At 39.5% G+C, this 58603-nt stretch overlaps 3 protein-coding genes across 6 annotated transcripts; 2 read left to right on the forward strand and 1 right to left on the reverse strand.

Moving 5' to 3' along the window:
* Positions 1-5885: 5885 nt before the first annotated feature.
* LOC122656630 (desumoylating isopeptidase 1) lies at positions 5886-14689 on the reverse strand. Its single transcript, XM_043851236.1, has 7 exons — positions 14602-14689; positions 13915-13996; positions 13651-13748; positions 9352-9668; positions 7731-8185; positions 7228-7233; positions 5886-5898 (listed from the first exon to the last, which is right to left on the reverse strand). The coding sequence occupies exons 2-5, from the start codon at positions 13921-13923 to the stop codon at positions 7743-7745; spliced, it is 867 nt and encodes a 288-aa protein (XP_043707171.1). The 5' UTR covers positions 13924-13996; positions 14602-14689; the 3' UTR covers positions 5886-5898; positions 7228-7233; positions 7731-7742.
* A 6218-nt stretch (positions 14690-20907) lies between these two features.
* LOC122655025 (transcriptional corepressor LEUNIG_HOMOLOG-like) lies at positions 20908-39429 on the forward strand. Of its 4 annotated transcripts, XM_043849277.1 has the most exons (20): positions 20908-21183; positions 21300-21399; positions 21528-21662; positions 21803-21900; positions 22119-22228; positions 22329-22630; positions 22741-22816; positions 22923-23034; positions 23134-23189; positions 23287-23422; positions 23513-23601; positions 31593-31667; positions 31779-32009; positions 32303-32444; positions 32549-32658; positions 32915-33064; positions 37737-37892; positions 37994-38110; positions 38263-38460; positions 39072-39429. In XM_043849277.1, the coding sequence occupies exons 3-20, from the start codon at positions 21631-21633 to the stop codon at positions 39213-39215; spliced, it is 2334 nt and encodes a 777-aa protein (XP_043705212.1). In that variant the 5' UTR covers positions 20908-21183; positions 21300-21399; positions 21528-21630; the 3' UTR covers positions 39216-39429. The 4 variants fall into 4 exon arrangements, with proteins under 4 accessions (XP_043705212.1, XP_043705209.1, XP_043705211.1 ...); XM_043849274.1 differs by having other exon boundaries at positions 20910-21183; positions 23134-23183; positions 23287-23601; XM_043849276.1 differs by having other exon boundaries at positions 20910-21183; positions 23134-23183; positions 23287-23559.
* A 2853-nt stretch (positions 39430-42282) lies between these two features.
* LOC122655479 lies at positions 42283-43143 on the forward strand. Its single transcript, XM_043849671.1, has one exon. The coding sequence runs from the start codon at positions 42283-42285 to the stop codon at positions 43141-43143; it is 861 nt and encodes a 286-aa protein (XP_043705606.1).
* Positions 43144-58603: the final 15460 nt, after the last annotated feature.

Raw genomic sequence — 58603 nt, forward strand, 5'->3', positions numbered from 1 at the left:
CCTGTGGTTTGCAATTCCTTTTTTTTTTTTTTTTGGGCTAATTAATGAACCGATTGTATTAGAATAAAAGTAAAAAAGAATAAAAAAAGAATACAGAGATTGTGGTTTGGAATTAGTAGCATTGATTGTTGTGTATAAGATTGATTGCCACAATGTAAGAACACACAAGCAGATGGCAAGCATGCAAGTATAAAAATGCCCGTGAGTCTCCAACCAATCCCACCCTGTTCTGGGGATGGCATTAATGGGGTTGGTTTAATTGATAATCCACTCTATATATGGGTAAGGCCCGCCGATGTAAATGGATATTTGAAATTTTGAATTTGATATGCATCTATATCTGTTTAGGGATGTCCGTATTCGTTTATAGATATTCGAAAAAAAAAATTTTGAATACTCCGATAAAAATTCATCTGAAAAAAAAAAAACTCAAATACATAATAAATATATATATATATATAAGTAAATAATGATCTTGAGGGTTTTTTAAGATGCAACGTATATGTTCTAAAATATGAGGAAAAGATAATCATGATCTAAGAGATATGGATTGAGAGTGAATTGTATCTGCCGGGAGAAGGAAAGTTCGGGTTACACAAGGCAGAGACGGAAACGGATGGTCGAATATCCGAATTGGATCTGTATCCAAATCCGTTTAGAGGTAACCGTATTCAGCCAGGCAGGATCCAATCACATCCTGTTATTTTTGCAAATGTCGAAAAAAAGTTATTTTTCCACGTGGATAAATGATACGTCAATTCCAATAGTTGGACAAAGAGGACATAATCTAACTAGTCTCATGTAAAATTCCAAAGTCTAATTCAATCAAATACTCCTTTTTGTATAGGCACACAATCCGTGTTTGTCCATGCATGTGTTCCAGTACTCTAGACATTACTAGGAACTCTCTACTGAGAACAGAAGGTTTAGATTTTAAGAAGAAAGAAAAAAGGATAAAAATTAATGATTCAAATTTATTTTGTGATTTTTAGAAACATCGCCTTCCATTGTTAGATAGATAAACTACCCTTAAAAATATTTTTCATTAAATATTACTTAATATGAAACAGTATTACAACACAAAGCCCCTTTCTGGTCAGAGTATCAAATTGGGATTATCAGACCCCACTCAATTATCTTGTACTCGGTATTCTTACAAAGAGACAAGGTTGGTTGGTAGTGTTTCCAGTAGCAATAACTGGTTTCTATTTTCCTACCCTAGACAATTTGAGGTACATTTCAGGTACTATCGCTTTTAGTATTTTTAGAAAAGAATTATTCAACTTTGGACAATCTCGCCCTCCACCCTCCACCCCACTCCCCACCCCCACCCCCAACCCCCCACCGCCCACCCAACCCTACCCTTAACCCGTCCTTTTTTTCCTCTTTAAAACTACTATACCCTCTTGATCTTAGCCAAAAGGCCGAGAAAAGTGTACCATACCCTCTTCACTTTGCATGAAAGCAAGAATATTTTTTTGGATTTTTTTTTTGTTTAAATGATACTTCTAATTAGGTTGTCATAAGAGGCTTGGTTATACTTCTAAGGGAAGTAGTTGTTTATCACGGAGCATAGGGTATCCTAGTGTTCCCTGAGTTTTATCTCTTTCTCCCAGAACAAGGGGTATATCATATATCATTTCTGTTTTTTTTTTTTGGGCAGGAAACGTTAGCATACGCTATGCTCTTGCACAGGATTTAGTTTCACTATTCTTTTATGAGAAAAATCTGAGCATGCTGTTGGGCTGCCCAAGCTGTGTCACTCTCTCCCCCACCTATGGAATAGAATTCCATACCCATGTGTGTCCCACACTGCCATTGGTTGGAGCTAGCGGCATACCCAACCTCTGCCCTTCTTTTATAGTTTGTTCTAGTTTACTAGTAGTTTCAATTCGGAGTTTGATGTAAGAAAAATCACTTGCACATCAACCAACGTGCACGAGGGTAAATTTCAATTTCATTTTTCTTTTTTACATTAACAAATTTGACATAATCGGGGGATGTGATCATTAATGGGAAGGAATCATTCATCAAATAAGGGTAGTTTGGTTATTTTGAATCCCTTATCTCAATTCGACATTTTGTATGCACAGTCGTGCATAAAATCTTTGGCCTATTTGTATATAAAGCAAGGGAGAAGTTTTTTTTTACGACATATTTAGATAAACTTATCTAAATTCTGAACAGCCAAAATATCTATAATATAGGAGCCAAATATTATGAATAAGTAAACTTCAAGTGACAAAGTGAAGCTTTGAAATACCATTAAAGGGTCGGGGTTCGCTCTTAGCCTGGTAGACCTTCCATCCATTTATAGGGGCAAAATAAGAAGAGAAACATAAAAGATAGGGGTATTAGTGACGATTCATCAAATAGGGGAAAAATATTCAATTTCCATGGTCCGACACTCCTAACCACGGTGTCTGTTATCTGACCGTTAAACCAGTAAACTTTCTTCCTAAAGGTTTATGGTGATCCATAATTCTTTTTTGTTTTATTTTTTAGGGGCACTGTTCTCTGTACCGTAGCGGTGCGCCCAGGCACATGGGGGTGGGTGCAATGACCACCCTGCCCCCTGAGTGGCAGGCCCATGTGCTGGGCGCAGCCTGTGCTGCGGCACATAGAACATTCTTCCTATTTTTTAATTTCAAGGGAAGAGAATGTCGTTTGATTGCATAATACACGCGGTCATTGCACCCAAACACAGGACACATGAAATGACCACCACATCCCTGATCTTCTCTATTTTTTTATATTTTTTTGTCTTTCAATTTATACCATCATTTAAACCAGACGCGTTACTTCTAACGCGGAACGCGGAAGTTCGTTGCCAAAGTAATTGCATTGGAGAAGCAAAAATTGCAGTGCACGCGACCTCCTTAATGACTTGGGTCTCTGAAGGGAAAAAATCTTGGGACATGGCATGGGGGTGTGATTTGGAGCTGGTGAGTGAGGGAGTCGGGCATTTGCTCCATTAAATGTAACATTAAATCCAGTCCATCAACCCCCCTTGATCCCTGGCTTTCATTCCTTAAACAGCGACTTGGCAACATTTCACTCCATCAAAACAGTCCTTACAGACTCTTGTAGGCTTTGGACCACTGTGTCAGCTGGGGTCAGGGCTTCAGCTTTGTACACACAAATCATGGTTTGAGGTATCGGTATTGGATTCATCGATTTGTATCAATATCGATATAGAATCGATATGGATTCCTTGTCGATCTCATGTCAGTGGATCGGTATAGGCCTAGGATAAAATGGTTAAAAAAATCAATTTTGAATAAAAACAAGGGCAAATCCATCCGATATGGACTGATATAGATCGGTACCAGTCGAAACCGTTTCTGTATCCAATACTAATTACAAAATCCCTGCACATAACTGACCGTACGTTTTACCTGAAATATAATGTGATCGCCATCCATGCCATTTTAAATCTTTTAATTTCGTGAATTTTTAGACCAACAAATTAACAATAGTAAAAGTGAAGTTTTCTTCAACAAAAATACTCCCACTAGCTTTGCAACCACCTTGGTATGAAAGAAATGTTTTAAGTCTCATTATATACTTTGGTTCCCTTTTATTGAGATCTAGGAATTAGAATAGACTTTTATCTTCTATTGTTAATAGGGTCCAATCTAAGCTTGTTTTTAATACCAAAAAAATCTAAGCTTGTTATTAATTGGAAAATTTTCTTTGTTATCTCAAATTGGTCGGTCTACTCTCATCAAATCTGTCCTGAGTTTTGTATGACATACTTAATATCTTGTTTTCTTTTTCCCAAGAATATCTTTATGAAACTGGATACAACAACAACTTAATCTTGTCCCAACTAAATGCGGTCGATTACATGGATCCTTATAAAAACAAAAACAAAAAAAAGGGGGGGAAAGAACACTACTTGGTTGTGCGTCTTGCGTGGATCCCACGCCTAAACACACAAAGCGTCTTGGGCACCAAGAAATTATCGCCTCGCCCCCATGTAAAGTCTAAATTCCTAGTTGTCAAAGGCGCTTTGTGTGTCTAAGCGTGGGATCCACGCAAGGTGCATGACCAGGTAGCGTTCTATTACCCTAAAAAATAATAGTAAAAAGAAAAGAAATTAACAACATTAACAACTCAACAATATCCCACCTAAAAGAGGTCGGCTAGATGGATTTTTGCCCTCCACTCAACTCTATTTGAGGTCATACTTGAGACCAGGCCTAAACTATTCATGTCTTTCTTCACTACTCCTAGGGTCATTATAGGTCTGCCCCTAACTCTTTTAGATCCCTCAATCTAAATTAAATCACTCTTCTATACTAATGCATCCCAAGGCCTCCATTGAATATGGTCATGCCACCTCAAACAAGTTTTACGAAACGGGAGGCGAGGAGGAGGAGGCGTAATTAGTTCGAAGTATTAGTTGTTGAAGGCCTTAATACGTATTTGATAGACTCCCGAATCTCTTTCTTATCGATCCCAAGCAATAGAGGACACATTTATCCCCCAGCAATTATCACTTTTCGAAAAGGAAACAAGAAGGAATGATTTGCAATAGTAGGGCAGGTTTGTCGTTCAATTGTTCCCCCTACTGTATATCGAAACAACTCCCAAATCAGCTCTAATATGGTCATTCTTTAATTTATCCTTCCTAGTTTTATCGCATATCCATATCAACATCCTCATCTCTGCTACGCTTAGTTTATCTATATGAGACTTCTTAACTATTTAACATTCTGCCCCACACATTATAGTCAATCGTACGGCTATCCAACAGAATTTTCCTTTTAAGTTTTAAAGGAATACGTTGATCATACAATACTCCGGATGCATCTCTCCACTTCATCCATCCTACTTTAATCTTCTGTAAAATTTCATCATCTATGTCACTTTCTTTACTTATGGTAGATATCTAAAAAAATCAATTTGCAATATCTCTCTCCTCAATTTTCACCATTTCCTTATTGTCTTAATGCAACTAAAGTTACACACCATATACTCTGTCTTGGGTTTACTTACCTTAAAAACTCCTTGATTCCAAGGTTGATCTCCATGATTTCAACTTAGCATGAACCCCTGCTTTTGTCTCATCTACCAAAACAATGTCATCAGCAAAAGCATACACCAATGAACCTCATCTTGAATGTTCCGAGTTAAATCATCCATGATAAGTGCAAACAAATAAGAGATTAAAGTTGATCCTTGATGTAACCCAATTGAAATTGAAAATTCACTACCTTGACATCCGACGGTTCTCACACAGTCACCATGTCGTCATACATATCTTTAATAATATCCACATCCTTAGTCCACACCCTTCCCTTCTCTAAAACATGTCAAATTAGCTCTCTATGGATTTTGTCATAGGCTTTTTCTAGGTCAATAAAGACCATACGGATATCCTTCTATTTTTATTGGTTGCCTGGTAGCTTGAGTTGGAGGAGAAAGTCCTTCCCTGATGCATATTCTCCCCGAATTAGTAGTTTCCCTTTTGGATTAAGAATCATTCTTGGAGAGTCTGTTTGAGGAAAGCTTCTATAGCTTGTAGATCCGCTAGGATTCCTTCCCTTAGTAGGGAGTTAGGAGCGTAGATCTACTTGGATTCCTTCCCTTAGTTGGGAGCTAGGAGTGTAGATCTTCTTGGCTTCCTACTTGGAGTGTGTTTCTCTGTTTTGAAGTTTAGCTCTTAGAAGGCTTCTATATTGGGAAAACCAGGCAAGAGACTCAATGTTTCATGTTTCCTGTTTCATGTCTCCACTTGTCTCGTTAATCGTTATTAGTGATGGAAGTATTTTATCCGTAACACTATCCTTTTCAAAACGATGTGGGTTGCAAGATCACTGAGATTAAGACCTGCTACTTCTTTTCTATCTCTCTTTAATAATTTTTTGGGAAGCAGTTTTCTGTAAGGGAGTGTAGCCTACACCAGCACTCCCATGAATCTATCTCTCTCCTCCTTAAAACAAGATGGTAGAGGTGTCTTTTCACATGGGGAGGAGAGAGATAGACTCATAGGAGTGCTGGCGTAGGCCACATTCCCGTACAGAGATCTTTTTCCCTGATTTTTTTTAAGGCTTGGGACCCATCTCACAAAACCAAATGTAATCTTTTATCTATTTTTGCTATAATTTGCTACTTCAATTGAATTGCTAGGAACCAAAGTGTAATTTCTTCTAGCCCAATTCCAAACACATTCTCTAAAACATTAATAGGTAGTTAACGGATTTAGAATTATGAGAAAGTAGGAAGGGGGTTATTGAGGATTCTAATAGACATTACTTTGACCCTTTCTGACTATTCTTCTTTACTTAAACCAGATGTGTTTATAATCATTTGTGATGATAGTTTATTAAAGCTTCGAATGAATTTGGATGAGTAGTTATTTGTGCGAGAGATAGTTGTTTCATTACTGCAATGATGGATCTTGGTTTTGTAGGGAGCGCATAGGAGTTCGAGGCAGAAACCATCTTCAATGGATTACAAAGAGCAAAAGAGCTAAATGCATCACTCATCCACGTTTGAACTGATTGTAAGATTTTAACAGATTGCTAAGTTATGAGTGTGGCCTGTACTTTAGTGCAGAGGCCAATGGGAAGCACAGAAGCATCAGCATGGACGTGATTTCCACCTTTCATAGGGTTGGGGCAATCATTTCATGAGGGCATGTGTTTAAGCAAAGACCCATATTCCCAGACAAACTCCTTTTTCTCAAATACAAAATGACATTTTTTGTAATTTTAGCTAGAAAACATGCTCGGGACAAGCTCCTTTTTCCCAAACACAAAATGACAGTTTTTGTAAATTTTAATTAGAAAAAAAGATCCCCACAAGGCTAACATCTAGGTTACTTTTGCATGCCCATCCCCTCCCTATTGTGCAAGTTTCACGTAATAACCCTCCTAAAACTGCACATATGGTCAAAGAAACCCTCACCCTTTTAGCTATTTCCACTACTCATTTTAAGCTGAAATTTTATCAATGAGATACTCAGATACTTGCCTTGTCCTCTATCAGTCTGTCACACAAACTAATCCATGTACTACCAAATGACAAATAATGAGGTGTTATAGTATTTAATCCCCATATAATAAATTCATCACCTAATACATGGTTCCAATACCCTAGTCTTGAATCTTCACGGTTGGTTGATGCCATTATTACTGAGTGAAGGCGAGTTTCAATTCTCACCCCATAGATTCCGATGACTTAGTATTTTCATAAACTGTTTGGACTTTGGAGCAGCCAATCCAATTGGAATCTATGAGTATTTATATTTAACTAATAGATACATCTCATCAAAACAACATTATCATAATCATACCAGTAATTCCGTTTCTTACACATTACGTTAATCAACAATTAAGAACCAAATTTTTACTTTCAGTTGGTTTGGAAAAGCCTAAACAGCAGATGCTAAAGATTTTACAGCCAAATTTTGAATCATCGCAGCAACAAGATAAATCAAAATATATAAATATATAAATACGAAAAAAGCTACAGCTTATAGATAATAGATTTTCTTAACCCTGTTTGAGAATACACGGGGACCAACAATTTTGTTATGAAGTTCTCTATTCTCCAAAGTTTGAAACATCATAGCAGCAAGAGAATCATCAGTAAGCAATAATCCACACACCATTCCAACCAAAAAAAGGGCAAGGAAGGAAGGGGAATTTGAGAAGATATCTTCTGAAAGGGTTACGCAGGCCATCGTAGTCAAAGTAAAAGAAAGAAAGAAAGAAAAAAATCGACGATTCCTAACTGTGTGGCATGGCAACATTCACCCTCCCATATCTTTCCATTACTCTCCTTGTAGCAAGTGCTGCTGCCTCACTTGCCCGTAGTGTTCCAGTTGCCATTATCGCAGAAAACTCTTTGCTTATCTCTTCCTGCACCTTACTCCTGGCATCCCCAAGTGGATGTCCAGCAACCCCATTGGCTACCTTCTCTTGTGATCCACCTGGTTTTACAGCAGGTGGCACAACTGGCTTCCCTGTTTTCTTGCCAGTGCTCCCAGAGTGTTGGTTCTTGGATTTCACAGGACTTTCAGCATTGTTTGTGGTTACTTCTCTGAAAGATGTGTTGGGAAAGCTCGAATTTGTCTTCACTCTGAAGGGCTGAGTCACTGAAGGACTGAACTGAGGAGCTTGAGGGACAGCACCTGATCTCAATGTTGTTTCCAGGTTCTGTATCATGGGCACTGCACCATGGAACAGGAAAGACAAGACAGAGCAGATATGTTATAAAAACATCTCACGAGTTGCAATCAATTGATCAAAGAGATCTTTCATGGACAGCATGCCCAATTGCTTGGGCTTGTCCTCTAACATGGAAGAGCAAAGGATCATCACAAAAAGACCAAAAGGAAAACACACAAATTGCAAATGATATTGCCATTACATAAAACACAATCAATGACATGATGCAGCAGTGACAGTACACCAGATAGGTAGAAATGCAACAATGGAAGAGATGATCCCACATCCTGGCACGCAAGTTAATATCGGGATGCAGTTGGGCCAGTCGAATAATCAGACATGTACCACATCCAAAACCAAGTGTAGGAAATTCTATAGACCTAACAAACCCGAAGTTATTATGCTAGTATGAAATAAAAGTTTCCAGAAACAACTTCCAATTTAGATTTCTAGATGTTGTTCCCAGCCCCCCCCCCCCCCTCCACCCCTCCACCCTCAAACAAGTTTTTTAAAAAAAAAAAAAAAAATGCCGTTATCTTGATGAATGATACAATGACCACGGTCCCACAGAATGCCATCCCCCATCAAATGTCTATGTTTTTCCTTACACAACCATGCCCAGATATAGTTCCTTCTTACAATAAGACATAAACATATTGGAAAGAAATTAAAATCAATTCTATGAATAAAAATTGATTTTCCAGGATTTTTATTTTTTTTTCAAAGTCAAGGGGAACAGAGCCTAAGCCAAACTCTACCCCTTCACCAGAGGACTATGTGTATGGTTCATTAATTCGAAATCTTTCCTCACCACCTTCAACATTTCCATTTTGGATTTACTGTTTGTCTCATAAGAACACTCGAAGCAAACCTTTGTCAACCCTAAGTAATCCAACTTTTCAACGGTGGTGGCACCATGGCAGAGACAATGACATCAATCAACAATGTTGAGGTTAGAAATTTACAATCAGATGGCACACACAATGAGATCGATCAAAAATATTATGGTTTAAAAATCAATCAGGTAAAACTACAATAACTAGTAGTCAAAGATATAAGAAGTCACAATCAAAGTCAAACTACAATATTTCAATGTCAAAACTAAGCATATAGACATAATGCATCTATCAGAAAGAGAATTAATCAACATAAATATATGAATACTCACATATAAGAGGACCCATTGGGCTGTTCATGACCTCATTTGGAAGCTGCAGGATATAGTCTGGAATGTTGGCACCCACTAAAAATTGTGCAACTTCATTGGTAAAGTTGTTGCAGTTGTGAGTAAGCAAGCTGTAAGTCTCAGCTGTATATCGAGGACTTATCTCCTGCAAATACTCCTCAAAGACCTCCTTGGGCACATGTGTGACACCCAGGTCCACAACACGGATTGGAGATCCATATGGTGTTTTTCCAACTGGAGAATGCTGAATGCCTCCTCCAAAGTAGTATTCACTCTCATACACAATTATGCCTGTGTGCCTGTTCATCATCCACAATAGGAAGTATATACACTTTGATAAATAATCATAGAAAGCAAATAAAGGTCAAATTTCAAACACCATGCCTACCATCTATAAAATAACAAGACGAGGATTGTAAGGCATGTCCATGATGTAACCACTATATTTGTTTTCACTCACTACATCTACAGAATTTCTAGACATTATTGAAGCTATTTTATCAGCTAGAACTCAGACGTATACCTCAATAAAGAATTTTAGAGATACACAAAAAAGCACAAAACTGGTTTAGAGATTATCAAAATAACTACACATTGATACTATATAGGTATAGAAGTTGGTGGTAATCAAGCCATTATATCACCTACATGTTATCTGAAAAAGATTGCTTAAATCTGATTTATATTGGAGTTATATTCCGATCAAACCTTATTTGGTGTGCGCGAATGCTAATTAAAATCGCTCTAAATAGAAATGAATTTTTGACACCAAAATAAAATATTATTTTGCCGCTCTTTTGGTTTTTAGTGATATTCTATCACAATGAGATTTATGAAATTTTTAAATTTGAAAAAAAAAAAACCCTAGAATTTGAAAGTTAAATCACCCTACATCTAAAAATTCAATTATTTTTTTTGTTCTTGCGCTGGGAGGTTTACTTTTCCTTTTGGATTTAACTATTTTTATTGAATTTAGATAAGGGGTATTTACTTATTTACTAAAAATATCTTAAGAAAATGAAATAACAAATATTAAACATTTACTTAAATGATATTTGGCATAAATAAGGACAAAACCTGGTTCAATATCATTTCCAAAAACAGTACACACAACCAAACTTGGGTCAAAATCACAAGTACCATTTTGAGTGTTTAAAAATCAGGGCTAAAAAACCACTTTCTAGGCCTTGAAAACAAGGTTTCAAGTTGGACTGGACAATACAAGGTTTCGGTCAGCTCCGAAACCGAGTTTTCAAACCTTGACTGACCCCAGAATGTGCTAGTAGTTATTTGTTACCTAATTTTATGACAGTTAAAACTTTGAAACTTCAATTAAGTGTAGACTGCAGCTAAAACAAGTACCACGTTCAACTTGGTAGGATCGGAAAAAACTCTGCCAGAACAATGTTTGATGCAATGCATTCAAAAAGGAGGAAATTTCAGTCCTTCATCATCAAACCACAAAATATGACCAGCAAGAGTCAACTGCTTGGTGGGCTCACCTTGGATCTAGTCCATCCATAGTCCGAAATCTCGCCGAGATTCTCGGTTTTCCAATTTCCCGAGTCGAGATGGCCTACGAAACTTAAAATGTCAATATCTCATCTCGAATCTCGGCGAGATCTCGGTTTGACATAGGAAAATGCCCATCTAAGTCTTTTATATGAGTGCCAGATCTCGAGATTTTGCTGGAAATTCTTGGTATACAGACACCTATTTATGCCAGGAACCAAGACAAAGAAGACAGACACTTATTTATGCCTAATATAATTTAAGTAAATGCTTTTGTATTTCATTTATTTAAGATATTATTCATAGATAAGCAAATACCCCCCATTTGAATCCAATAAAAATAGTTAAAAAATCAAATTCCAAAAGAAAAAAAAGTCAACCCCCCAATTCAAAAACAAAAACTGGATTTTCGATGATAGGTGTAATTTTCAACTTTCTAACGCTGGGGTTTTTCTCAAATCTAAAAATTCCATAAATCTTATTATGGTAAAACATTGATAAAAACCAAAAGTGCGGTAAAATATTCATTTGTTTTGATGTCCAAAAAATTATTTTCATTCAGAGCGATTTTGACAACATTCACGCACACCGAATTAAGTTTGACCAGTACATAACTCTTTCAATATAAATCAGATTTAAGCAATCTTGGACTTGTTGGAAAGCTCGCGCACACCGAATTAAGTTTGACCGGTACATAACTCTTTCAATATAAATCAGATTTTAGCAATCTTGGACATGTTGGAAAGCTATGTTTTGAAAGCTTTCCAACAAGTCCAAGATTGCTTAAATCTGATTTATATTGAAGGAGTTATTTACCGGTCAAACTTAATTCGGTGTGCGCGAATGCTGTCAAAATCGCTCTGAATGAAAATATAATTTTGGACATCAAAACAAATGAATATTTTACCGCACTTTTGGTTTTTAGCAATGTTTTACCATATTAAGATTTATGGAATTTTTAGATTTGAGAAAAACTCCAGCATTAGAAAATTGAAAATTGCACCTAACGCCGAAAATCCAATTTTTGTTCTTGAAGTGGGGGGTTGACTTTTTTTCCTTTTGGAATTTGATTTTTTAACTATTTTTATTGGATTCAAATAGGGGGGTTTTGCTTATTTATGAATAATATCTTAAGTAAATGAAATACAAATACAAAAGCATTTACTTAAATGATATTAGGCATAAATAAGATTGTTTGTTCTGTGTCTGTCCTGGTTTCTAGAATAAGTGTCTGTCCTGCTTACTCACTAACTGAAACTCCTATTTGGACTTTGTTTTTGCAAAATCTAATAATGCCATTGTGTTTAAATGGCCTAAAATAGGCTGTATACTGATTTGCAGACCCAAAAGAGGTCTAAAACCCACCAAGATGGACTTCCGAGTCGGAAAAAAAAAAATGCACAAACTTGGGCTGAGATCTCGGCGAGATCTCGGCCCAACTCGGTTTTTTGCTGGGCCGAGATGGCTCCGAGACCCGAGTTTTCGAACCTTGGGTCCATCTCATAGATCCATATTGCAAGAGCCAGTGCAACTACGAAAGGTGATGCTGTGGAGATCTTAGGATGGCCAAATGGCTTCTAGTTTCATTCATATTTCTTCCCTTCACAAGTATCAGGGTGTTTTTGGTCATCTAGTTGTGTCCAAGGTACTCTTATAAAGCATACAAAGTTACCTTCTGTTAGTTAAAAACCCCGATTTTAGCCCTTATTTGGGTTTCAATTTGTTAATTTGGTTATTGGTTTAATTTAAACTGGATGAACAAGTTATGTAGGATCCGTATCGTCGCACAATCAAATTTGTTGTATGTAAATCAGCTTAGGATTGTGGACTGCTGAAACAGAAGTGGAGACCATGTCTTCATGCAGTCTATTTTTGGGTTTAAAAGATCTGAAAAGGCAAAGGTATTTGCTGCCTCATTATTTTGCTTCTATGTGGCTAGTTAATTTTCAAATATAGCTAAAATTACTAGTAAATAGATTTCAAAACTACAAATCTTTCTTCTTTCACTCTATTTCTGCCAGAGACATTCATAATACTTTACAGCTTCAATTTAAATCTAACATTTACTTAATCTAATTGAACTGCCTTCTCTTAATCTAAATTCCCCCATCATCAATCCCAAAACCTATGGCCAGCTTATTTCTTTACACCTCATTACCATAGGATAGAGATTTCATTCCATTCCATTCATAAAGCTCTTGAAACAATCCTTTTGTCAGCTGTTTCATCTAATTTAAACTCTAACTTAAATTTCCCTGCTTTGCTCCTTCTTTGAAACCTTAATTTCTCAATTTAAGACAAAACTCTCTAGTTCAAGCCGTCTATTTCAACCTCTTTTTTTGACATCTAGCCTGACTGTTTTGAATTCAATCTTCAATTAGCTTACTAAAACCCAAGCCCAATTCCATTGAAGCAGCAACACTAAATATTACAAGCCCATATAGAGATCATGTAACAAACAATAGCTAAACCAGCAGATGTCATAAAAAAAAACACACATTATATCAAACCAACACCATTTTTCTCTGTGGCAACTAGAGGGTATTTATTGCATTTGAATATCTCATTTGTATAACCAAAGCCCCATGTAATGGCTACAAGTTAGCAGCACTAGAATGGAAAATCAAGGCAACTGCAAAATCGACTGCTGCTAGATATGCCTAGTAAATTTCTGCAGGATGCATTTATCACTTGTGTCAAAATTTAAAATTCATAATTCAGAGATACAACTCCCAGTAACATTGAACCTTTGAGCTAAATAGAACTTACCATATGCCTTCAATAGCTTTCCCCAAGAAGGTCGTGGACAGCTGGCGTGCAAGTCCTTGACTTAAATCATAAACATTCAAGGTCACCTTGTAACCATCCTGCGATAATTTGACTGTTGTCAGCACAAAGGAAAAGAGACTTCCTATAAAGGCAGCTATAACATGAACACCGAAATTTGTATACGCAAGGGTAGACGGGAAAAAAGTACGGCGAGACATTGAGACTCAGAAGATATGACAGATGTGTAAGAAATCGACCACATACCTCTGCCATCTCCCAATAGCTCAATAAGCAAGTCTCAGAAGAGTTAGAAACGTTGGAAGTGCTGAACGAGGATCAAACCAACCTATTTTAAACAGATTCAGAAATTTGTAGGTTCAGTTACAGCATGAATCTGAATGAGGAAAAACACACTTGATGCCGCAAAAAGATTGTTGCTAATAAAGGGCTTAGACAGATGCATTCCACATATCCAAGAAAAATATTGGGTGAAAATTAGGTTTTTGAAAAAGAAGCAATTGCAGCAAGTAACCTCATATAAGGAAATATGACTAATCAACGAAGTCAGTAAGGCAATGTAACACGGCAAACTGCCAACAGGTGGTACCAATTCCCTAACAAACTTGCAGGGTATTCCGTTTTGGTCCCTTCGACAAAAATATATCAGAAGAATAAAATAGACAACTTTCTTACGAATCAATTCCATAATCGAACATAAATAATTATTATCAAAAAAAGAAAAAACTTATATTCTTCCAAAAAAATTTAGATTCCGAGTTTGAAAGAAAAATCAAATATTAAACCTCAAAACTACCACAGAAGCTACTATCTAAACGAGAAAAAGAACCACAAACACTAAGACGAACCTGCATTCTGCTAGAATCAGGTTAGATCTAGAAGATCCATACAAAACAGAACAGATATCTCAAAAAGAAAATTTAAAGAAAGTACCTCAGAAGTTGAAATGGAGAAGAGGAGAAAACCAAAGCCTGTGTCGTATAAACTATTCTCGAATCTCGACTCCTCTTGTTTGTGAGAGGTGACCGAAGAACCAAAGCAACGAGGACGACAGGAAGACAGGACGCGAGGGAAGAATGAGAATGAAACACCTATTATATGGGAAGCAGATTCTTCGAGTTGGGAGGGTTCGACGGAAAAGTGCGATTCTGTTTTTTAAATGTTTTTTTTCGACGGTTCCTTCTTTGAATTTTCTAAGGTCTTCTAGAACTTACCGACCACTAATATGCTGACACGTAGCTTCGGCAATACTTTCGAATGGTTTATTTATTCTTGCACCGAATGGGAGGCCCTCAACGAATTTTGTTCACACGCGGCTGGCTGACTGAGACTTTGTTCACATGAATTGGGCTTGGCCCCTTGGGTCAACAGTCAGCGACTGAGAGAGATGTGGAGCCTCACGTTTTCTTTATTGTGATTCAAATCCAAGCCCATAACTCTTTTGGGTTAGGCCCCATACAGAGGTTTTTTTTTTTTTTTTTTTTTTTGGGGGTAATACAGACCAAAGGTTTGACAAGGACCCCACTGAAGGCTACACAGGGACAGCTAAAGGTGTCAAGCAGTTTGGTTTCAGTCATTCGGTTTGATTCCATGGATTGATAGTGTGATTCAAAATCGAACTGAGTCTATTCTGGAGTTGGATAGTGAATCCGAACCTGTTCGGTTCAGTTTGGTTACGGTTCCAATTCGGTTCTACAATATGGTTCCACTGGACTTATTGATGGGCTACAGTAAATAAGAAGCCCATCAATAAGTCCAGATGAAGAAGAAAAAGGCAAGTAGAGAGACGGAGAGAAAGCTGGGAATGCTAGAGAATGCAAAACGTATATTTGTAGTTATTTGAGTACAGTTTTGCATTTCGCGGCACAACCTAGAACAACATAGTAGGACGGGGTGATCGAATTGGGCAGGAGTTGGAGTCTTGGACTGTTAAAGGAGTGACTAAGTGAGACAAAACAACTCTGTAGCACATGCAAATCACACAATGACATTCTCACTTCTCACTTTGATACTCCCAATGCAGAGTTGTAAAAGTTGATGAAGACTTGAAGTACAAGTAAAAGTGTAAAACCGTAAAATAATAAAGAGGAAATACGAAAGGTCATATAGGGTTTTGGATTTAAGTGGGTTATTCGGTTCGACTTCGATTCAAATCGATGGTTTTCGAATTAAAACCATATATGAACCGTACCGAATTAAATACTAATATACCAAAACCGAAATCAAATCAAATTTATACGGTTCAACTCGGTTTCGGATTCGGTATTCAGTCTTTTCTAGAGAGACTGCTTTCAAACTTGAACCTGTGACCTCGTGGGGCAACTTTTACCATTGCACCAAGGTATTATCGTGTCATTATGGTTTTGTCTTGTTATGATTTTTTTTTCTTCTTTGCATTTCTTCACAACCAAACATAGCCTTATTATTACATTATTAGGGAAGAGTTTTATGTCTGGGGGTGTGGCACTTGTGAGCGCAGGGCCAATGAGAGCACATGAGAATGCATCAATGGGGATGGCATTTTTGCCTTTCATGGGGGTGAGGTGGTCATTTCAACAATCAAGTTTTGGGCACATGAGCAACCCTCCTTACCAGAGTCCTTTTTTCCTACATTATTATACTACTACTATTTCAAGAAGAGTGGGGATAGGAAGGATGAACTCCTGACCTTCCCGGGACTTAAGTTAGACCCAAATGTCTAATCGATTTTTGCCATTTTCAGTTAACAACTAACAACAGGGAAAATATAATTGTAATCGCCTATTGTAAACATGATCTGATTTTGCAACTTGGTAAAATGATGTAGCAAGTTTAATTGATGTATATTTATTGATTGTCTTGTTGTTGCACATCGCTGGATTTCAGGCTGGGAAATTTTTAAAGCTAAAGGGAAGAAGGTGGCTAGGTACATGATTACCCTATGTTCATTCATATGCTGGTTCCTTAGGTACTCGAGGAATGATCTTCTCTTTGGAAGGAAGAATTGGACGCCAATGGAGGTGATCGAAATGGCACACAAGTCAAGCGATGAGTACCTGTCAGCTTTGTCACCACAACCATCTGACTCTTGGCCTACAGTTTGTGCAATTGGCTATAACCTGGTCTCCCCCTCCTCTTGGCTAGTATAAGCTAAACTGTGACGCGTCGTTTAGCCATGCGAGGAGTAAAGGAGGATTGGGTTTTGTCATTCGGGACCATTTGGGGCACTCTCGTTTAGTAGTATCAGATCCTTTTAATATTAAGGACATGCTCGTTGGCGAGGCATTTGCTATTAGAGAAGGTCTATTGGAAGCATTATCTGAAGGATTTTATAAGCTGCAAGTAGAATGTGACAACCAGGAGGTGGTATCCTATTTGCAAAATGTCTCCAAACCGTCTGTCCTATCAGTTAGGCCAATTATTGAGCATATCCAGTTCCTATGTTCATATTTTGATGAATTCACTTTTCATTTTATTCCAAGGGGGGCCAATGTTTTGGCAGTTACCTTGGCTAAGAGGGCTCAGTCCGTGGCGGGCAGGACTGTTGGGCCTATTTCTGATCCCTGTTTCTCTGTGTCATGTAACGTACCGATGGCAGGCGTGTAACCCATTTCAATCAATAGATTTTCTTTCTACCACAATATAAAATAAAATTCAACCATCTACCTTCCCATGTGATGTCATGTGTTGTAGTCTTTGTGCATCTTCATGTGGTCTTGGTTATCGTTTTTTCACATGGCAAATTCCGATGATGTTGAAACTTGACATGTAAACAAAAAGCTTAGTGATCAATATATCGAGATATATTCAAGTTAAACCTTATGTGAGCCACCAAGTGGCAAAATCAGACCATGGTTATAATCTAATTGCAACCAATACGATTATGCATAGGGCAATCCTTAACAACAATAGGTTTAATCGGTTAGTTTTTTACAAAGAAAAAAAATGTCCAAACTGTACAACATCCAAATCAAAATTTTCATAAAGGGGCTGCCTTCTTGCCAAGAATTCCACCACCACATTAACAACCAATGTTTTGGTGGGGATTTTTCTTTCTTTCTTTCCTTTAAAAATGAAATTGAACTACACAGGAAGGCATATAAAAATTGGAATTTCCTACTTTGTATTGGTTCTCTTTCTCTCTCACTCTCTCTTTTGTGGGGAAGGAAGGGTAGTATCATGTCGCTAAATTTCAACATAAGACCTATGATATAATTTTTTTAATAAAAGAAATATAATTTCAGTGTAGCAAATGAATGGGGACAAAAAATAAAAATAATTGTGATTACTTAAAAAAAAAATTGGAGAAACAAATCTAGAAATTACATGTGCCAAAAACTCATTAAAAGGAAATACAAGAAGTTATAGGAAGCCATCAAATACTATCCATAGGTATTGCTACTTTAAAAATCTAATTCACAATGTTAGCATTTCCTTTCATTTCATGTAGGAAAGAAACTAGCTTGAAAAAAATTATTGAAACTCATAACATCCAACATTTGGTTGTCTTCTTGCCAAAGACTCCCTCACCACCACTTTAACTTCCCATGTTTTGTAGAGATTTATGTTTTCTTTCTTTTTAAAATAAAATTGAGTTAAAAAGGATGGCATATAAAATTTGGAATTTCCAACTCTCTTTCTTGTGGGGAAGGAGGGGTAGAATCATATCGCTAAATTCAACATGAGACCTATGATAATCCACAATTGTGTAATTTCTTTTAATAAAAGAAATGTAATTTCACTGTAGCAAATGGAAGATTGGAAGGAGAACAAAAAATAACAATAATTGGACTAACTTGAAAAAATAGGAGAAAAAAACATAAGAATTACAAGCATAAAAAAAACTCATTAAAAAGAAATACAAGAAGGTAAAGGAAGCCATCAAATACTCTCCATAGATATTGCTACTTTTTGGTAACAAGATATTGCTACTTTAATGTTAGCTTTTCCTTTCATTTCATGTTGGAAAGAAAACTAATAATAAACTCAAATAAAGTCCCTACCACATAAGTGAGTGCAACAACTACTTAGGGATTACAGGGTTGTTTTGTCTTGAGGATTAATTCACAAGAATCATCTTGTACCATAGAGGTGAATACAATCTTAATGATAGTGACCGATGGCACGACTCAGTCCCACCATCACTTAATTTGTTATCTTTGAAATGTGTTGCATTGTCAAGTTGTTGTCTAGTTCGGTGGTATCTAGAAGAGAAGCCTTAACTTTCATCCCATCAATGAGTATTTCAACTCTTTTAATTATTCCTCTGGTGCATTAGTATCTCAAACCATCCTTTTGCTGTTATATCTTACTACACATGTGAGTAGGGAACCTTCGGGGTCAATCTGATTATAAAATTTAAGCTCCAGTTGACTTGCCACATAGCATAATTGGGTCACAAGCTTGACAAGTACCAATTGCTGAAGCTCCTTTAGGTGCATCTTTTGAGTCTATATGAACTCCCCGATGTGATCTACAATTGCATCATTATACTATTGATTTATGTTTATATCTTTTTTACCATTAATCTCATAGTCTAAAAGATACAGTGATAAAAGAAGAAAAGCAAACAATTATTTATCTTACCACCATAACCATTGATGCAAATAGTTGAATATATGTTGACTTAGCTAAGTTTGGTAAAGTCAGTAGTGATTCTTTTAGTTTTTTGGTTATTTCTTTTAATGATGATTTATACTATAAGTTTGCATCCTAAATTTGTCCACCATTGTCATTAACATCAGTAATCTGAAAGATTTGTTTGTTTTTAAGTAAAAACCATGTAAAGAAAAAATTTCAAGTACAATCGAACACCTGGTTCTACTTTGCAAATTTTTCTTTCTATGTGATTTTCATCTAAAAAATGTATAACCAAAGGGACAACACTAAGAAAAAACAGCCAGCATCGCCACTGTACTCATGTGGGGATGGAATCCCCCATGCCAAGCAAATGTGAACACAGGAGGAGTGTCATATTGTTCATATATAGGGAGGTCCACATTCAAGGAGGATAGAGATATGAGGCGACGATGACACTAACAACATGGCCATCATCTTCCCAAGAAGAAATAAAGTAAAACTTACCACCATAACAAACCCTAGTATGTTTAATTATAAATCAGATCAAAATCCGTCAAATTGGTCAAGTTGTCTCGAAATTTTCCAGGAGTAATTATGATTAAACGAAATTCTACCACGAGTCCAATCGATTTTAACCAAGTTCGATCGATTTGTTGCTAATACAGAACAATTCGAGTTTATTTTTTGTTTTTTATTTTTGATTTTTTTATTTTCTTGCCATTCAAACATAGGTTTGATTAAATAATCACTTAACTGATCGATCAGCTAGCTCTCCTTGCATGGCTACTTTTATATATATATATATATATATATAGATAGAAAGTTCTTTGGCCGGGAGAGTGGCCTATGCCGACACTCCCATGAGTTTATCTCTCTCCTTCCCATTTGAAAAGATATCTCTGCCTCTTGTTCTGAGGAGGAGATAGATAGAAACATGGAAATACTGGCATAGACCACACTCCCTGACAGAAAACTACTTCCCAATATATATATTTATATATGATTTTGCCCTTTTTTGTTTATTCTATCAACAACAATGACTTCCTCTAGAGAGACAAAAGAAGTGGGAGGATGAGATTTCAGTCCAAGCTGTAAAGAACCAGACATCAACAATCACTTCCAGAGGCTTTACCATTTTTTTTTCTTTTTTGGGTAAAATAAAGACTTTACCATCTCATTTCAAGTCGTCCCTTTTTGTTATATTATAAGAGGAATTCTATAAAGATTAACCAAAGCTAAAAGGATCAGAATATCCATCACCACTTTAGATTTTTTAAAATTCCCTAACGACCCAGAACTCCGTATAAAATAATTAACTTTTCACACCGAGATCCAGCTAGGATTATAAGGGTAGAACAGTCTTTTGACATCTGTAAAACTGGAGACAGAAAATATCTTTCCAAAATCACCCGCCAATCCCAAAAATTACTTCGCGAGCTGTCTTGTTAAACCTCGAGTATGTTAACACAGTACCCGCCGTCCAACGTCATCCAGTGAAGACCAGACAAGGCCAGCATTGGGGCGAACGGCCGTTAGCCTTCACGGAAACCCGTTCGATGTTTACGAAGCCCTGCTCCGAAGCTACTAAACACAGATCACTTTCAAAACGAGTTGGGGCTTTCGCTACGAACCTAAAGCCAACACGAGATAACGAGGCAGAGACTCATAGGTAAGGACTCAGGCTCGGATACCGAACCTGAGATTCGGATTGGGATACAGTTTTCTCGATTTTTGATTTCCTCTTTTTTAGGCGGTGAGGCAGATTGAAGAAGAGATTTTTCCTTCCCTTAAAGGTCGAACTGTTCTACTTCAGCAATTTCTCCGACTGATTGAAAACCCTACTTTTGTTTTTGTTTCGGAGAATTAGTTTCAAATTTCCTGCTTCACATACTGTTTTGCGTAAAGTTCTTTTCTTCAGAAAGAATTGGAACCGTTTGAAGCACCAAAACATTCTGGGTGTGGAGCTAGGATCACACCTGTCGCAAGAAATTCTAGTTGAGTGTTTGTTTTTCTTGTGACGATCATGCTTATTGATTAAAATTTTAATTTCTGGTGAGCTTTGGTGATTTTAGTTGTTGAGTAGAATTAGGGCTCGAGCTATGGTGATCGGTGTTGCATGGATGCCAGGATCGGTAATGTAGGCCGTGATCTGTCTTGGCAGTTGGATCAGAGGTTAGGTGTTAAAGTAGTGATCTTTCTACGAAATTTCTGCAATGCGACTGGTTAATTTTCTTGTTTGAATAGAAGTTATTTGAAATTCTTGTGTAAGAGATCTAACACGGGGAAGAAAGTGCTTGCAGGTGCAAATTGTGATCGTTTTAGCTCTTCTGATCAGTTTTGAAGCTCTCTTTTGAATTTTTCCTCCCTTTTTGTGTTCGTCTTTATCGAGTTGGAAATCCAGCCATGGCTCAGAGTAACTGGGAAGCGGATAAGATGTATGCACTGGTCTTTGACATCCCGTTACTTTCTCTATATGTTTACGATGAAAAAAAATTCCATCCTTTCTTAGATAAGTCACTGATATCATTCTTCGAACGTAATTTTTACTTTGATCTTGGCATTCATCTTCCACCAGGCTCGATGTCTACATTTACGATTATTTGTTGAAAAGAAACCTGCATGCTTCTGCAAAGGCCTTTATGACTGAAGGGAAGGTCGCTGCAGATCCAGTTGGTAATTTTCCTTACTGGTGCTCGAACAAGTTTCTTACTTTACTTCAGGAAATATATGTTTGAACTAGAAAAGTTAAATCTTTATGGATAAATATGTGTGATAGAATTGCCTTGTGAAAAAGTGAGAAAGAAGTTGATTGACTGAAAGGGGGTATCTAAGGGAGTGCAATGAAATCTTTCTCGACAAGTATTTGTCTGACTTAGAGCTTGAATATGCAGCAATTGATGCTCCTGGAGGATTTCTTTTTGAATGGTGGTCTGTCTTTTGGGACATCTTCATTGCAAGAACAAATGAGAAGCATTCTGAGGTTGCTGCGGCTTATATAGAGGTGCCTTTTTGAGTATATATACTATTCATGTTCTCTTTTATGAGGTATTGTCTAGTTGAGAGAGTTATTCAACCAACCCAAAATTTGCTTTGCTGCACAGGCACAACAAATCAAAGCAAGGGAGCACCAACAACAAGTACAAATGCAGCAACTGCAACTCATGCAGCAACGGCATGCTCATGCTCAATTGCAACGAAGGGATCCTAATCATCCTTCGCTTGGCGGGCCGATAAATGCAATGAACTCTGAAGGAATGCTGGGGCAGCCTAATGCTAGTGTCTTGGCGGCAAAATTGTACGAAGAACGAATGAAACATCCTCACTCGATGGATTCAGATGCGCCCCCACAACTTCTTGATGCTAGTAGAATGGCCCTTATGAAATCAGCAGGCAATCACCCAGGGTAATCCCTTTGCTATTAGAACTTCGTAGGTGTGCTTAAGTTTTAAGTTCTTTTGTTACCTCAGGGTGAGAGAAGGTTGTTCATTTCTCTTGCTATTCTTGCTGTCACAGCCAGTTGGTCCAAGGTAGTCCGGGAAGTGTGTCTGCGGCACTACAGCAAATGCAGGCACGGACTCAGCAGACAGCTGTAATACATCAACAATATCTTCTTTGCTCTAGTTTCTTGTCTTTTCCTTTTTGGTTTGTGCATATTCCTCACATAACTTTAATCAGAAATTCTTTTGGCTTTGCAGGATATCAAGAGTGAAGTTAACTTGGGTGTAACCCAAAGATCTTTGCCTATGGATCCTTCATCAATTTATGGACAGGGGATTATGCAGTCAAAATCTGGACTAGGCAGTGCCGGTGAGTAAGACTGATCCTCTAAAACAAGAATATCACATAGATTAACAGAATTAACTGAAATTCTCTATCCATATAATTCTGTATTCTCCTCCTATTCAGGATTGAACCAAGGCGTCAGTGGTCTTCCTTTGAAGGGTTGGCCCTTAACTGTAACTGTAAGTTGTACACTGAGCTTTATATGTCTTATTTTCTATTATTTATTTTTGGTTGGTTAATATCAACATTTTGACTACCAGTCATTTAATTATACAGGGCATTGATCAAATTCGGCCAAATTTAGGGGCACAAGTACAAAAACCATTTACACAGAACCCAAATCAATTTCAGCTTCTGACTCCACAACAACAACAACAATACTTGGCACAGGCTCAGGCACAAGGCAACCTTGGTAGTGCACCTAACTATGGTGATATGGACCCCCGAAGATTTAGGGTTTTACCTAGGGGTAACTTGAACTCAAAAGATGGTCAACCTACAGGAAATGATGGATCTATAGGTTCTCCAATGCAATCAAGTTCACCAAAGGTTAGAGCGCCTTCCCAAGATCAAGCAGAATATCTTATGAAGGTTAGCATTCAAGACACTTTGTAGATCACATGAAACCTTACCATCTGTTTCACGTGGAAATCTCTTATCTTGTGCGGTTCAGAATTTTGTATGCAAATTCTTAGGGGAGCTATTTAGGCATAGGATAGGAATTTATTCTTAAATTTGATTTTTCGATTTGGAGCATTAAAGTGCCAGGTTGTGATCTAGTAGTATCTTGCAGATATTTTTATGTATTTATGATTTAGTCTAAAAGTTTCAGTATTGGTAAAAAAGTGCATACCCAGTGAACGAGGGTCCTGCCACTGCGGGGTCCGGGGAGGGTCATAATGTACGCAGCCTTACCCCTGTTTTCACAGAGAGGCTGTTTCCAGACTCGAACCCGTGACCATTTGGTCACAATGGAGCAACCTTACCGTTAGACCAAGGCCCACCCTCTTAAAAGTTTCAGTATTGGTAGTAGCTCCTTTTAATAAGGTCCATTTAGGGATGACCATGTAATGTCGTCCTAGATAGATGATAGGATCTACTAGGAGCCAGGCAAATTCAGGAACTGTTAAGCTACTGGTTCGGTGGGTTAGAATTGATGTATTAGGACAATTCTAAGGTTAGGTTTATGATAATGGAGGTAAGTTTTATATGGTATTATGAGGCAGATTTAGGGGAAGCTAACTGTGAAGGTTTGAATGAAGTTTGAGTGAAGATTTCAAAAATCAGAAAATTAGGGTTAGGTTTTTGGGTTTCGGGTTTTGCGGAAGATGAATATGGTGAATTTTAGGGTTTAGAGTTGGAGTTTTGGCTAGGGCTTTAGGTCGAGTGCTAAGGATAGTGAGGGGGAGGTTGGGTTATGATATGGGAAGGTTTTCATGGCTAGATTGGTCTGAGCAGGTTTTTTAGGGTTTAGGGCTTTAATGGGTTTAGGGCTTTAATGGAGGTTGAGGGGAATTAGGGCTTAGTTGATGGTTTGGGGTAGAGACTAGGATCGAGTGTAGGGAAGGTTGTGAAGGTACTATGGTTACAATATGAGTGAAAACTGATGGTGGAATTGAGCTGGGCAGGTCAATGAATGCCTAGGGTTTATATGGATCGATGGGAATTATGGGGTGGATGATAATGGGGGTATATAGGCTTAGGTTAGAGGATTAGAAGAAGAAGGGTGAATGCAAACTAATAAATTATTTACTTGAAAACTGAATCTTCAAAGGCAGGAGCTTGAAGAAGATAAGGTCTCCCGATCTACAAGATGCAAGGAGTAGAGAAGAAGATCCTCCGATCTATAAGACGCAAGGAGTCGATTGGAGATCCACCAATCCTTTCACCTTGATATTAGTCACAAGGCAAAACTCTCAAAGGAGCAAAGCAGCAGCAGCAGCAATGGTAGCAACAAAAAACGATTTTTTTAAAGTCTGAATTGTGGGGGAGCCTCCCACGGTTTTATTAATATAGAATATGGCCTAAGGCCCAAATCCTATTACAAATCTAAATCCAGCCCTCACATAAATCGTGGAAGGGGTGGGACACTTAATTTAAAAGCTAGTAATTTAAAATATTCCCCAACAACCAATGGGATTAAATCCCCTAACATCCAATAGGATTATTTCACTTAAATTGAACAATGGTCTGAACCGGTTCAATTTAAGTTTACAATTAAACTGAAAAAAACTAAGTATGGGAAATAACTAAAGCTGAAATACACTGAGTAGGAAAATAAACTAAGGCTCTGAACACTAGGCCCTAATCTTAGGGCTGCTTCTTCTTGCGGATGCTTGGATCTGTAGCACCATGGATGGTCTCATGGTCTGAATAAGTTAGAAATAGGAATCCTGGAGAGATTAAATCCAAACATAGTCCAATTTGATTAATTAGTGATTAAATCCTTCAAACATATTGTTGTAATATGGGTACAAGAGTGTATTTATCCAGTGGGGTTTAGCTTGTGTCGCCTTAAGGGTATAGTTGTAACTTGTATTTCATATGCTTATTATAAATAAAGAGGGCTTGTGTCTAATTGACATAAGTTCAATTCCCCAAACATTCCATCACGATATTAGAGCAAGGAGAATCGACTTTGGGATTTGAGCCTCCATGCCCATGAAACCCTAACCTACTGCCACCATCTCTCTCTCACGCCTCTAGCTTCACCGCCACCCTTCTCTCTCTCTGTCAGCCTCTCGTTTTCGCCCGACCACTACCGACCTCCCTTCCGCCTCTCTCTCTTGGCTTTTTCATTGCCACAGTCCGCCGTCTCCCTTTCACCTTTCCTTCTCGGCTTCTCTTACCGCCAAACACCACCCGCTTACTGCCACCGGAGCCCTCTCTTCTCTCCGCCTTGTTCCTTTTTTAGTTTCTCCCTTGGTGGTGATTTTGCTCCCACCAAGGGATCTTTCTAACCCATGAACTAAAATCTTCCTCCCATTTTTTGAAGATTTTCATTTGGTAAGTGTTTGGCTATCGTTTCCCATCACATATGTATCGGCTTTTGTATGTGTATACATTGGCATTTGCTTGCGTGACAAAAACTAACTCTTTTCCAGGTAAAGATTTTATATTAACATCAATGGACCTATATTGTTCTTTTAACTGAAAACATTTGATATGGTAATTTAACATAGTAGCATGGCTAGCAAAACCCTTAACCTACACTTTCATCTCCTCCATCTCAATATTGAGAGTTTTTGTCATGCCCCCATCCCGTTAAGAAATAAACTAATGATAAAGGGGTGACTAGGACGACACGTGTCATCCCATAAGACTACCAGAATCACGATTTGCAGTGTCCCAACGCACAGTCTTAGTCTAAAAGAACATACCATAAAATTCAGAGTACAAAAGGTAAGGAATATTCCATTCCAACGATCATAAAATAAGCGGAAGCGTTTACAGTAGTTACCTCATGTTCATACGGTTAAGTGATACATAAATAGTTTGGATGGATATCTCGAATGACCATAGCATAACTACCCCAAAACAAGTATAACAATAAATGTTTATACAAGGCACGCGGCCCCAAAAAGATAAAAGAAGGGAACAAGTCCCAAGTATCAATACGGCCCGTAGGCGCAGTCGTCACAAGGACACCCATCACCCTTCTCCTCGGTCACGGCCTCGGCCTCGGCCTCAGGGTCCTCTGTACCGATATCATCGTACTCTGAGGCCTGAACCTCGAGTCCTGCAAAATAAGCATCTCCTGCAGCCTCACCTAAAAAGGTGTGCACAAGAGGGGTTAGCTCCACCGAGCCAGTGAGAGAGAAAAGGGGATGCACAATCACACAATCACAAATAGTCCATGGTGCATGCCATTATTAATTCATTTACCACCTAACACACAATGCTAAATCAATGGGTATATGCTCACGCAATAACTCGGGAAGACACCGTGGATCCTTCCATTCTCACCACAATGCAACCTCAATTATTACTATGGAGCCCGCGCCGTCGTAGTCATCACCACCTGAGGCAGACTCCGATAACCATTACTACCCGCCTGGCCTCTCTAACTCTCCACAGAAGCAGGGCTGGCTACCCAACACCTAAACCCCTGTTGGTAAGGGTCGTAGCATAGGAGCGAGCCTAACCACGGATATACTACATGAATCCTATCGTGTTGGGAGGTACATCCGGGTGTGTCAACGTCCCATTCCATCTAACACCCGGTACCAAAGACAACACGGCGCATACAGGCAAGAATGAGATGCAATATACAATTCCACGTAATTCGGGGGTTCCGGTGCCAGTACTTCCTGGCACCGTAACCCAACACAAATCCATATCATCCTAATCAATTATTATCATCCAATAAGAATAAATGCAAATATGCAATCATGCTTGAATGATCATGTCATAATATAATTCATAAATGCATGAATAAGCAATAGTAAACAAGCTCAAACAGTCACCCAAACCCACTCACCGTTTACTTGGATTAGGAATTTGATTAAGTGTAACGATTCCCGCACGAGATCACCCCCTAGCACAAGTGTTGGCGCCTACGGAAGTGAATAAGAGTATGAGAGAGTGTAGGAGAGGCCTCAATGAAAAGCCCCGCAGTTTGCATAAGTTATAGGCCTTGAAAACCATGTCGGAGGCAACGTCGGACTCAGCAGGCTTGCCTCCGACCTTGAGTCCGACCTTTTCTGCAGGCTCAGACCACATCGGAGGCAACATCGGAGGCACACAGACTTGCCTCCGACCTTGAGTCCGACCTTCTTGCAGGCTCAGATCACATCGGAGGCAACATCGGAGGCACACAGACTTGCCTCTGATGCAACCCAAGTGCGATTTCAAGGTCTTAAAAGCCCAGGGTTGTCCCATTTGGTTCTCTAAGCCCCAAGGGACTAGGGAGGGGGGGGTCTTGGAGTCTATTTCGGTCTTAGAAACACCCAACATCCAAAGATTTAAGGGGGGTTTAAAGGAGCCAACAACTCCGAGTCCAGATTTGGGGTTCCTAGGTGGTTGGAACCTTTAGGTCAAGAGACCCAGTTGGAGATCTCAAGGGATGTAGGGGAAAGTAGGACAGCATCCTACAAGGGGAAACCAAACATGGTTCAAGCTAACCCTTTGGGTTTCAAAAGGAAAAACCCCATCTTGGGGCTGCAACCAACGAACCACCCAAGCTCAAACGAGCAAGGGGGAAGAGAGAAAAAGGGGGGAAAAAGGGCACTTGGCTTACCTGGTTTGAGGTACACACGAGGTGCCCTCTTTAAAGCTCCAAACTCAGCAGCCGTTTCCTTCTTCTTCTTCCCTTCCTTCTCCTTGCTAGCCCTCTCTCCTCATAACTCCCTTCTCAAGCACGGTTAGGTTAGGTTAGGTAGAAATGAGCCAAGACTAATGAATAGTCCTACCCACCTCTCTCTTATAGAAAACCACTATTAATGGCCTGTTTGGATAAGGCCTCATCAGTGTACCCTAGGGTCTATTTGGGTAGGGTCAAACATGGCAGGGCGCCAATAGCACCTTAGCCACAGGGTCTCACTCACAAGGGTCCTTGTCAGCAGCATTGGATGCAAGGTCGGAGGCAGCCAGTAACCTTGCATCCGATGCGAGTAGGAAGGTGGTTCCCACCATAAGAGGTCAGGGCCTTTGGACCACACTTCGAGGGCTTTGAGAGGGCAGTAAGCACACAACAAAAATTTGGTCAACTACTTACCCCTGACACGTCAAGGTGCAACCTCTGTGATCCCGAAGAGTTTTCCCACCGCGACGCTAAGTTCGTCACCAAGTGAAGTGTCTAAGTAGGGCGATACGGGGTGTGCTGCCCGATACTCCTCACTCTTGGGACTGGTACTTGGAGGGTAGTCGATGAAGTCGCCATCGATGAATTTCCCCCACTCCCGATTGAGGAATCTTTCCTCGACTGGCAAACCCGTGTCGAAGTCAACAATCTTGTAGCTTGGTTTGACCACCATTGTGAACAGCTCACCGGCATACATGGCAGCACCCTCTACACGTCACAAGGATAAAAGAAAGAAAAATATTAGGGTACCGGGTGCGGGTATAACAGTTTTGCTAGTCCACTTCCACTTTTCTCTCCTTCATCTCTTACTATACCTAATTTAAACCAAGTCTCAAAGATTCTTGACAATCTTTAAAGAACTTTGATAATTTCCTAAAACTCCTTTTCTTGTATCTCCCCTCACAACCCAACTTCTTTAAATTGATTTCACCTCGTCTTGTGGAGTCTGCACTTCAATCCTATAATTTTGTATTGGGAAAGAGTACGCCACCTGGTTGCGCAGCACACACTGCCCCTGCGCCCAGACACAAGGACGTGCAAAATGATCGCCGCACCCCTGGTCATTTCCGTCTTTCCAGGGGGTGCGGCAGTCATTACTTGCGACCCTGTGTTTGGGCACAGGGGCGGCGTGCACTGCGCGATCGGGTGGCGTTCTTTCTTCCTTTTGTATTTTATCATTTTTCTTGTTTGGGGTCTTTTGTAATTGCAGATTTGTAAATAAGAGTGGAAAGCAATTTTCTATTTAATAATAAATGGTTTTTGTATATATCATAATGATTATTAACAAATGATTACATTATAGTTATTGACTAATGGTTAAGTATTTGTTGTCTATTATATTTTTATATGCAATGAATTTTCATGAACTTAGTAAACTGAAAATAATAATGCAAATTAGAAAATGAAAAAAAAAATAAATTGAATGGATATGTTTATTATGTCATGAGTAATGAATTAGTATTGGTTTCCATTTTTGATGTTATAACCAAAAAAATTGTTATATCCAAGCGTAAATATTAGATGACCTTTTTAATTATATATGTTATAGTTATTGTTATTCAAGTTTCTTGTTGATTGGATTTAATTATGTCTCATAATCTATTGTTTCTTATTTATGAGTCCTTAAATCCAGTAAGAGTATTTAGAGGCTATTTTTCTAAAAAAGTAATATTTCAAATACTGCTATTATTTCATTTGACAATCTAAAAATCTCATAATATGCCTAATCCGAGAATTGGTGTATGCTACTATATTCTCAATAACAAATTTTAGACTGAACCAAAACCTAAGGGGCCTAAGTTCCCTTAGAACCATTCAGGTTTTGTTATATTTATTGTTTTAGTTTATAAAACCTCTTTTATTTATATAACATTGGGGTTATAATTTTTGTTTCGTTTGGTTTTGGATCATTTATACTTCTTTAGAGGGTGGGCCTCGGCACAGTGGTAAGGTTGCCCCATTGTGACCTAGTGGTCGTGGGTTTGATTAGGGCAACAACCTCTCCGCGAAGCGGGGATTAAGACTGCATACATTATGACCCTTCCCAGACCCCGCAGTGGCGTGAGCCTTGTCCACTAGGTACACTTTTTCTTTATCATTTGCATGTCTTTTGGATATAATCCATAAGTGGGGTGCTCAGCCTCATGGTAGCGCTCTCTCCATGTGTTTTTGTGGTTCTCTCTCTCTGTCTTCTCTGTGTGTGTCTCTTTGTTGGCCTCCTTGCCTTTCTTTTGGCTTACGGTTATATACCCACCTAACTTGCTAGCTTATAGCTTTGAATTAGCTTCAATCACAATGAAATTAGTCATGGAATTTCCATTATATTCCATTCCCCTTATTACACCCGGGAAAGAAAGTCCCTAGTCTCCTCTTCTGATCTGATATGATATTCATGCGGAATCAGCTTTTCTCCAGGATTGGATTATTTCTCTTTTTTCTGGGTGCCCTGTTGAGAGGTACATCCTCCCCAGCAGTGTCCAGTGGAAAGGTTTTCCCTTCCCTTTCCCAACAAAGGTGTGTGTGTGAATGCGCGCGCATCCTTATCTTGAATCTGATCATGTTGTTCCATTGACATTTCTTTCCTTTTCCAATTTCTTGCTTGTGTTTGATGGGTTTTGTTTCTCTCTTTCTTTCTTTCTTATGCACACATACATAGTTAACATCTATCAATTTGATTGGATTGTGGTTCCTAGAATCATTAGTGCTTTTGAATTTAAATCCTCATTTTTTAAGTGTAAGGGATGTTTGCAGCTCTATGATACTGGAATGAACTAGTAATTTGTCTTGTATTGTCCCAGTTTCTCAAAGATAATTGTAATTTAATGAACACTACTTGATCAAGTTGGAATAAAGTCAATCCATGTTAGTGGTGCAACTTGCCAACTTGGGTGGGCTGGGTTAGGCAATTGATGAATTTTGAATGCAGTGACAACGAGTTACGTACTTTGATTTGGATCTTTGAATTGGCAACTCCTAAAACATCCAAATTCTTCGTCTTGTGGCCTCCTTTCTTGTCTCTAAACTTTGGCATTTGCAAGTTGCGACAAGTTTTCCCCTCAATTCCAAACAGCGGTTTCTTGGATACAAATGTAAACAAGGATCTCACAGCATAAAATTTTTTAATTATACTCAAACTTTGAAGGGATAAAAATATTATTTACCTCTTCACAGAGTGTTCCATTAACCTTAACCACAATGATGGCTAAGTACTTGCTAGTTTAGTTTGTATCTGTGGTCCATTGCTTTGGAATTTCTAATGATTCTTGGAGGTTTTGAACAGATAAAAATGGCCCAGATGCAGCAGTCTACCTCTCAGCAACCGCAGGACCAACTACAGCAACAACAACTGCAGCAGGTTGTACTTGTATAACGATATGATGCTGTTTTCCACGAACAAGCATCCATCTCGTATAAAACCCCCCCCTCTTGATTACACTGATCCATGTTGTGGTTTATTATGTAACAGAACAACAGAAAGAGGAAACAACCAACTTCTTCTGGAGCTGCTAACAGTACTGGTACAGGGAATACAGTGGGCCCTTCTCCTAACTCCCCACCATCTACTCCATCGACTCATACACCTGGTGATGCGGTGGCTATGGCTGGTGGTCTGCCACATGTTAGCAGCATGCCGAAAAGTCTGTTGATGTATGGTCCAGATGGGACAGGTGGCCTTGCATCATCATCAAATCAGCTGGTATATCTCGAATGATTTCTGTTTCTAGCTCTTATTTAAAAATGGTTGTATATTTTTAAAAGCATAGGAGCATTCCCAATCAAATCCCACAGCTGTCGATCAAATTAAAATTTTCATTAATTATTTCATCCAAATTCACCTAAAAAAGTTAAAGAGGGGAAATGATGTCAACCTATATGATCTGAAAGTTAGAATCAACTACTTGGTTGTCTTTTGGAGTCTGTATTCTCCTAGAAGAGTACTGCATTAATCATTTCCAGATGGATATCTGCTCACACCATTCCATATTACAGGAAGACATGGAACATTTTGGAGATGTTGGTTCATTGGATGATCATGTGGATTCATTTCTTTCACATGATGAGGGAGATGGAAGGGATATATTTGGCACATTAAAACGAAGTCCAACTGAGCACAATACAGAGTCTTCTAAGGGTAATCCGGGGTCTTGTTTATGATTTGTGAGTGTAGCCCTGTATGTGCCATTAATGGTATTTGTTTGCATTAACTTTTAACAATGGTTGAATTCTTCCTTCTAGGTTTTAGCTTCAACGAAGTTGGTTGCATACGGACAAGCAATAGTAAAGTTGTCTGCTGTCATTTCTCATCAGACGGAAAAATATTGGCTAGTGCTGGACACGAGAAGAAGGTACTGCACAGTATCATATGTAATGACTGACCAACATGTCTAAAGCAATACTTTTAAATTTGATGTTCAGTGGTATTAATTGAACTGTCCAGATTGTTGATAGTTTTTATTCATACATTGCTGATTTGCTGCATTTCAGAACCATCGATTGGATTCCATCTGAGAACCTTCTGTTGGACATATTCACCTACTTTATTCCCCCTTCCCCAAGACAAGGAAAAATATGTGCATACTAATTTGGGTTTCATGTCAGTAGGCTGTTCTTTGGAACATGGACACACTCCAAACTGAGAGCACTCCAGAAGAACATACAGCTATCATAACAGATATTCGTTTTAGACCAAATTCAACTCAGCTGGCAACGTCTTCATTTGATAGAACTGTGCGACTTTGGAGTGCAGCAGAGGTAATAGTTCCACACCTCCATCATCCCACCCTCACCCCTTTTTATGAAATTTCTTCATGCCCAATATTTTAGTCGAAATTGTTGTAAATCTCTTTTATTTTATGCACTTTTTGACTTTCTGATTTCCTCTTTCTTATTTTCTCCTTGGTTCTATTTAAGTTTTTATGTGTTGGAAGGATTGTGGATCTATTTTTATTGTTGATTTCCTCATTCTGTTGCCACTCTAAACTGTTGCATTTCATACAGGTAGTGGCCAGTCATCTCACTGGTCACTGTAGTATCATTTAGTCCTGATCTTCTACAGGTCCAATACTGTAGCAATAGTACAGATGCCGTCCAAAATACTTCAAATTTCACATGCATTGACTTTATGCACTTAATCATGCTGCTGCTTCGTTGTTGTGTTGTTTTGTTGCTCATATAGTTTCCTCTACAACCTGCTATACAGAATCTAAGCTGAACTAGTAAAATTACAGACAGAAAAGGAAAAGAAAGGGGAGGGAGGGCAAGGGGAAAAATACCCTATGCTTTGCTCCCTACTTCTACTGCACTTCCTTTTTTCCTTTTTTTTTTTTGGGGGGGGGGGGATAGAATATTTCACCCCACCCTTTTTAATCCCTGCATTAGATGTTGCATCAGAAAACACATTCGGTTCAAAATAATCATCAGAATGCTTTGAATGAAAGAAAAACCAGCAAGGATTTTCCTTCTTTAATTTTATTTTATTTTAATCTGTTTGTTGTAGTTAACATGTGAAGCTCATTGGTCCTATGTTTATAGATTTATTAGTTATTACTATATTCTGGATCTATGACCAAATATTGTGGACTCAAATAAAAAAAATCAGTTCCTTAAAAAAAAAAAGGTTGAAATTACTGAAAATTGTGTCAAAGTTTCCTCTTAAATACCAGGATGTTAAACAATAATGTGATAGATCTATCAGATCCATATGTCCATGGGAAGTTTTCATAAGAAATATGTACTTATTTCTGAAATGGAAACTAACTATATGCAAGATTTTCCCTTATTAAAATGAAGCATGAAAGTGATACATCTTGGATCACCACCACAAATCCTTGGCTCCCAGAAAATTCTGTCAACAAATTTTTTTTTTAATTATTTAGTTCTATGGTTAAAACAAGGGTAGTCTTTCGTGTAACTATATCCAGTGAAAAAGTTCACTTTACCATGACATTTTTATCCTTACAAATGTTTGTAATGAATATGAGTGGGAGGGTAGTATTTGTAAATTCACTTGTAATCCCCCCTCTCTCCACTACACCCCCTCGAGCGATGGTTTGCAGCAGCAGTGCCGGCAACACCTCTCCCCACCCCTTCCTTTTTGGTTCTTCCTCCCGACCCCTAAAATGGATACAGTGGCACTGGCATCCCTATGTTAGAGGAGGAGTGTCTCTTGGGATGGCATACGGTGCAAGCCCACCCTAACCCTGTTCTTCCTCATGCCCACTGCAATCCCTTTCCAACCCCTGTTCTTCCTCACGCTCCCACCCCTTCTCAAATGGATATTTTAATTCCCAACCACCCTATCCGCCACCTCGGAACCCCACCCTACCCAACCCCCTGGTTGCCCGCCCTCCCCTGCAACCCCGCCTCTCTCCATAACCACACCCCTGTGCATCGTCACACCAACACCTAGCCACCGCTGCAAACCGCCTCTGCCATTCATGCTCCGCCATCACACAACCCCTGCCCCACCCCCATATGCAACTCCACCAATCTCTGATTCTCCTTATGCCCTGAAAATTCTTCATCGGTAATAGAGGAGAACCCAAACGGATTAAAATCCTCTGCAGTTCGGGCCTGAGAGCTCGACACGTGGAAGATGCTTCATCCAACGGTGCAAGATCAATTGACCCAGTTTTTTTTTTGTTCTCTTTCTTCTCGAGCTCGGCACCATTGGATGTCTCATCTTCCACGTGTCGAGCTCTCAGGCCCGAACTGCAAGGCACCGCAAGATGCCCGCACTGCAGAGGATTTTTTTCCAACCCAAACACTGGGCCTACTCCTCGTTCGATGTATTCTTCAGTGGGCTGCTGCAACTGCTACGGAATTTGTGAAGAACAGTGCCAAAGTGATCATTTCCAGCATCCAGCATCAAATTGGCCAAGATACACCGGCAAAGCTTGGACCAGATTAGCTTGGCGCTACACACTTACATCTCCAATTTTGTGGTGGTAGGGATTGTGAAGTTGGCTACAGCAGAGCTTTGCAAGTATGGGATACGACTGAATTGCATCTCTCCCTTTGCCATTCCAACACCTTTTGTAAATTTCAATGAATGTGATGGTGAAGACTTATCCTGGGTTTGATGTGGAGTGACTAGTCCAGATTGTTCATGGTGCAGGTGAATGGCTGGAGCAACTTGTGATGTTCAAGATGTAGGCCAATGCGGTGCTCTAACTGGCCTCAGATGACTCTGGGATCACCAGCACAAGCCCACTAAAACATAAACAAGCCAGCTGAATTAACAATCTTTCTATCTTTCTAACCACTTCGGAATTTGGACCATCAGATTCTTAAGATTTATGTTCTTATGATTAGTTGGGTCGAAAGGTTTTACAGGTTGCATTTTTTAAGTTTTAGAATCCAACGAGCTTGGATACTATGTTTTAAGTGTCTAGGCTGTTCTGATGGAGAACGGTACGCCTAAAAAATAAAAAAGATGAAAGGGTTAATATAGAAACAACGGCCATGGTGCCGCTGGAGATTGCGGTGGTTTGGGGGGGGGGGGGAGAGGAGAGGGTTTGAATTTCACCAGGAAAGGGGTGAAGGTGGGAGGAGGGGTTGCTGCAGTGGTTTTGGGGGAGTAGGAGAAGTGAGTGTGTGGAATTACATACTTACCCATATTCTTCAGTAATATTCAATATAAAAACCAGGTTAAGATAAAACTACTGAAGCATCTCACTTCACTCTTCATAGTGACGTATAGAAGGATCCTTAAAACAAAGAACTGACAAAAATTCCGCTTGATAACTTTTATTACAATTTGGAACACTAATGTATCCTCCTGTAATGATTTCCATCAACATATTCTCAGATTTTGCAGCTGTAATGATCGTGCCTATCTGCATTGAACTCATAGTTGTCATGGCGTCCTGGCGCTGGAGAGGGTTGCATGGTGACCTACGCCATGGCGACCCTCTTTGATTTCTTCTTCCTGTCTCTCTTTCCCTCTTCGATTTCTTCTTCCCGTCTTCGATTTCTTCTTCCCTCTTCGATTTCTTCTTTCCCTCTTCAATTTCTTTCGATTCCTTCTTTCCCTCTTCGATTTCTTCTTCCTGTCTTCTTTCCCTCTTCGATTTCTTCTTCGATTTCTGAATTTTCTTCTTAAAACTTGAGAAACAATAGAGAAAAAATAAAACATGGCTTGAGTATACATCTATTAACACATTAAAAATAGAGAAAATAAAAAATAAAACATGGTCGACATGCTCGCCATGTCGATATATCGGCGTGACACCCCTCCACCGACTTGGATCGCCGTGACGCCGTGACAACTATGATTGAACTAATACTTTGGTGTCTCATCTATTACACATACAAGCATGGTTGTGGACACCATCACCCCCCCCCCCCCCCAAAAAAAAAAAAAAAAGAAAAAAAAAGAAAAGTTGAATGTAAAGATACAATTATACAGCTATTCAATTCCATTTGCAGCTCCTGACTCGGATACAAGATTCACATGACTTTCACAGATGTTTTCCTTTTTAAGGCCTAATTTGGTATGATTTCTATTTCAATTTCATGGGGTGATTTCTATTTGGAAATCGTTTGGTTTGATTTTTTCACCTTATTTCAATGAAATAGAAATTCTGAAACAACTCCTCAGCTATTTCAGAATTTCTGTTTCATTTGATTTCACTCTTGCTCTTTAATGAGCACATGGTTAATTTGATGGGCAAAGTAGTAATTTCATGTTAAAAATAAACACCACCCTTCTTCTCCTAATGGTCTCACCACTCCGACATTGCCACCACCACCACTGTCCCGCCATCACTTCCACGCTGCTGCCGCCACCACGGCCACCACCCCACACTGCCACTACCACCACTACTATCCCCCCACCATTTCCACACTGCTGCCACCATCACCATCACCACCACTGTCACTGTCCCAGTGCCACCACCACCACCATCACCCCCTTCCCGACCCTGCCCCGCCTCCGCCACCACCACCCTTCCCAGCCCTGCCCCGCCTCTGCCACCACCACCCTTACCAAAGAAGTAGAATCTATTCTCAGAAATTGAACTACCAAATGGATTTTTTTATTCTTGAAATATTTCATATTGATACAACCAAAACAATTTCAATTTCTTGACCAAAAATCTATTTGTTGACTATTTCATGAAATTAATCCAAAATTGAAGTAGAAATCATACCAAATCTGGCCCAAGTAGATGAGGTATGATTTATCCTTTGGAGGTACAAGTAACGTAGTCATTTTAACGCCATGCGATCCCATTGTCACTTTACAGACATTTATTTTCTTTGTAATGTGACGAATCTTTTATGAAGTGCATCCCAAATATTGAGCTCCATTTTCAACTTATTGTGGTCACCATTTTGTATTATTTGTTCGAATAATATAGTCCATCCTGAATATTTTAAAAAATATGGTTTAGCAGATGTAATGCTTTATTTTTTTTGGCAGCCTAGCTATTCTTTACACACATATACTGGACATAGTTCACATGTGATGTCACTAGATTTCCACCCTAAGAAGACAGATGCTTTCTGCTCTTGTGATGGTAATGGTGAAATTCGATTTTGGAGTGTCAGTCAATATTCATGTACAAGGGTTTGTAAGGTTTGTTCTTAAACCTTCATATCACTTTTGCTTTGGTTCTTAGGGCTCTTTTGGTTAAGTTTGTTCTTGTTTCCTCAAATTTCTGTTATTTGCTGGAGCAGGGAGGTATGGCACAGGTGAGGTTTCAGCCTAGAATTGGGCAGCTACTGGCAGCAGCAGCTGAGAACGTTGTGTCCATTATTGATGTTGAAAGTGACAGGCAGACACTCTCCTTACAGGTATTTTTTATGTGTGTTCACTGTTCAGTCTTTGTTGGGGACTTCAAATGGAGATCTAGGAAAGCAACTCTTGTCATTGTTACCTATAAGATTAATGTAGTCATATCCTATTTGGTAGTATTTATCATATGACTTGTATATATTCTCCTCAGGGGCATTCGAAAGAGGTAAACTCAATCTGCTGGGATACAAATGGAGATTATTTGGCATCTGTAAGCCAGGATTGTGTGAGGGTCTGGTCCATGCCTTCAGGGGAATGCATACATGAGCTTAGCTCCAATGGGAATAAATTTCACTCCTGTGTATTTCATCCAAGTTATTTGACACTGTTGGTGATTGGAGGCTACCAGGTAATTCTTTACCATTTTTATGGTCATGCACCTAGTTCAGTATTTCAACGAGTATATGCCTTAAAAATGGTACGTAAACTTATCTTTGAGAACCAAACCAGCCTGTCCTGTGGGTTGGACAGGATCAGAAACTGCAACAGCCCAACTATGCTAAAAGCTATATCTTTGTAAAAGTTATGCAAACAAGCTTTGGTTTTTTTTTTTTGGGGCTAATGAAAACAGTGAAATATTTGTGAACAATTACTCAACTGTTATTATTCATTACATTGATTGTGAATATCAGAAGTAATTATGGTTACCTGAACCAGGCAGGCCCAAAGTGGCCTGCTAGATAAATACGTATAATAAATGTAAATTGAATGAAACAATCAATATCCATTGATTTTTATTTTTAAAAAAATAAATTAAAATACAGATCTTGATTTCATTCTATTTCTCAAGTTTCATGTACTCTTAGCTAGCGGCTTACGACCTGCCCAAAGCATACCATGTTGAGGAACATGAAATAGGACTATACATGGCCCAGTAGAAACCATGAAACTGGTGTTAGTATTGGATTGATAATTGAAGGTTTAGAGATTACTGATTACTGTGTTTGTATTATTGTGCAGTCGTTGGAGCTGTGGAACATGGCCGAGAACAAGAGTATGACAGTTCCCACACACGAGGGTCTGATTGCAGCATTGGCCCAATCACCTGTCACTGGGATGGTTGCATCCGCAAGTCATGACAAATCCGTTAAGTTATGGAAATAAGTCAGTTGGTTTGGCCTTTTCCGCTTCATCACGCCTATAGCGTTTGGTGTTGTTACCCAGTCAGTTTCCGCGGAAATCTGCAAAATGCTAAAAATGTATCATTAGTTTGCTTTGTTTTTTTTAATGCCCATAGTCTTTCTCTCTCTCCTATATTTCTTTTCATTTTCATTTTAAATGGAATAAACTGAGAAATGAGGTTCCCCTTACTGTTTTAGACGGTGCTTGGTCAATAGAGGTGTATGTGCAGAAGGTTGCTATCCGTATTTCAAGATTTAGGCCAAAGTACAGGGGAAAAAAATATGACAGACGGTTGAAGTACAGTTAGTTCAAGGGTGAGCTTGTGCAAGTACCAAAGGTGAAAGAGATGAAAAGTTAACCAAGTAGGAACCTGGGGGACAGTTGGGATTTAGGTTATGATATTGGCTTCAGTTTGGACGTATGAAAGGATTCTTAGTCATTTATGTAATGTATACTGCAACCATTATTTTTTCATTATACATGAAAAGGATATTTGTCTGATCACCTGTGGTCCATCAGTGAGACACTTCTGTGGTGTAGCATTCCCTTAGTCCTTGTTTGTTTAGCTTGCACCATGGGGTGGGATGGTAATGGGGATGGGATCCCGTGTTAGTGGGGTGAAGAACAGGGGAAGTAAAAATAACTGGAGATTTCATCCCACCCTTACGTTACCAATTCGATTTTGGTTGTGTATTTTTTAATTGCTTGGTCGATTTTTTTGAGAAAATAAATTACAAAACAAGTAGGGTTGTTTGGAGGCAGAGTTTTGTGGTATTCTACAAGGATGGAAGACTACAGTTGTTAAACACATCATCTTAAAGGAGGTATGGTGCTGCAACAACAAATTTTTTGACCTTTTTATCACTCAGACCTCTCCTTTAATACCGTTGAACATTTTACCTCGTTTTTGGGAATTTATTGAACTCACATAGAATTTCTCTACCCTAACTTTTAGATACACATCATCTTAAAGGAGATATGGTGCTGCAAAAACAAATTTTTTGACATTTTTACCACTTAGACCTCTCCTTTAATATCGTTGAACATTTTACCTCGTTTTTTGGAATTTGTTGAACTCACACATAATTTCTCTACCCTAACTTTTAGATGGTGCAAAGACCCCCACAGAACTGTAAAAACTTCCCTGGTTTCCTGATTATATGGTTTTTTTTTTCATCCAAAAAACAAAAAAGAAAGTAGGGTTGACTACAAGGGGAACCCTGCTTTGGCGATCATCAGAGGTCTCTTTGGATTTGGCATTTTGGATCCAAATGTTTTTCTGTCCAACTTTCTGTTTTTCATTTTTTGGTAAATCAGAAATCTATTGATGATAAAAGTACGTAGTTGCCAAAGCATCGTTTACACATAATTAATGAAGCTAAGGATTGGAATTAGGTCAAACAGTTATACACCAAAGGCAAGGTATGCCCAGACGAAAAGATAATTGCGATAGAAAGAGGGAGAGGAACTGACCCTTTGAACATAAGATGATGGCATCAGAGACCAGAGTACAGCGAGATACCCATTCATCTGCTTCTGAAGGTTACGTTCAACGACAATGTGGGTCATCCTTTGGTTTTCCACTTCTTCTTTGTTCTCGCAACTCCTACAACCCGGATGGATGCAAGGGAAGAGTTGTCCATCGGTGAGGTTAGTTAGGATGAAGGTCAAGTTGAACCCCTCCCGCGGTAATGGGAATGGGGAGAGGAACAGGCATAATGTAATGTGGAGAGGGAGATAGAGTGAAGGCTGTGGGAGATGGAACGGAGGTGAAGGTGCAGATGGATTCCGGGCGAGAGAGAATATAAAAAATAGGAGATATCATATTGAAAGTTGAAACTAAAATTTTATGAGTTAACTGATAAGGAAACTGAGATTAGGAGAGCAATTTTGGATGAGAAAATTTAGAAATATATAGATCGGGGTGGGCGTCCGTATTAGGATGGGTGGGATATTTTAGAAAAAGAGAGAGAGGAATGTGAGAGAGAGAGAGAGAGAGAAAGAGAGGGGTGGGGCTGTAAACGGATCGGATTCGGTTCGGATAGTGCTATATTCGCATCCGATTAGCTATTGGATGGATTCAGATAGTGCTAAACGGATACGGACACTGATACGGATCGGATATTTTATCCATTTACATGTAAAATAGCTTTTTGGATAGCTATAGCCTATTCGTATCCACACTCGTTTAGCTTTCGGACGGATTCGGATAGTGCTAAACAGATACGGACACAGATACGGAAGCGGATTTCGGCTATTCATTTACACCCCTAGAGAGGGGGGGGGAGTTTCGGAAGTAAAACGGGAAGTGGGAGAAAGTAGAAAAAAAAAAAAGGAAAGTAAGAGAGAGGGAACGTAAGAGATGAGAGGAACAAGGAAATTAATTTTTAATGAGTAATTAAATATAAAAAAATAAAAAGAGTACCAACATTTTGGGAAAAATAAAAAGATGAAAAAAATATATAATGAAAAATATAAGATATTTAATTAAGAAAGAAAGAAAAAATAGTCAAATGAAAAAAATAGCTACGAAGCATGAGTTCATGCACTTATATAATAGTATGATATGATATGATATAATATGATATGATATGATATGATATAATATGATATGATATGATATATATATATATACACTAATTATTCATTGTTATTATTAATACTTAATTATTGTCATTATATAGCACTAATATTTGTTTTGGTTTAAACGGTTTACCATCGGTTCAAGTAGTTCGGTTTAAACCATTTAACTAAACGATCTCAATTTAAATCCAAAACCGAATCATATATTAAATAGTTTCATGATTTCAGTGTAAAAGGCTCAATTTGGTTTCGGTTTGATTTTGACACTCTTACTTAAATTACCCAAATACCCTTAGAAGCCTTTTTCCCGCCATTTCATGTGATCAGATGAGGTACCTAACACACCCGCTTTGGGAAAACACCAGCAGACGAAGGCGGCAGGATGGATATCGGATAAAGGGAGCCGCTATCGACCTGTGTTCTGGTATCACCTGAAGTGGTGCTCTGAAGTTTTAATTTTACGTTCATGCTCGCCGGGGCTTCTTCACCGGTGGTTAATGGCGCACCAGGCCCAGTATCTGTAAATGGTAATGGGCAACGCAGTGGTGGCCAACGTTCATGGGTTAATCTTTTTCGCGGTGGGAAGGTGCGCGAGGATGCAGGTTCTCTGCCCTTCTTTGTGCCAGCAGTAGTTAATGGCAGAAGAGTCGCTTTTTGTCCTCCTGAAGAGTTAGAGGAAGAGAAGGATAAATGGGATGCAGCGTTAATTGGATATGTCTTCGGCCCTAGGCCATTGTTTACTGCCATGCAACGCTTTGTGAAGGAGAAGTCGGGGCACGTTGGTGGTGGCGAGGTTTTTGGTTTAGAGAGTGGTATATTTGTGTTTGATTTTCAAGGAAGTGATCTTAGTCGCCAGATATTGGATGAAGGCCCTTGGACCCTTGGTATCCGTCCACTGATCTTGCGGCCTTGGTCGCCGGAGATTTCGCTGACTAAGAAGGAAGAGTCTGAGTTGCCCCTATGGGTTCGCCTATATGGTCTCAACTTACATTACTGGGGGGAACGTTCATTGGGGCAAATCGCCAGCGTTCTTGGCCGCCCAATTTGCGTTGATCGGAGAACATCTCAGAGGGAGCGGCTCTCCTTTGCTCGGCTTTGTGTTTCAATTAAGGCCTCTGATGGTCTCCCAACCACTATTTTGCTTACACAATTATATGGTTCCTTAGTTGAACAATCTGTTCATTATGATTGGACTCCTCCTCTTTGCAGTGTGTGCAAAGTATTTGGACATATTGATAATGCTTGCCCTGTTGCTGCTATTAACAATACTGAAGGGAGTGGTGAGTCTCAGCCTGAGGCAATGCAGGTTGAAGATGGCTGGAAGTGACCAAGGGGACGTCGAGGACGTGGCAAAAGACCCTACCCTTCGGAGGTCAGTAACCTTTCTGCCGAACCTGTGCTGCCGTCAACCGTTGCCGGCCAAGGTGATTCTACGGTCAAGGTTTCGTCAGCGGTTGTCCATGCACGTGGGAGTTCAGACATTAGTTATTCAAAATCTATGGAGGGAGGGAAGTTGGTTGATGATCATACACGTGGGGGTTCAACTCGGGGGATTTCAAAACCTATTGATGGAGGGGATTTGGTAGTTGATCATGCTCGTGGAGACTCCAACCGAAGGTTAACCCTAAATAGGTATTGATTCAAGGTCAAGGCCCTCAACATCGCATCCACACCTCTTATAAGAAGATAAGGACACTTTTTAGAAAACCCCTAGCCAAAAAAATTTAGAAATGCCCCCAAATAACCTCAAACGATCCTCCCGGTCTGGTTTAAACTGAAAATGTACATTTGTCAAAATAGGTACCGATTCGAAGGTCACGACCCTCAACATCACATCCACATGTCTAATAAGAGATAAGGACACTTTTTAGAAAATCCCAAGCCCAAAAAATACTGAAATGCGCCCAAATAACCCCAAATGACCCACCCGGTCTGGTTTAGACAAAAAATGAACATAAGCCGAAAGAGGTATCGATTCAAAGGTCACGACCCTCAACATCGCATCCACACGTCCAATAAGAGATAAGGACACCTTTTAGAAAATTCCAAGCCCAAAAAAGTACAAAAATGCCCCCAAATAACCCCAAATGATCCACCCGGTCTGCTTTAAACCAAAAATAAACATATGCCAAAATAGGTATCGATTCGAAGGTCACGACCCTCAACATCGCGTCCACACGTCTAATAAGAGATAAGGACACTTTTTAGAAAATCCCAAACCCCAAAAAGTATAGAAATGCCCCCAAATAACCCTAAACGACCCTCCCAGTCTGGTTTAAACCGAAAATGAGCATAACCCTAAATAGGTATCGATTCGAAGGTCAAGACCCTCAGCATCGCATCCACACCTCTTATAAGAGATAAGGACACTTTTTAGAAAACCCCTAGCCCAAAAAAATTTAAAAATGCCCCCAAATAACCTCAAACGATCCTCCCGTTCTGGTTTAAACTGAAAATGTACATTTGTCAAAATAGGTACCAATTCGAAGGTCACGACCCTCAACATCGCATCCACATGTCTAATAAGAGATAAGGACACTTTTTAGAAAATCCCAAGCCCAAAAAATACTGAAATCCGCCCAAATAACCCCAAATGACCCACCCGGTCTGGTTTAGACCAAAAAATGAACATAAGCCGCAAGAGGTATCGATACGAAGGTCACGACCCTCAACATCTTATCCACACGTCTAATAAGAGACAAGGACAAATTTTAGAGAATCCCAACCCCAAAAAAGTACAGAAATGCTCCCAAGTAACCCTAAATGACCCACCCAATCTGGTTTCAACAGAAAATGAACATATGTCGAAATAGGTATCATTTCGAAGGTCACAACCCTTAACATCGCATCCATACATCTAATAACAGGTAAGAACACTTTTTAGAAAATCCCAAACCCCAAAAAGTATAGAAATGCCCCCAAATAACCCTAAACGACCCTGCCGGTCTGGTTTAAACCGAAAATGAGCATAACCCTAAATAGGTATCGATTCGAAGGTCAAGACCCTCAACATCGCATCCACACCTCTTATAAGAAATAAGGATACTTTTTAGAAAACCCCTAGCCCAAAAAAATTTAGAAATGCCCCCAAATAACCTCAAACGATCCTCCCGGTCTGGTTTAAACTGAAAATGTACATTTGTCAAAATAGGTACCGATTCGAAGGTCACGACCCTCAACATCGCATCCACATGTCTAATAAGAGATAAGAACACTTTTTAGAAAATCCCAAGCCCAAAAAATACTGAAATGCGCCCAAATAACCCCTAACGACCCACCCGGCCTGGTTTAGACCAAAAATGAACATAAGCCAAAAGAGGTATCGATTCGAAGGTCACGACCCTCAACATCGCATCCACGCGTCCAATAAGAGATAAGGACACCTTTTAGAAAATTCCAAGCCCAAAAAAGTACAAAAATGCCCCCAAATAACCCCAAATGATCCACCCGATCTGCTTTAAACCGAAAATAAACTTATGCAAAAATAGATATCGATTCGAAGGTCAAGACCCTCAACATCGCGTCCACACGTCTAATAAGAGATAATGACACTTTTTAGAAAATCCCAAACCCTTAAAAGTATAGAAATGCCCCCAAATAACCCTAAACGACCCTCCCGGTCTGGTTTAAACCAAAAATGAGCATAACCCTAAATAGGTATTGATTCGAAGGTCAAGGCCCTCAACATCGCATCCACACCTCTTATAAGAGATAAGTACACTTTTTAGAAAACCCCTAGCCAAAAAAATTTAGAAATGCCCCCAAATAACCTCAAACGATCCTCCCGGTCTGGTTTAAACTGAAAATTTACATTTGTCAAAATAGGTACCGATTCGAAGGTCACGACCCTCAACATCGCATCCACATGTCTAATAAGAGATAAGGACACTTTTTAGAAAATCCCAAGCCCAAAAAATACTGAAATGCGCCCAAATAACCCCAAACGACCCACCCGGTCTGGTTTAGACAAAAAATGAACATAAGCCGAAAGAGGTATCGATTCGAAGGTCACGACCTTCAACATCGCATCCACACGTCCAATAAGAGATAAGGACACCTTTTAGAAAATTCCAAGCCCAAAAAAGTACAAAAATGCCCCCAAATAACTCCAAATGATCCACCCGATTCTGGCTTTAAACCTAAAATAAACATATGCCAAAATAGGTATCGATTCGAAGGTCACGACCCTCAACATCGCGTCCACATGTCTAATAAGAGATAAGGAAACTTTTTAGAAAATCCCAAACCCCAAAAAGTATAGAAATGCCCCCAAATAACCCTAAACGACCCTCCCGGTCTGGTTTAAACTGAAAATGAGCATAACCCTAAATAGGTATCGATTCGAAGGTCAAGGCCCTCAACATCGCATCCACACCTCTTATAAGAGATAAGGACACTTTTTAGAAAATCCCTAGCCAAAAAAATTTAGAAATGCCCCCAAATAACCTCAAACGATCCTCCCGGTCTGGTTTAAACTGAAAATGTACATTTGTCAAAATAGGTACCGATTCGAAGGTCACGACCCTCAACATCGCATCCACATGTCTAATAAGAGATAAGAACACTTTTTAGAAAATCCCAAGCCCAAAAAATACTGAAATACGCCCAAATAACCCCTAACGACCCACCCGGTCTGGTTTAGACCAAAAATGAACATAAGCCTAAAGAGGTATCGATTCGAAGGTCACGACCCTCAACATCGCATCCACACGTCCAATAAGAGATAAGGACACCTTTTAGAAAATTCCAAGCCCAAAAAAGTACAAAAATGCCCCCAAATAACCCCAAATGATCCACCCGATCTGCTTTAAACCGAAAATAAACTTATGCGAAAATAGATATCGATTCGAAGGTCAAGACCCTCAACATCGCGTCCACACGTCTAATAAGAGATAAGGACACTTTTTAGAAAATCCCAAACCCTTAAAAGTATAGAAATGCCCCCAAATAACCCTAAACGACCCTCCCGGTCTGGTTTAAACCGAAAATGAGCATAACCCTAAATAGGTATTGATTCGAAGGTCAAGGCCCTCAACATCGCATCCACACCTCTTATAAGAGATAAGTACACTTTTTAGAAAACCCCTAGCCAAAAAAATTTAGAAATGCCCCCAAATAACCTCAAACGATCCTCCAGTCGGTTTAAACGAAAATGTACATTTGTCAAAATAGGTACCGATTCGAAGGTCACGACCCTCAACATCGCATCCACATGTCTAATAAGAGATAAGGACACTTTTTAGAAAATCCCAAGCCCAAAAATATGAAATGCGCCAAATAACCCCAAACGACCCACCCGGTCTGGTTTAGACAAAAATGAACATAAGCCAAAGAGGTATCGATTCAAGGTCCCGACCTTCAACATAGCATCCACACGTCCAATAAGAGATAAGGACACCTTTTAGAAAATTCCAAGCCCAAAAAGTACAAAAATGCCCCCAAATAACTCCAAATGATCCTCCCAGGCTGGTTTAAACGAAAATGTACATTTGTCAAAATAGGTACCGATTCGAAGGTCACGACCCTCAACATCGCATCCACATGTCTAATAAGAGATAAGGACACTTTTTAGAAAATCCCAAGCCCAAAAAATACTGAAATGCGCCCAAATAACCCCAAACGACCCACCCGGTCCTGGTTTAGACAAAAATGAACATAAGCCGAAAGAGGTATCGATTCGAAGGTCACGACCTTCAACATCGCATCCACACGTCCAATAAGAGATAAGGACACCTTTTAGAAAATTCCAAGCCCAAAAAAGTACAAAAATGCCCCCAAATAACCCCAAATGATCCACCCGGTCTGGCTTTAAACCTAAAATAAACATATGCCAAAATAGGTATCGATTCGAAGGTCACGACCCTCAACATCGCGTCCACATGTCTAATAAGAGATAAGGAAACTTTTTAGAAAATCCCAAACCCCAAAAAGTATAGAAATGCCCCCAAATAACCCTAAACGACCCTCCCGGTCTGGTTTAAACTGAAAATGAGCATAACCCTAAATAGGTATCGATTCGAAGGTCAAGGCCCTCAACATCGCATCCACACCTCTTATAAGAGATAAGGACACTTTTTAGAAAACCCCTAGCCAAAAAAATTTAGAAATGCCCCCAAATAACCTCAAACGATCCTCCCGGTCTGGTTTAAACTGAAAATGTACATTTGTCAAAATAGGTACCGATTCGAAGGTCACGACCCTCAACATCGCATCCACATGTCTAATAAGAGATAAGGACACTTTTTAGAAAATCCCAAGCCCAAAAAATACTGAAATACGCCCAAATAACCCCAAACGACCCACCCGGTCTGGTTTAGACCAAAAATGAACATAAGCCTAAAGAGGTATCGATTCGAAGGTCACGACCCTCAACATCGCATCCACACGTCCAATAAGAGATAAGGACACCTTTTAGAAAATTCCAAGCCCAAAAAAGTACAAAAATGCCCCCAAATAACCCCAAATGATCCACCCGATCTGCTTTAAACCGAAAATAAACATATGCGAAAATAGATATCGATTCGAAGGTCAAGACCCTCAACATCGCCGTCCACACGTCTAATAAGAGATAAGGACACTTTTTAGAAAATCCCAAACCCTTAAAAGTATAGAAATGCCCCCAAATAACCCTAAACGACCCTCCCGGTCTGGTTTAAACCGAAAATGAGCATAACCCTAAATAGGTATTGATTCGAAGGTCAAGGCCCTCAACATCGCATCCACACCTCTTATAAGAGATAAGGACACTTTTTAGAAAACCCCTAGCCAAAAAAATTTAGAAATGCCCCCAAATAACCTCAAACGATCCTCCCGGTCTGGTTTAAACTGAAAATGTACATTTGTCAAAATAGGTACCGATTCGAAGGTCACGACCCTCAACATCGCATCCACATGTCTAATAAGAGATAAGGACACTTTTTAGAAAATCCCAAGCCCAAAAAATACTGAAATGCGCCCAAATAACCCCAAACGACCCACCCGGTCTGGTTTAGACAAAAAATGAACATAAGCCGAAAGAGGTATCGATTCGAAGGTCCCGACCTTCAACATCGCATCCACACGTCCAATAAGAGATAAGGACACCTTTTAGAAAATTCCAAGCCCAAAAAAGTACAAAAATGCCCCCAAATAACTCCAAATGATCCACCCGGTCTGGCTTTAAACCTAAAATAAACATATGCCAAAATAGGTATCGATTCGAAGGTCACGACCCTCAACATCGCGTCCACACGTCTAATAAGAGATAAGGACACTTTTTAGAAAATCCCAAACCCTTAAAAGTATAGAAATGCCCCCAAATAACCCTAAACGACCCTCCCGGTCTGGTTTAAACCGAAAATGAGCATAACCCTAAATAGGTATTGATTCGAAGGTCAAGGCCCTCAACATCGCATCCACACCTCTTATAAGAGATAAGTACACTTTTTAGAAAACCCCTAGCCAAAAAAATTTAGAAATGCCCCCAAATAACCTCAAACGATCCTCCCGGTCTGGTTTAAACTGAAAATGTACATTTGTCAAAATAGGTACCGATTCGAAGGTCACGACCCTCAACATCGCATCCACATGTCTAATAAGAGATAAGGACACTTTTTAGAAAATCCCAAGCCCAAAAAATACTGAAATGCGCCCAAATAACCCCAAACGACCCACCCGGTCTGGTTTAGACAAAAAATGAACATAAGCCGAAAGAGGTATCGATTCGAAGGTCCCGACCTTCAACATAGCATCCACACGTCCAATAAGAGATAAGGACACCTTTTAGAAAATTCCAAGCCCAAAAAAGTACAAAAATGCCCCCAAATAACTCCAAATGATCCTCCCGGTCTGGTTTAAACTGAAAATGTACATTTGTCAAAATAGGTACCGATTCGAAGGTCACGACCCTCAACATCGCATCCACATGTCTAATAAGAGATAAGGACACTTTTTAGAAAATCCCAAGCCCAAAAAATACTGAAATGCGCCCAAATAACCCCAAACGACCCACCCGGTCTGGTTTAGACAAAAAATGAACATAAGCCGAAAGAGGTATCGATTCGAAGGTCACGACCTTCAACATCGCATCCACACGTCCAATAAGAGATAAGGACACCTTTTAGAAAATTCCAAGCCCAAAAAAGTACAAAAATGCCCCCAAATAACTCCAAATGATCCACCCGGTCTGGCTTTAAACCTAAAATAAACATATGCCAAAATAGGTATCGATTCGAAGGTCACGACCCTCAACATCGCGTCCACATGTCTAATAAGAGATAAGGAAACTTTTTAGAAAATCCCAAACCCCAAAAAGTATAGAAATGCCCCCAAATAACCCTAAACGACCCTCCCGGTCTGGTTTAAACTGAAAATGAGCATAACCCTAAATAGGTATCGATTCGAAGGTCAAGGCCCTCAACATCGCATCCACACCTCTTATAAGAGATAAGGACACTTTTTAGAAAACCCCTAGCCAAAAAAATTTAGAAATGCCCCCAAATAACCTCAAACGATCCTCCCGGTCTGGTTTAAACTGAAAATGTACATTTGTCAAAATAGGTACCGATTCGAAGGTCACGACCCTCAACATCGCATCCACATGTCTAATAAGAGATAAGAACACTTTTTAGAAAATCCCAAGCCCAAAAAATACTGAAATACGCCCAAATAACCCCTAACGACCCACCCGGTCTGGTTTAGACCAAAAATGAACATAAGCCTAAAGAGGTATCGATTCGAAGGTCACGACCCTCAACATCGCATCCACACGTCCAATAAGAGATAAGGACACCTTTTAGAAAATTCCAAGCCCAAAAAAGTACAAAAATGCCCCCAAATAACCCCAAATGATCCACCCGATCTGCTTTAAACCGAAAATAAACTTATGCGAAAATAGATATCGATTCGAAGGTCAAGACCCTCAACATCGCGTCCACACGTCTAATAAGAGATAAGGACACTTTTTAGAAAATCCCAAACCCTTAAAAGTATAGAAATGCCCCCAAATAACCCTAAACGACCCTCCCGGTCTGGTTTAAACCGAAAATGAGCATAACCCTAAATAGGTATTGATTCGAAGGTCAAGGCCCTCAACATCGCATCCACACCTCTTATAAGAGATAAGTACACTTTTTAGAAAACCCCTAGCCAAAAAAATTTAGAAATGCCCCCAAATAACCTCAAACGATCCTCCCGGTCTGGTTTAAACTGAAAATGTACATTTGTCAAAATAGGTACCGATTCGAAGGTCACGACCCTCAACATCGCATCCACATGTCTAATAAGAGATAAGGACACTTTTTAGAAAATCCCAAGCCCAAAAAATACTGAAATGCGCCCAAATAACCCCAAACGACCCACCCGGTCTGGTTTAGACAAAAAATGAACATAAGCCGAAAGAGGTATCGATTCGAAGGTCCCGACCTTCAACATAGCATCCACACGTCCAATAAGAGATAAGGACACCTTTTAGAAAATTCCAAGCCCAAAAAAGTACAAAAATGCCCCCAAATAACTCCAAATGATCCACCCGGTCTGGCTTTAAACCTAAAATAAACATATGCCAAAATAGGTATCGATCCGAAGGTCACGACCCTCAACATCGCGTCCACATGTCTAATAAGAGATAAGGAAACTTTTTAGAAAATCCCAAACCCCAAAAAGTATAGAAATGCCCCCAAATAACCCTAAACGACCCTCCCGGTCTGGTTTAAACCGAAAATGAGCATAACCCTAAATAGGTATTGATTCGAAGGTCAAGGCCCTCAACATCGCATCCACACCTCTTATAAGAGATAAGGACACTTTTTAGAAAACCCCTAGCCAAAAAAATTTAGAAATGCCCCCAAATAACCTCAAACGATCCTCCCGGTCTGGTTTAAACTGAAAATGTACATTTGTCAAAATAGGTACCGAATCGAAGGTCACGACCCTCAACATCGCATCCACATGTCTAATAAGAGATAAGGACACTTTTTAGAAAATCCCAAGCCCAAAAAATACTGAAATGCGCCCAAATAACCCCAAATGACCCACCCGGTCTGGTTTAGACCAAAAATGAACATAAGCCGAAAGAGGTATCGATTCAAAGGTCACGACCCTCAACATCGCATCCACACGTCCAATAAGAGATAAGGACACCTTTTAGAAAATTCCAAGCCCAAAAAAGTACAAAAATGCCCCCAAATAACCCCAAATGATCCACCCGGTCTGCTTTAAACCAAAAATAAACATATGCCAAAATAGGTATCGATTCGAAGGTCACGACCCTCAACATCGCGTCCACAGGTCTAATAAGAGATAAGGACACTTTTTAGAAAATCCCAAACCCCAAAAAGTATAGAAATGCCCCCAAATAACCCTAAACGACCCTCCCAGTCTGGTTTAAACCGAAAATGAGCATAACCCTAAATAGGTATCGATTCGAAGGTCAAGACCCTCAACATCGCATCCACACCTCTTATAAGAGATAAGGACACTTTTTAGAAAACCCCTAGCCCAAAAAAATTTAGAAATGCCCCCAAATAACCTCAAACGATCCTCCCGTTCTGGTTTAAACTGAAAATGTACATTTGTCAAAATAGGTACCAATTCGGAGGTCACGACCCTCAACATCGCATCCACATGTCTAATAAGAGATAAGGACACTTTTTAGAAAATCCCAAGCCCAAAAAATACTGAAATCCGCCCAAATAACCCCAAATGACCCACCCGGTCTGGTTTAGACCAAAAAATGAACATAAGCCGCAAGAGGTATCGATTCGAAGGTTACGACCCTCAACATCTTATCCACACGTCTAATAAGAGATAAGGACAAATTTTAGAGAATCCCAACCCCAAAAAAGTACAGAAATGCTCCCAAATAACCCTAAATGACCCACCCAATCTGGTTTCAACAGAAAATGAACATATGTCGAAATAGGTATCGATTCGAAGATCACAACCCTTAACATCGCATCCATACATCTAATAACAGATAAGAACACTTTTTAGAAAATCCCAAACCCCAAAAAGTATAGAAATGCCCCCAAATAACCCTAAACGACCTTGCCGGTCTGGTTTAAACCGAAAATGAGCATAACCCTAAATAGGTATCGATTCGAAGGTCAAGACCCTCAACATCGCATCCACACCTCTTATAAGAAATAAGGATACTTTTTAGAAAACCCCTAGCCCAAAAAAATTTAGAAATGCCCCCAAATAACCTCAAACGATCCTCCCGGTCTGGTTTAAACTGAAAATGTACATTTGTCAAAATAGGTACCGATTCGAAGGTCACGACCCTCAACATCGCATCCACATGTCTAATAAGAGATAAGAACACTTTTTAGAAAATCCCAAGCCCAAAAAATACTGAAATACGCCCAAATAACCCCTAACGACCCACCCGGTCTGGTTTAGACCAAAAATGAACATAAGCCAAAAGAGGTATCGATTCGAAGGTCACGACCCTCAACATCGCATCCACACGTCCAATAAGAGATAAGGACACCTTTTTGAAAATTCCAAGCCCAAAAAAGTACAAAAATGCCCCCAAATAACTCCAAATGATCCACCCGGTCTGGCTTTAAACCTAAAATAAACATATGCCAAAATAGGTATCGATTCGAAGGTCACGACCCTCAACATCGCGTCCACATGTCTAATAAGAGATAAGAAAACTTTTTAGAAAATCCCAAACCCCAAAAAGTATAGAAATGCCCCCAAATAACCCTAAACGACCCTCCCGGTCTGGTTTAAACCGAAAATGAGCATAACCCTAAATAGGTATTGATTCGAAGGTCAAGGCCCTCAACATCGCATCCACACCTCTTATAAGAGATAAGGACACTTTTTAGAAAACCCCTAGCCAAAAAAATTTAGAAATGCCCCCAAATAACCTCAAACGATCCTCCCGGTCTGGTTTAAACTGAAAATGTACATTTGTCAAAATAGGTACCGAATCGAAGGTCACGACCCTCAACATCGCATCCACATGTCTAATAAGAGATAAGGACACTTTTTAGAAAATCCCAAGCCCAAAAAATACTGAAATGCGCCCAAATAACCCCAAATGACCCACCCGGTCTGGTTTAGACCAAAAATGAACATAAGCCGAAAGAGGTATCGATTCAAAGGTCACGACCCTCAACATCGCATCCACAGGTCTAATAAGAGATAAGGACACTTTTTAGAAAATCCCAAACCCCAAAAAGTATAGAAATGCCCCCAAATAACCCTAAACGACCCTCCCAGTCTGGTTTAAACCGAAAATGAGCATAACCCTAAATAGGTATCGATTCGAAGGTCAAGACCCTCAACATCGCATCCACACCTCTTATAAGAGATAAGGACACTTTTTAGAAAAGCCCTAGCCCAAAAAAATTTAGAAATGCCCCCAAATAACCTCAAACGATCCTCCCGTTCTGGTTTAAACTGAAAATGTACATTTGTCAAAATAGGTACCAATTCGGAGGTCACGACCCTCAACATCGCATCCACATGTCTAATAAGAGATAAGGACACTTTTTAGAAAATCCCAAGCCCAAAAAATACTGAAATCCGCCCAAATAACCCCAAATGACCCACCCGGTCTGGTTTAGACCAAAAAATGAACATAAGCCGCAAGAGGTATCGATTCGAAGGTTACGACCCTCAACATCTTATCCACACGTCTAATAAGAGATAAGGACAAATTTTAGAGAATCCCAACCCCAAAAAAGTACAGAAATGCTCCCAAATAACCCTAAATGACCCACCCAATCTGGTTTCAACAGAAAATGAACATATGTCGAAATAGGTATCGATTCGAAGATCACAACCCTTAACATCGCATCCATACATCTAATAACAGATAAGAACACTTTTTAGAAAATCCCAAACCCCAAAATGTATAGAAATGCCCCCAAATAACCCTAAACGACCTTGCCGGTCTGGTTTAAACCGAAAATGAGCATAACCCTAAATAGGTATCGATTCAAAGGTCAAGACCCTCAACATCGCATCCACACCTCTTATAAGAAATAAGGATACTTTTTAGAAAACCCCTAGCCCAAAAAAATTTAGAAATGCCCCCAAATAACCTCAAACGATCCTCCCGGTCTGGTTTAAACTGAAAATGTACATTTGTCAAAATAGGTACCGATTCGAAGGTCACGACCCTCAACATCGCATCCACATGTCTAATAAGAGATAAGAACACTTTTTAGAAAATCCCAAGCCCAAAAAATACTGAAATGCGCCCAAATAACCCCTAACGACCCACCCGGTCTGGTTTAGACCAAAAATGAACATAAGCCAAAAGAGGTATCGATTCGAAGGTCACGACCCTCAACATCGCATCCACGCGTCCAATAAGAGATAAGGACAGCTTTTAGAAAATTCCAAGCCCAAAAAAGTACAAAAATGCCCCCAAATAACCCCAAATGATCCACCCGATCTGCTTTAAACCGAAAATAAACTTATGCAAAAATAGGTATCGATTCGAAGGTCATGACCCTCAACATCGCGTCCACACGTCTAATAAGAGATAAGGACACTTTTTAGAAAATCCCAAACCCCAAAAAGTATAGAAATGCCCCCAAATAACCCTAAACGACCCTCCCGGTCTGGTTTAAACCAAAAATGAGCATAACCCTAAATTGATATCGATTCGAAGGTCAAGACCCTCAACATCGCATCCACACCTCTTATAAAAGATAAGGACACTTTTAAGAAAACCCCTAGCCCAAAAAATTTTAGAAATGCCCCCAAATAACCTCAAACGATCATCCCGGTCTGGTTTAAACTGAAAATGTACATTTGTAAAAGTAGGTACCGATTCGAAGGTCACGACCCTCAACATCGCATCCACATGTCTAATAAGAGATAAGGACACTTTTTAGAAAATCCTAAGCCCAAAAAATACTGAAATGCGCCCAAATAACCCCAAACGACCCACCAGGTCTAGTTTAGACCAAAAATGAACATAAGCCTAAAGAGGTATCGATTCGAAGGTCACGACCCTCAACATCGCATCCACATGTCCAATAAGAGATAAGGACACCTTTTAGAAAATTCCAAGCCCAAAAAAGTACAAAAATTCCCCCAAATAACCCCAAATGATCCACCCGGTCTGCTTTAAACCGAAAATAAACATATGCAAAAATAGGTATCGATTCGAAGGTCATGACCCTCAACATCGTATCCACATGTCTAATAAGAGATAAGGACACTTTTTAGTAAATCCCAAGCCCAAAAAATACTGAAATGCGCCCAAATAACCCCAAAAGACCCACCCGGTCTGGTTTAGACCAAAAATGAACATAAGCCGAAAGAGGTATCGATTCGAAGGTCACGACCCTCAACATCGCATCCACACGTCCAATAAGAGATAAGGACACCTTTTAGAAAATTCCAAGCCAAAAAAAGTACAAAAATGCCCCCAAATAACCCCAAATGATCCACCCTGTCTGCTTTAAACCGAAAATAAACATATGCCAAAATAGGTATCGATTCGAAGGTCACGACCCTCAACATCGTGTCCACACGTCTAATAAGAGATAAGGACACTTTTTAGAAAATCCCAAGCCCAAAAAAGTATAGAAATGCCCCCAAATAACCCCAAATGACCCACCCGGTCTGGTTTAAATCGAAAATGTACATATGTTAAAATAGGTATCGATTTGAAGGTCCTGACCCTCAACATTGCATCCACACTTTTAATAAGAGATAAGGACACTTTTTAGAAAATCCCAACCCCAAAAAAGTATAGAAATGCCCCGAAATAACCGTAAACAACCCACCCGGTCTGGTTTAAACCAAAAATGTACATAAGTCAAAATTTGTCTCGATTCGAAGGTCACGACCCCCAACTTCGCATCCACACATCTAATAAGAGATAATGACACTTTTTACAAAATTCTAAGCACAAAAAAATACAGAAATGCCCCTAAATAACCCGAAAAGACCAACCCGAACGGGTTTAAACTGAAAATGAACATATGTCGAAATAGGTATTGATTCTAAGGTCACAACCCTCAACATCACATCCACACGTCTAATAAGAGATAAGGACACTTTTTAGAAAATCCCATGCCCAAAAAATACAGATATGCCTCCAAATAACCCCAAACGACCCACCCGATCTGGTTTAAATTGTAAATGTACATATGTTGAAATAGGTATCGATTTGAAGGTCACGACCCTCAACATCGTATCTACACGTCTAATAAGAGGTAAGGTCACTTTTTAGAAAATTCCAAGCCCAAATAAGTATAGAAATACCCCCAAATAACCCTATACGATCCACCTGGTCTGGTTTAGACCAAAAATGTACATATGTCGAAATAGGTATCGATTCGAAGGTCACGACCCTCAACATCGCATCCACCTGTCTAAAAAGTGATAATGACACTTTTTAGAAAATCCCAAGCCCAAACAAGTACAGAAATGCCCCCAAATAACCCTAAACGACCCACCCGGTATAGTTTAAACCAAAATGTACATATGTCAAAATAGGTACGAATTCGAAGGTCACGACCCTCAACAACCCATCCACATGTCCAATAAGAGATAATGACTCTTTTTAGAAAATCCCAAGCCCAAAAAAGTATAGAAATGCCCCCAAATAACCCCAAAAGACTCACGCGATTTGGTATAAACCGAAAATGAACATATGTCGAAATAGGTATCGATTCGAAGGCCACGACCCACAACATAGCATCCACACATTTAATAGGAGATAATGACACATTGTAGAAGATCCCAAGCCCCAAAAAGTACAGAAATACTCCCAAACAACCCCGAACGACCCACCTGGTTTGGTTAAAACAGAAAATGAACTTATGCCGAACTAGGTATCGATTCGAAGGTCACGACCCTCAACATCGCATCCACACGTCTAAGAAGAGATAAGGAAACTTTTTAAAAAATACCAAACCCAAGAAAGTCCAGAATGCTCCCAAATTACCCCAAACGACCCTCCAGGTCTGGTTTAAACCGAAATTGAACATATGTCGAAATAGGTATCAATTCGATGGTCACGACCCTCAACATCGCAACCACACGTCTAATAAGAGATAAGGACACTTTTTAGAAAATTCCAAGCACAAAAAAGTTCAGAAATGCCCCCAAATAACCTGAAAAGACCAACCCGATCTGGTTTAAACTGAAAATGAACATATGTCGAAATAGGTATCGATTCTAAGGACACAAACCTCAACATCGCATCCACATGTCTAATAAGAGATAAGGACACTTTTTAGAAATTCCCAAGCCCAAAAAATACAGATACGCCCCCAAATAACCCCAAACCACCCACCCGATCTGGTTTAAATTGTAAATGTACATATGTTGAAATAGGTATCGATTCGAAGGTCACGACCCTCAACATCACATCTACACGTCTAATAAGAGATAAGGTCACTTTTTAGAAAATCCCAAGCCCAAATAAGTATAGAAATACCCCCAAATAACCCCATATGATCCACCTGGTCTGGTTTAGACCAAAAATGTACATATGTCGAAATTGGTATCGATACGAAGGTCACGACCCTCAACATCGCATCCACACGTCTAATCAGAGATAAGGACACGTTTTTAAAAATGCCCAAGCCCAAAAAAGTACAAAAAAGCCCCTAAATTACCCCAAACAACCCACCCGGTCTTGTTGAAACTGAAAATGTACATATGTCAAAATAGGTATCGATTCGAAGGTCACGACCCTCAACATCGCATCCACCCATCTAAAAAGTGATAATGACACTTTTTAAAAAATCCCAAGCCCAAACAAGTATAGAAATCCCCCCAAATAACCCCAAACGACCCACCCCGTCTGGTTTAAACAAAAA

This window comes from Telopea speciosissima, chromosome 3 (assembly GCF_018873765.1).
Source record: "Telopea speciosissima isolate NSW1024214 ecotype Mountain lineage chromosome 3, Tspe_v1, whole genome shotgun sequence".
In the NCBI taxonomy this organism is placed as follows: Eukaryota; Viridiplantae; Streptophyta; class Magnoliopsida; order Proteales; family Proteaceae; genus Telopea; species Telopea speciosissima.

What these genes read in the sequence shown, in the direction of transcription:
- LOC122656630 (XM_043851236.1), bottom strand. An exon ending in AAAGCTATTGAAGGCATATG is followed by an intron (nt 9,669 to 13,650) that starts GTAAGTTCTATT and finishes GATGATGAACAG; the next exon opens with GCACACAGGCATAATTGTGT. An exon ending in CCCAATGGGTCCTCTTATAT is followed by an intron (nt 8,186 to 9,351) that starts GTGAGTATTCAT and finishes TCCATGGTGCAG; the next exon opens with TGCCCATGATACAGAACCTG.
- LOC122655025 (XM_043849274.1), top strand. Translation starts at nt 21,631, where the DNA reads ATGGCTCAGAGTAACTGGGAAGCGGATAAGAT. An exon ending in CACGGACTCAGCAGACAGCT is followed by an intron (nt 22,817 to 22,922) that starts GTAATACATCAA and finishes TTGGCTTTGCAG; the next exon opens with GATATCAAGAGTGAAGTTAA. An exon ending in GACTTTGGAGTGCAGCAGAG is followed by an intron (nt 33,065 to 37,736) that starts GTAATAGTTCCA and finishes TTTTTTTGGCAG; the next exon opens with CCTAGCTATTCTTTACACAC.
- LOC122655479 (XM_043849671.1), top strand. Translation starts at nt 42,283, where the DNA reads ATGCTCGCCGGGGCTTCTTCACCGGTGGTTAATGGCGCACCAGGCCCA.